General features: G+C 42.4%; 1 long non-coding RNA gene across 1 annotated transcript; it reads left to right on the top strand.

Annotated features, from left to right (window-relative positions):
* The first annotated feature begins 14,038 nt into the window (after positions 1–14,038).
* LOC121402954 lies at positions 14,039–66,736 on the top strand. Its single transcript, XR_005966894.1, has 3 exons — positions 14,039–14,819; positions 32,575–32,696; positions 66,344–66,736. It is a non-coding gene; the product is annotated as an uncharacterized LOC121402954 (long non-coding RNA).
* The last annotated feature ends 5,353 nt before the right edge of the window (positions 66,737–72,089 follow it).

Here is a 72,089-nt window from a genome sequence, read left to right as displayed (position 1 = left end):
TGTCTGTCTGGCTGATGTGTCTGTCTGTCTGAGTGTCTGTTTTCTGTCTGTCTGTCGAGTGTTGTCTGTCTGATGTCTGTGTCTGTCTGAGTGTCTGTCTGTCTTGAGTGTCTGTCGTCTAGTCTGTGTCAGGTCTGTCGTCTGAGTGTCTGTATCTCTGTCTGAAGTGTCCTGTGATGTGTTGTGCATGGTAGCGAGTGTGCTGTGTCTGTGAGATGTTTGGTGTGCTGTCTGTAGTGTGTGTCTGTCTGAGCTGATGAGTGCTGTCTGAGATTGTGGTCTGTCTGAGATGTGCCTGTGTCCTGTCTGAGAATGTGTGTCTGTTTGAGTGTGTCTGTCTGAGTGTGTCTGTCTGATGGTGTCTGTATGTGAGTGGTGAGTACATCAGGGCCGCCATTAGAAATCACAGGGCCCCATACACCAAAATTTTGGGCCCCTGGCCCCGCCTACACTGATGACCAGGCTCACCCATATCCGCCACTCCACATCGCAGTTAAAAGACCACATAGACATCAGCGCTAAAAAAAGTAAACCCCCACACAATTGTAAAAAGCTATGATGGTCAGGGCCCCCTTATAAAAAATTGGGGCCCAAAAAAAATAAATAATTTTTTTTTTTTTTTCTAAAAATAACATTGGTAGCAGTGGCCCCCTTATTAGTTAAAAAAAACTTGGGGCCCCAACAAAAAAAAATGTAAAAAAAACCTAAAAAAAACCAAACATTGGTGGCAGGGGCCCCCTTATAAGTTAAAAACAAATTGGGGCCCCAAAAAAAAATTTGAAAAAAAAATAATTTTTTTTTGAAAAAAAAAAAAAATGGCAGCAGGGCCCTGTTATAAGTTAAAAACAAATTGGGGCCGCCACAAAAAAATTAACATTTTTTAAAAAAAAACAAACAAAAAAAAAAACCAATGGTGGCAAGGGGCCCCTTACGAGTTAAAAAAAAAATTGGGGCCCCAAAAAAAATGTTTAAAAAAAAAGATTGGTGGCAGGGGCCTATAGAATATTAAAATAATACATTGGTGGCCAGGGGATTAAAAAAAAAAAACCACACAAACTGGTGTTTAGTAGAATTGAACTCATGGCTTCAATACTTCAACTTCGCCTCCTTTCGTTACTTCGGGTCTTTGCGCTGCTTCAGGACTTCGGCTTCGGCTATTTTCGTGACTTCGGGTCTTTTCGGTGCATCGGCTTCGGCTTTTCGGCACTTCCGCATTCGGCAACGCAAGAGGCAAGACGTACGTCTCGGGCGCTCGTAAGGGGGGCCTGGATCTTCAAAAAATGCAGCGCTGCCGGGCCCCCCTTCATGCCCGGGCCGGGTACTCTTGTCCCCCCTGTCCCCCCCCTGATGGCGGCCCTGGGTACATTATCCCTTATAATACATGAGTGATACTCAGAGTTCTCTGTATAACTGAGCCTGCAGCCTTGTGCCTTTATATGGTCACAGAACAACCCCTCAGTGACTTCTAATATCCTTATCATTTACAGTAGGGGGTACATTATCCCTTATAATACATGAGTGATACTCAGAGTTCCCTGTATAACTCAGCCTGCAGCCTTGTGCCTTTATATGGTCACAGAACAACCCCTCAGTGACTTCTTATATCCTTATCATTTACAGTAGGGGGTACATTATCCCTTATAATACATGAGTGATACTCAGAGTTCCCTGTATAACTCAGCCTGCAGCCTTGTGCCTTTATATGGTCACAGAACAACCCCTCAGTGACTTCTAATATCCTTATCATTTACAGTAGGGGGTACATTATCCCTTATAATACATGAGTGATACTCAGAGTTCTCTGTATAACTCAGCCTGCAGCCTTGTGCCTTTATATGGTCACAGACAACCCCTTAGTGACTTCTAATACCCTTATCATTTACAGTAGGGGGTACATTATCCCTTATATCATTATAATACAGTGAAACCTCCATTTTACATGTCCTTTTACAAGTAACGTTTGGATTAACTTTTAGTATGTTATATAATGGCTAATTCTACAACTTTTCAATTGGTCTTCATTATTTATTTGTTATTGTTTTTGAATGATTTTCCTTCCTCTTCTACATCTTTCCAGCATTTAAATGGGGTTATTGACTGCATCTAAAAACAAATGCTTTGTAAAGCTACACATTTACCGTTGCTCTTCTATTCATATTTCAGTCTCTTATTCAAATCAGTGCATGGTTGCTAGGGGAACTTGGACACCAGCAACCAGACTACTGAAATTGCAACTGGAGAGCTGATGAATAAAAAGCTACATAAGTCAAAAACCACTACTGGCCATGTGGGAACCCTATTTGGTCCTGATTTATTCTCATCTCTTTCCCGCCGAATACAAACTTTGTTTCTGGTAAATTTCTGTATTTTTAAAGAGGTGGTTCACCTTCCACCACTTTTTTCAATTCAGTTGGTTTCAGACAATTCACCAGAAATAAAGACTTTTTCCAATTACTTTCTATTTTCTATTTGTGACCATTTTCATAATATTGAATTTTTACTATAAACTCTATATAAACACTAAACCTACAGATAATAATAAGTGATCTATCAAAGAACCTTGTCAAACTGGTATATACATATCCCTACATGCCGCCCTTTTACATCTTTTACCTCAGAATATCAATAAGAAGGAGCTCAGTGTGATACTCACCACTTACTCTGCTGACAGGAAAATATTTAAACTCCAACTGTAACAGGAATAAGTGTGTGAAACAGCTCTGTCCATTCATTGGTTGATGTAAGCTAGCATGTGCGTGTGTGTGTGTTTGGTTTGTGTGAGAACACAGTGCCTCATATAAGCTAGTAGTGATGTGCAGGTCAGAACCCAGGCCTAACCCATAAAACCATAATCTGATCCTAACTCTAAACCACAAAATATCGCCCTGCACCAACCCAGTACCTGTGTCTTTGAACTTCATATGCTACTCTTGCATGCACCTGTTGTTGGAAGAAAGGGAATATTCAGAAGCAGAAAAGTAGTGTACTGATGTGCAGGCCAGCTTGAAGGTCTAGGGTGGGTTCAGGCCTGACTTTTCCATGTGCTCATCCTGCCCACGACCTTACGGAGCCCCACTTCCGCCTCCAGCCTTTTCCTGGCAGCAAAGCAGGCTGGCAATCAACACGTCCTTAAAGCTGGCAATAGACGAAAAAATTTAATCATACAAATCTCCTTTTCGTTGATTTTCGGGCTGTGTGTGGAGTGTCCCGACATTTTTCGTGAGATGACGATCGGTCATTCAGTTGATCGGACAGGTTAGAAAATTTTCGGTCGGCGACGATATCAGAGGGAGACTGTCACCAGCTTTTGTCGGACATAACCTTTGTACGATTGCTGTCAGGGGCAAAACATCGTCTGATCTGTTCTACTTTATTTGATCTGATTGGTTAGTGGCAGGTCAGGAGATGGATCGTCTGATATGAAGGTAAATCTGCACGTCTATGGCCACCTTAATCCTGCTTGATTTTCACCCAGATATCTATCGAGGAGGAAATCAGAGGGGCCACATACACAGACAAATATGCTGGTGACTGTCTAAAGGGCCTACTTTTGCACACAAAAGTCACTGCTACTACAGCCAGTGGACAATTTGGACAGGTTACAAACAAACTGGCTGATATCTACCTTTGTTTACCTTTACATAATACTTTTTTCCCCAATAAAAGTCATGCAGATATCGCAACACGTATATGACAATTGGCTGAATGTATAAATGGGCCAGCCAAGCTGATCAGGAGGCTGAAGAACAAATGGATCTTGGCTTGTACTCGGCTACGTGTGTGTTGGGTAAAATGAAAATATATTTTCTATCAAGCAGAAAGACAAAGCTTAGTTTATGAATAAATGCATCATTTCTTGGTGTTACTTGCCCTTTAAACATATGACAAAGTATGAAAGCATTTCTTATTTGGTAGAGGAGCTCCAATACCACTTCCCTTTCCTCAAGCACCTTTATTACCCTTTTAAAAACTCATCACACTCACTTTCTGTGCTGTGTGCTTTAACAACCACAACCTTGTATTTTCTGCTTCTGTATGCACTCCCTTGCTATGATACATCTGGGAATTGCTATGTGTAACAATGCACAGCGGAAGATTCTGTTCACTGAACAGCTATGCACCGCAAAGGGTTAAAAGTATTTCCAGGCACAAAACTTCCCATGTCTATAAAAAGCCAGAGCAGGGGTAAAAAGAATTTATTTGGCAGGAGACCCTCACAGCTGGTAACAAAAGGTGCGGCCCCAGACTGGCACCGGAGAAGGCCCAAAAAATATTAAAAAAAAACAAAAAAAAGAGGATGAAGGAAGGTTAGAAAATAAACTAGCAGAATAGAGAGTAATGGTGGCCATACACGGGCAGATAAAGCTGCCGATATCGGTCGTTTGGACCGATTTGACAGCTTATCTGCCCGTGTATTGCGGCTTCCGACGGGTCATCCCGATCGATATCTGCCCACGATATCGATCGGGAAGGTTGGATTTTTACCCGACCGACCCGTCGGAGCTGCTTGGCGCATCATAATTCGATCGTTCGGCCATACGGCCGAACGCTCGAATTACCCCCGATATAGCCACGCAGTTTAGTGGCATATCGGGGAAAGATCCGCTCGTTTGGCGATGTCGCCAAACGAGCGGATCTTTAAGTCTATGGCCACCTTAACAGTTTTATTCGATATAGTGTTTTTCTATAGTGTTTAGTCTTACTGCATTTGACCAATCAGCGCTAACTGGTAGTAACTGATTAGGATTCCTACCTTTTCTGGAAAAAAATACCATACTGTATCTGTTACCTTTCTTCCCTATTACGTTCATGTAATATACATCTCAGGCTTAATACTAATCTGACACAGATATAGCCCAAGAAAGAAACCAGTCCAACCCAAATATCTGCATATTGGTTCCTGGAAGGCAAACACGTAGGACAAAAAGACTGTAGCAAAAAGTTGCATTCAAAAAATGTTCCCTTTAGCATTATTTTTCCATTAAAACAGTGGGCTAAGGAAGGGTGCAGCCAAGCCAAATTGTAAATATTTCATAAACACTGAATAAATAGACTGCTGCTTTTGTCAAGAGGTGGTTTATTTTCCACAACAGACGCACAGGAAGAAAATAAATAAAATATTCCGTTAGATATCACTGGAAACTTTGCCTCAGTGGAGAGAACTCCCACAGGTAACGCTACATTGTCTGGTCCTACTACTGCACAAACAGCCAATTCCAGCATGAGTATCCCTTATATACACATACGTCAACAATACTATCTCTCCCTACTATACCTGCTATCCCACAGTCCCTTCCCAGAGACTATTATCCACTGTTACTATAGGCACCATCTCTCCCTACTATACCTGCTATCCCACAGTCACACTCCCTTCCCAGAGACTATTATCCCACTGTTACTATAGGCACCATCTCTCCCTACTATACCTGCTATCCCACAGTCACACTCCCTTCCCAGAGACTATTATCCACTGTTACTATAGGCACCATCTCTCCCTACTATACCTGCTATCCCATAGTCACACTCCCTTCCCAGAGACTATTATCCCACTGTTACTATAGGCACCATCTCTCCCTACTATACCTGCTATCCCATAGTCACACTCCCTTCCCAGAGACTATTATCCCACTGTTACTATAGGCACCATCTCTCCCTACTATACCTGCTATCCCACAGTCACACTCCCTTCCCAGAGACTATTATCCCACTGTTACTATAGGCACCATCTCTCCCTACTATACCTGCTATCCCACAGTCACACTCCCTTCCCAGAGACTATTATCCACTGTTACTATAGGCACCATCTCTCCCTACTATACCTGCTATCCCACAGTCACACTCCCTTCCCAGAGACTATTATCCACTGTTACTATAGGCACCATGTCTCCCTACTATACCTGCTATCCCATAGTCACACTCCCTTCCCAGAGACTATTATCCACTGTTACTATAGGCACCATCTCTCCCTACTATACCTGCTATCCCACAGTCACACTCCCTTCCCAGAGACTATTATCCACTGTTACTATAGGCACCATCCCTCCCTACTATACCTGCTATCCCACAGTCACACTCCCTTCCCAGAGACTATTATCCCACTTACTATAGGCACCATCTCTCCCTACTATACCTGCTATCCCACAGTCACACTCCCTTCCCAGAGACTATTATCCACTGTTACTATAGGCACCATCTCTCCCTACTATACCTGCTATCCCACAGTCACACTCCCTTCCCAGAGACTATTATACCACTGTTACTATAGGCAACATCTTACATCTTAAGAGCTGATCTGAGGGCTTCCACCCATGTGTGGACATCAAAGGACAACTTGGATCCAGGTACCATTCCCTACACACTGCCTTCCTTAATGCTTTTATGTACTATTAATTAAGAACAGATGGAGGGCAGGGAGCCTGACATCCCAGCATAGCAATGTGCTAACAGATAGTCAGCCCTCCCACTCATGTACACACAAACACATATGGCCAATAAACAATGTAAGGAATGTGTAACCCAGAGAAAAACGCTTTATAAGCACATCTTAACTAAGTTACACAGTGATCCTTCCTTAGCTTCTGCATCACTTTATTTTCTACAGTATTTTATTAAGACATTGGGCCAATCATAGTGTTCAGTTTAAAGATGTTTTATACAACCAATAGCCCAGATTATTCTGAAAGCAGCAAACATGGAAGCACCAATAGTAAATAATATTCTTCCTGGCTCAAAATGCCTTCTTAAAGCAGACTCTACTGTATGTTTCAGCACAAACAGTTCTGGGGGAAATCCCCTAACAGTTCTCACTTTCAAAACAATAACCCTTTCTGTACCTTTATATACCAAATCAGCAAATAAGCAAACGGTATAAAGTCACTGTGGATCATCAGAGGTTGGGTGAAAGGGAAACCAGAACGTGGATGTGATTATATACAAACATATATCAAATACACACCACTGTATGTAACATTCACATGTATAGTGCACACCAGCCTACTGCTATTGTTTCCATTTGCACAACTGCAGAGTGTAAGCTCTTCTGAGCAGGACCCTCTTTACCTCATGTAACTTTTTTGTAGCTTTTTTGCATGTAATCTGTACGTTTGATGTATAAACCATTCTATTGTACAGCCCTGTTACCCCTTTAACTCCCGTCTGTGATGACGACGTGTTTCACATATGCCCAATAAACAATCCCATCTCCATTAAATCCTCCATGCAGCCCCCCTGCATCAGTATCCCATCATAAATAAATGAAATAAAGTAATGGCAGCTACTCGCAACCAGTTGCACCTAAGGTTGCTACCTTTTCTGGAAAAAAATACCGGCCTTCCTATATATTTATCTTTTTTCCCTATTAATAACTTTGGGATCAACCATCATTTTTACCGGCCAGGCCAGTAAAATACCAGTCAGATGGCAACGCTACTTGCACCCCGCCTGTTGCTCAATAACAATTCCTGAAATGTTTCCATGGTCTGTTATCTCAGCATTGTCCAATCAGCAGCCTCCTATCTGTTCTTGGACTACAACTCTCTGAATCCCAAATCTGAGAGCAGACTGGTGACTTGTTAATGCTGGCCGCTGTAAGATTCACATGTGGGCCAGTGTGATGCGATGCAGAGAGAATATAGGACAGTATTATACTAGTACATAAGGGGCTATGGTTAACGAGCGGTTAAACTGCTCGCTTAGGTTCACCTCAGCCCCCACTAATCCCCCTCCTGCTGCACCACGTGGTGATGGAGACCCTGCAATGGGACTGTTGTTAGTAAGTGACTAGGACAGCGAGGAGGGGCCGCTAAAGCCCCCAATACAGTCGCCACAGTGAAATAGATGGGACACAGCAGGGCTGGCACCCCAATAAGCGCGATCCCACCCCGCCCATGTCTGTACCCCAAATATACCCGAGTAAGGAGCCGCACTCACCCAGAAGATGAAGTTGAAGACAAAGAGCAGATATTTAATACATTTGGTGCATCCTTCTACCCCCATGGCGACTGCGCTGAACTTTCCCTCGTCATTAGCTGCAAAGCGGATCAGAGATGTGAGAGCGGAGAGACAAGTAACAGACACTGCCAAACCGCCGCCTCCTTCACTGTGTCTGTGCCACGCCCACTCCCCTGCCCCACCCACTCGCAAGGGAGGATGGGGTCCTGCTGTCTCACGTGTGTCTCTTGCACTGCAACTCACTACTGTGTCTTTGACTCCATCTCCCAGCATTCCTTGTTATTCCAGTACACAGTGGGACCAGGGTTGCCAGGTTGCCAAATTGGGCTACTAATTTAAAGCCCAGGCGGCTTTTGAAAGTACAAGCTCATACCTCCCAACAATATGGAAATAAAAAGAGGGACAAAAAAGTTGTTGCTCGTAGTGTGGCAATCTTGTTTGACCACGCCCATTTCTTGTGGCCACACCCCCTAATTACCGTGTTCATTTTACAAAATTTGTCAGGTTATAAAAGTTTGACTATATGTGTTTTTTTTCCCAGTTATTACAGTTTTGCTAATGAATTTGAATCGCCCTTTAAGCTGTGAATGTGAGTGTTTGTTGTGTAATGTAGTTTTTGTTTTAGAATTTGTCGACTGCCAAGACTACAATACCCAGCATGCAATGGGACTGACTTGTGTAGAAGTCAGGAGTTACCAGATTTTGGGCTCTGTACCTTCGGTTGCCACCTTTTCTGGAAAACAATAACAGCCTTCCTATATATTTTTCATTTTTCCCTTTTAATAACATTGAGATCAGCCGTCATTTTTACCGGCCAGGTTGGTAAAATACCGGCCAGGTGGCAACCCTATCTGTACCCCATTCTCGCATTTTCCGGTGACTTTCCTCAATTTCAGACAATTTTGGGGCAAAAATCTGTTGGCCGCTAACATGTGTAGAGATTTTAGTGATATTTATTGAAATTGTATATGTATTAGGGCCTCATGGGGCCCCTATACCTCCTGGTGGGGGGGTCCTCTATAATCACACCCCTGGTGAACAGGGCAAATCTTTCCCATTTTGCTTCATGGAAAATTGTGCAAATCAGTGAAAATTGAAAAAAGTGTAATTTTATATCTATTCATTTATTTTTAAGACTTTTTTTTCACTGCACATATTGTGCTATTTTTGGGCTACTTTTGAAGTGCCTCTTAGCTACGGTAGTTTTGGGCCGGTTTTGTAGCTGACTTTGACTGGTTTTCAGAATTAGACCTGGCAAACCTGAGTGGGACACAACTACTTTTTTATACTGGAAACTGAATGCAGTACAGCTATACATCTATGGGAAGGGTAATAAAGGTTTATTATCTATTCTGCCTAATTACAAGGAAGAGAGGCAGTCCTTTAGGTTTAAATGTTACCTCGTGGAGGATCGGAGGCGTGAATTACTGTTGCCAATTATTCAAAAGGAAAGAAAAAGATAGTAAGGGCTCTTACACACGGCCGTTCCGACCTGCGCTCCGTTTTTTGGCGTTCAGCCGCAGGGGAGCGCAGGAATAGACGCAAGTCATTATTTGAAATGGGGCTGTACTCACGAAGGCGCGTGTAGGCGCCGAACGCAGGTTCAGACGCCACATGCTGCATTTTTCCTGCGTTCGGCGCCTACAAGCGCCTTCGTGAGTACAGGCCCATTTCAAATAATGACTTGCGTCTATTCCTGCGCTCCCCTGCGGCTGAACGCCAAAAAACGGAACGCAGGGGAGCGCAGGTCGGAACGGCCGTGTGTAAGAGCCCTAAGAGCCCCCGTACTCTCAAATGAATTAACTAACTTATCTAAATTATATAGTGAACCAATGAGTTGATAATTATAAAGTGCTTGTGCTAATAAAAAAGATTTGCTTGATTAAAAGCCTTTTGATAGGCTTTAAATAAACAATTAACAAAACAACCAGTTCAGAGAAGCATAGAGTTGCTTTTTCTGTGTATTAAAAATAGCCAGTGCCAACTTGTTGATTTATGTACTTAATCTATAAGCGATAGATTCAAGATTCCAATAAGTTATAAAGTGCAAGTCATGGGTGTCCGCAGAAAATTTTCCAGGGTGGGGCAAGGAGGCATCTGTGGGCGGGCCTGTGAGATAGGTGGGTGTGTCACTGCCATCAGGGGGTGGAGCGATGCCACGGCGATCAGCCAATCGCCAGGTCAATCAAGGGAATCCTGCACAGTTTCCCTAATTTGAAAAACCATCCAGGAAGTTTTGACCCGGGCAACCCTTCAAAATACCGGTTGTCTGACAAGTGGCAACCCTAGTTCACACAAAGATGGCAAAGTGGCAAGTTCATGTATAAATACCCCCAGAACTCACAAACAGATGGCACAGGGGCAAGTAATTGTATAAATACCCCCAGAACTCACAAACAGATGGCACAGGGGCAAGTACATGTATAAATACCTCCAGAACTCACAAACAGATGGCACAGGGGCAAGTAATTGTATAAATACCCCCAGAACTCACAAGTACAAGGCTGCAGACTGCAATAGATAGGGCTTTCCTTCCTTTGTTTTCTCCCGCGCTGCAATCTGTGCTACTGGCCAATCAGATGCTCCCTGGCTGCTCTCTCTCTCTGTCACAGCTGAAGTAATGGCAGTCCCTACTAAGGTGATGTATAAAGTTGTGGTGCAAAACACAAACACAGTAACACATACACACTAACAGGCCCTGCCATTCCAAGTCCACAGAGGCCCAAATAGCCTGCTACCAGCCCACTATATGGTAACTTTCTATGGAACCATACAGCAGCCCTTTTGGCACCTGAAGAAGAGTGTGCTAAGCAACAAATGCACAATACACTGTATACAAACAAATCGCATACACATGGCACACGTAAGGCCACACAGGGAAATGTACTTGTAGCTGGATAGATACAGATAGGTACAGATATTAGAGGTGTCTACAACAGCAAGTGGTTTATAAAGCCCTAAAGAAAAGCTCACGTGAGTGTAACACTATGGCATTTCTTTAGAGACCATGGGGGCTGATTTACTAAGGCAGGTGCTAAACTGCACCAGGGCAATTGCCCAGAACTGTAACTGGTAACAAGCTATTTTCAGTTTGATTGCTTTCAGCAACTGCACTTGGACTTGACTGTTTAGCACCAATGTTTACAAATGCCATTATGCCCTGAACCCAATGCATCATAGGTGAGCCCAAATGGCACTGCCATAAAGCAAATTCTAGTGTTGGGACCTGTAGACTTGAGTGTACACTGTCACACTGAACCCTACTCACACATATGGTGCAAAACCAGCTCTGGCAGATTGGCATCCTGTGCTAAAGAGCTGCGGTCACTTGAAAAGCAGCCCAAATTGTGCCAATCAGAAGCAGAGCCTAGCCAAGGTAACGGCCCCCCAATCAGTCAGGGGGAGAAAAAAACAGAGAATACCCGGCTCTCTTTACACTGCCCACGCGGGAGGAACCTACTCATATAATGGTATCGCCCTGAGACACGTGACTGGAGCCCTGTTCGCTCTGCGCTGCCGCTCCTCAGTGCCAAGTAATTAGGAGCCAGTGCTGCACACTGGGAAGTGACTGTGCCCACACACACACACATACACACAGTGACACACACACATACAGTGACACACACACACACAGTGACACACACACATACACACAGTGACACACACACATACAGTGACACATACACACACAGGGACACACACACATACAGTGACACATACACACACACACACACACACACAGTGACACACACACATACAGTGACACATACACACATACATGATACACATACAGACACACACACACAGTGACACACACACATACACACAGTGACACACACACATACAGTGACACATACACACACAGGGACACACACACATACAGTGACACATACACACACACACACAGTGACACACACACATACAGTGACACATACACACACACATGACACACATACAGACACACACACACAGTGACACACACACATACAGTGACACATACACACACACACACACAGTGACACACACACATACAGTGACACATACACACACACGACACACATACAGACACACACACACAGTGACACACACACATACAGTGACACATACACACACACATGACACACATACATACAGTGACACATACCTGACACACATACATACAGTGACACATACACACATGACACACATACAGACACACACACACACACACACACACATACAGACAGTGACACACACACACAGACTACACACACACACACACACACACACACACACAGACAAATACATACACAGACAGATACACAAATACACACACAAACACACATATACACACACAGTAACTCACACACTCGATCTGTAACTGACTCCTTTGCCCGGCTGCAGCCTCACTAAATCCACCCCTCCCCCAAGACAAGCACCGAGCAGTTTTACTCACAGTTCATGAGATCATGCAGGAAATCCAGACCAGGTTAGGCAATAGGCAGCAGTGTTGAAGGGGAATGCCTGGAGCCATGCTTTCAGTTTGTTTACCGGCTCCCTCTCCCTCCCCCTCCCCACACTACACTAAACTCCAGTCACGGGGAGGGCGGAGTTTAGAACAAGCTTCACAGAGTCTACAGTGAAGCACTGTAGGTGCCGCCCCCCAATCATGACGCCTTGGTAGGAAACTCTGGATGCTGAGAGGGGGAGGGATTTTTGCACGCTGCGGGCAAATTAATGGATATCGGCCCGTGTTATGTGCACAGTCCCAGGGGGGGCACTGCCCACTGCCCCCTCTTGCCCCCCTCTGTGGACGCCCATGGTGCAAGTGCTCAAATGTTATTCAGTTGCCGACTGGGTGTGGTTCAAAATGATTAATTTATGCAAGTGCTAGTGCATTATAAAATCACAAGGTAATTCATTAATAATATAGTTTAACGAAAAAGGAACCAGGACCAACATTCAAGGAAATTTGAGTAGGAAAAGGAAAATAGTGTAGAGTTGGAGAAGTCCCAAAGAAACTGCTGCCTATTATTTTCTAAGCCATGGGACCCCACACGGGGAGAAAGTTGTACACTGAGGACTGTGGTCTCGTATATTACATACCCTATCTCTTAAAGAGCTAAAATCTAAAAAACCACAAATCCACCAGTGCCATATAAATAACAGAGAATGAAGGAATTGAATGCGGTTCCCTGAACCAGACTATGAGTACCCAAATTCATAATAAATAATTAAACAATAAACAAAAAGTTTTCTCAAGGTGATCGAAATGGTATTAGAATCTAAGCAACCATTAAATAAATTAAAATATTATTGTGAAGAGAGGCTCTGCCAAAGCGTTTCGCTAAAAAGCTTTGTCAAGGCAAATGGGAATTGCACTTTATAACTTTTTGGAATTTTGAATCTATCGCTTATAGAAGCTTAAGTACATAAATCAACAAGTTGGCACTGGCTATTTTTAATACACAGAAAAAGCAACTCTATGCTTCTCTGAACTTGTTGTTTTGTTAATTATTTATTTAAAGCCTATCAAAAGGCTTAAATTAATCAAGCAAATCTTTTTTATTAGCACAAGCACTTTATAATTATCAACTCATTGGTTCACTATATAATTTAGATAAGTTAGTTAATTCATTTGAGAGTACGGGGGCTCTTACTATCTTTTTCTTTCCTTTTGAATAATCTATTCTGCCTAGTTACAACCAGATAGCTGAACCTGCTATCTGGTTGTTTGAGGGGGTCAGCGACCCCAGCAACCAACAAAGTGACTTTGAGGGTTCACTTGTATTTCTATTTATAATTGCCTATCTTTCTAAGGACATGCCCATCTACATTTCAGACTGCTGCCTGGTTGCTAAAGTAATTAAGCCCTAGCAACCAGAACACATAAGAGTTGCACAACTATAAATGTTAAAGGAGTTGTTCACCTTTGAGTTAACTTTCAGTATGATTGTAGATAGAGAGTGATATTCTGACACAATTTCGCGATTGGTCTTCATTTGTTGTTTGTGGTTTTTGAGTTATTTAGCTTTTATTTATTCAGAAGTTCTCCAGTTTGCCATTTCAGCTATAGGCGTCGGAACCGGGGGAACCATAATTTTCCTTCTCGTTTTTGATGTTTTTTTGTTTTCTCTAACAAATTTTTTTACATTTTTTTTTTTTTTGCCATTTTTTCCACCTTCCACAGAATGGGGCCCAGGAGAGTAGACAGCATTGGGTTGGCGGTGTATGTGGAGCAGGGGGAGAAGTTGCAATAGGGCCTGCTCAGTGCCAGAACCCTTAACTATCTCTAATCAGTGCCGGGCCCCAGCCTCCCCCATTATTTTTTTCAAATGGATCAGTCCAAGCCTGCACACGCCCACACTTTTGCTGATTGGAGGTGCGCATGAATTGGGCGCATGGTGAAAGGTGGTATGTCTCTCGTATCCAGTCGGCCCAGGAATCACCTCTCAATCAGGACGGAGTTGGTCGGACCACACTACCAAGCCCAGCCGTGGTAAAACTGTCTGCTCTGCACCACACACACACACTGTATTATACACACAGGCTCCATTACACACACATGCTGCATTATACACACACATGCTGCATTATACACGCACATGCTGCATTATACACGCACATGCTGTATTATACACGCACATGCTGTATTATACACGCACATGCTGTATTATACACGCACATGCTGTATTACATCTGGGGCCCCCCGCCAAAGTTGCTCCAATTGGGCCCTGCAGTTGGTAAGACTGGTCCTGGGCCTGCTCAGTGGTGCACATCCTGCGTCCGGGCCCAGCATCAACTAGTTTAAGGCTGCTGAGAATCCTCCTGCTCTGCGGCCGACTGGGATTCCACCTCTCCACCAGGCACCTGAATTGTCCTAGGTGAGGGTGAGTGGCTGATCATTATTTGCAATTTGTCAATGTACTCATCTATTTGTCTCTTCTACCGCTATGAGCAGTGTGTGGTATTTATACATGGAATTTCCCCTTTGCCATCCTGCTGCTATGGGTTGTGGGGGCTATGTATACATGGAATTGCGCCTGTGCCATCCTACTATCAATTCTGGGGGTATTTATACATGAAATTGCGTATGTGCCATCCTACTATCAATTCTGGGGGCATTTATACATGAAAATGTGCATGTGCCATCCTGCCATGAATTCTGTGTTCACTTATTCATGGAATTGTGCATTTATGGGGGCATTCTCTGGGAATTTATACATGGAATTGTACTTGTGCTATCCTACTATAAATTATGGGGCATTTATACATGGAATTGCTCTGTGCCATCCTACTATCAATTCTGGGGTCATTTATACATGGAATTGTGCATTTCTGGGGGCATTTATACATGGATTTGTGCTTGTGCCATCCTTCTATGAAGTTACTGTTGTGTAATGGCTGCATGAGCCTGCTAATAAAGCACTGTTATACTCTACTCATCCTTGGCTACCAAAACATAACAGTTAGAGCTGTAGTATTTCTGGTCAGGTGATCTCTGAGGCAGCACACAGACCATCACAAAATGGTGGTTCAAGGCAAGAGATGTAAAAGGGCAAGATTTAATTAAATATATATTCCAGTTTGGTAGGATTTTTTAATATGCCACTTAATATGATATAAATTATCTGTTGCTTATTCATTTGGGGGTATAGTTTTCCTTTAAAGGGTTGACTTTTTATGTGTGCCTAATGATAATGGTTCATTGACATTATTTCAGAAGCTTAGGGCTTATATGCTTGTGCTCACTCCACTCCCTCCTCTGTGGACGTCAGAGGTGAGGTGGGAGCTGGTGTATACAGTGTGAGACTGGGGAGTCCGGGGCCCATCAGGGGCCCCCACACACCACCCAGACCACCCCCAGCAGCAACCCCCCTCTGGCACACACGGGCCACATTCCTTCTCCTTAATGGGGGTCAGGAGGCAGGCAGGTAGTGAGTCTGGTTCGGCAGGGCCCACTTGTGGGAGTGGCTTCCAGATTTTAAAGGGGAAGTAAACCCAACTGTTACTCACCACACGGCTCACGAAGGAAAATTTAAAACAGAATATTTTATTCACACAGGACAGCAGAGGGTTCTTCAGTCAAGCACACTTTACACTCTCCAGCAATTATTTCTTAAAACACTTGTAGTTCAGCGAACCAGTTCTGAGTAGGCACACCTGCCCTAGGACCTTGGATTACACCTAACCGACTAGTGGTCCGGTATATACTACACCCGTATCCCCCCCACTCTCCAATAGCGACCCGATACCTTCCGAGTGATACCCCTCCACTCTTCCAGGTTAGGACATTTTTTCCATCCAAGTCCTGTCCAGAAACCCAGTTGTCCTTCCTACCTTGTCCTAAACTAGCACTGGTTCCCTTACTTACGGAGTGCCCGTAGGAAACGAATTCCACTTTCCTCCTTGATGGGGCCACAGCTGCCCTTACTACTAAATAACCTTTTTTTTGATGTGGCTGATTTTTTGCCGTCGATTTGTTTAATTATTTCTCTTGTGGCAAAACACAGAAATTTCCCGCAAATTAGTGTCTGGCGAATTTATTCACCCATCACTACCCACTGGTTTTTTATAAGTGTTTCCTGCTGGCCCATTCCAACCCTGGGTATATAGATTGGTGGGCCAGGTTGGTTTAGGGTCAATCATGACTTGATGGAGGCATAGTTTGTCATCCTGACTCTGACCAGCGAGACAACGCTAAAATGAATCCCTGAGTCAAGTTGGGGGCATGGTGCACCCATAGAAGGTACCCCAGGCTGGACCTTCACCAAAGAGGAGCACTGACTTGGGACAACAGCAAGCAATTATTCTTCACAGGGGAGTGCCTAACTGATTTCCCAGTCAATAGCAGAAACAACAATTCTCCAATAATATTCTCCAATTTTTATAGTTTCAACATAACCTGTTAACGTCTATCTTGCAAGGTTCATCATTTTGAGTAGGATTACAATGAAGCGTATGTAGCTGTGGAGATGGTCTGAGTGGTATAAAATATTTGCATAACTCTCAGTAGCTTGGGAGTGCAGATAATGGCATAAAGCAGCACAAGCTATAATATACACTAAAATTGCTGTCTAACATCAGCTGTCAGAGCATGCTCGGAGATGTAGAGCAGTATTGGATAACAATACATCAAAACACGTAGTGTCGCTGAATATAATAAATGCCTAATTCTATTTTTCCATTATTTTTCATTATTTTTCCATATGTCCCTTTGGCTTGCTGGCAAGGGGCCATGAGGATTCATTATACTGGCCATGACCTAAATGCGCCTGTTTCCGTTTCTTGACTGTACAATGAAGAATTGAAACAAATAAAAGCGTCTGTGTCTGCAGGCAGAATATAGTGAGAAACAACTTTTCAGTAACTGTGACCTGGACGCGCTTAAAAATAGGCACCAGAGGAAATATCTGAAATGCTTGTATTTCATCAAGAAAGGATGTGAGCAACGTTACAGAGAGATATCTGATAGGGAGTCACTGAGGTATTGGGAAATAGAGCATTGCATTCACCCAGCTTTCATAAACTTCAGGCTAAAGCTGAACGGACCAAACCACCATTTCTGAGGTTCTGGTGCCTAAGGCTGATGGTGAGTGTATTTCACGGGGGGAAGAAGCACACGAGCGCTAGCACTATAGCAAGTTTGGCCTAAAATGGTTAGTACTGGTATAGTCAAGAGTCTCCCATTCAAATGCACAGCAGGAGGCAGGGGCCACTATTTATCCAGATTGTAGGGGTTATTTACATAGCAAAATACAATATCCAAAAAAAGCAGCAAATAACCATTTTATTTGCACTTTGCACACCGTGTTCTGCTTTTTACAATTTGTTGCAGGGCTTAGAGCACAAAGACCTGTGGGTAGACCCTTGAATAGGGTAATATCTGCATTAGGTCAATGCCCTATCTAAGAGGGGCTGGTGGGGGGCAGCACATAGGCGTCCCCCATCCTACTCTACCCCTAAAGTCATTCAGATACAAGAGGCACTGGCCGCAAAGAGAAAATATCAGGGCCCATCGACATCTCCTGACAATAGGGTCTTCTCTCCAAAGTGTAGCATTCCCAGGGTGCAAGTTCATATAAGAGGAGCACTAACAGTGACTTTTGCACTTGAGTCTTGTCTGTGCTGCTGCAGCCAACCCCCCCCCCTTAGGCTCACAGAGTGACCCAACTGCTCCAATTCATGAGCCCCTATAAGCCTGTGATTAACAATGAATTTGTGAACCAATCAATTAATTTTGCCCTGTGTGTTCAGCACCTTACTGTTTCCATTGCTGCTGCTTTCTCTGGGATGCTCCATGGTGATGTTGCCTACTGTCCAGAAACCTGCACCACTGACTACCGACCGCACCACCAACATAGAAACATTGCTCAGAGCAGGGTGCACTGGCAGAATAAGCTTACTGGAATATATTGGCTACTTATGGCTTAAAGGGGCAAATCACCTCTGAGTTAACTTTAAGTATGATGTAGAAAGTGATTCTCCAGTTTGCAATTTCAGCATCATCTGCTTGTTAGAATCCAAATTACCCTAGCAACCATGCATTGATTTGAATAAGAGACTGGAATAAAAATAGGAGAGGCCTGAATCGAAATATGAGTTATACAAATTAGTAATACAATACATTTGTAGCCTTACAGAACATTTGTTTTAGGTGGTATCAATGACCCCCCCATTTGAAAGCTGAAAAGAGTCAGAAGAAGAAAGCAATATTTTTTATTCATAAAAAATAAATAATGAAGACCAATGAAAAAGTTGCTTTGAATTGACCATTCTATAACATACTAAAAGACAAGTTATAGGTGAACCACCCCTTTAAATGTAAGAGAATTTTGCTCTGCCTTTGTTTCGGTTATTTAGAAAAAATATATGGATATAGTAGATCATTCTACATATCTCACGCATTTAAAGTTGGCCATATATAGATATATCCATTAGTCTGGCCGCGAGTTTTGGTCTATGGATGGTGAAATTTTCTCCATGTTATAAGCAACACCAGACCAAACTTCAGGCTACTATTCACAGGACTCGCATGGACATCTGGTCAACAATGTCAAGGGTAGGGCTCCCATAAGTTCCAGTGTTAATGGGATCCAGTGAGTATACCAGCCATCAAGGGTCTCCTGTGGACTTTTTCTTTATTGATATGACTGGAAGTCATACTCCTTACTCGTCAATGCCAAAATAACATTATCTCCCATACTTTGCAATGAAACAGTTGTGAAAAAGTCAAACTATGATGAGAACTTGTTGGGTTGGCCAAGCTTTTGAATAAATGATCCTGTAGAAGTGGGTTCTCCCCTTGGTCAGCAGATGATGAATACAGATTTAAAAAAAACATAGTTGGTCCATACGATGTTATTCTGTATTGACCAGACCTGATCATTTCAAATTAAGTTTAAGATAAAATAGGATTTGGTTAAATCCCTCTCTTTGCCATTTCTTTTTATTATATCTGATGCCGATTGGGCAGGGTAAAAAAATCCTGTCGAATTGTGGCCGCATTTTTTAGTTTATGCAGTCCCCCGATCTGACCGCCCATTTGGCCTCCATTCTGATCTGATCGTTAGCCCCACGGCCCACAATTGTGTCAGCCTGATATCGCCCACTTCAATGTGGGCATATCGGGGAGAGATCCACTCATTTGGCGACATCTCCAAACGAGCGGATCTCCGTTTGTAAGGGCCACCTTAAAGGACAAGGAAAGTAAAACTAAAGAAGTAAGCTAGAAATGTTGTACATTATGTTTTGTGCTTCTGTACCAGCCCAAGGCAACCACAGCCCATTAGCAGTAAAGATCTGTGTCTCCAAAGATGCCCCAGTAGCTCGCCATCTTCTTTTCTACTGATTCACTGCACATGCTCTGGCTGCTGTCACTTACTGAGCTTAGGGACCCACTCACAATATACAGTACACATAGAATAGAAATGTCACAATATAAGGCTGATTAGTAATTAATACAGATAATTACTACATGGCAGCATAGAAAACAATGCAATTAGCGTCAGAATTTAACAATCAGCAAACCTGTAGCATCAGTTTATATTACAGACCAACCTCATTTTCTACTTGATCATTTGCAATTACCCCTAAGCTTAGCTTCTCAACAGTTGCTCAGAGCCCACTGAGCATGTGAGTGTCACAGACACTTTCCAAGATGGTGACCCCCTGTGACAAGTTTGAAGTCCTGGATCATTGCTGCCAGGGCAGCCATCAGGGGGGGACAGGGGGGAGAGTTGTAGGGGGCCCGAGGGTAAGGGGGGCCCGGCCACGCCACACTTACTTGATTAGCCGGGCGCCCCATCTTTCTGAGAGCTGCTGAGAGAGGCATGGACGTTTAAGGGGCCCTGGCCACCAATTTTCTTATCGGGGGGGGGGGCTGGCCACCAATTTTTTCTCATGTGGGGTCCTAGCCACCAATATTTTTTAATGGGAGGGCCCTGGCCACAAATGTTTTTTTATGGGGGGCCCTGACCACCAATATCTTTTTTTTAATTTTTAACATGTGGAAACCCTAGCCATCAATATTTTTTACTGTGTTGTGGGGGGCGGACCTGTAGGTGGGGCTTGCGGTAGGCGCAGCCCAGGGGGCCCAGGAAATTTTGTTGTACTGGGCCCTGCGATTTCTGATGGCGGTCCTGATTGCTGCTATTGACAAGCTGAAACTTTAGGCTGGTGCAATAAGTTCAGTATATAAAACATGGCATTTTTAATCCTATTCATTTTTAGGTTTCAACTCAGATCAACTCAAGAATCATACAATACAGAATAGCAGACAACGCTTTACCGCATACAAAGACATCAACCTTTCTAAGCATTTTTTTTAAGGTGTTATATGGCCACACTCCAATCACTAGACCCCTGACCACACCCCAATCACAGACAAAGTTCTACCAAAAGCAGGCTGCAAAATGGCTAAAACCAGGAGAATTAACAAGGTTTTAAGTTGATTAATTTACCAAAGGCAAACACCAGGGAGCACCAGGTGCTACACGTGTAAAGCTGCTCTGGTAGACATCCAATCAAATTTATCTATGTGTAGAACGGAGCACCCCTTGGAGTCCGGCTTTTAAAATTCAATATTTATTTCATCCATTAAAAAACAATGTCCAGAATATAAAGGCAGAGTAATATCTGTAATGCTCGCAGTCATTAGCATTTAAGTTGATTAATTGAAATTAATTTGGGTATAAATTAAAGGACCAGTAACATCAAAAAATTTTTTTTTTACAAAATTCATTAGTATACATGAAAAAATAAACACCAAGACAAATAAAACTTTAAAATAGCAAAGCCTTTATTAAGAAATAACTTACCGAAACTGCACTTACTGTCCTCTACAGAAAAGGCGACACAAGGTGACCATCCATTGTGCAACGCTGGATTTCTCCTCCTTGGCTCTGTCTCATGTTGTATTGACAGCATGTGAAGCGGCTGATGCATCAGGGAGTGTGGTTTCCATGTGTGCGGATTGCTGGCTCATCGGCGCGTCTAGAGCACCTGCGGCAGGGGAGCTGTTCAGAGTGGAGCTGGGCCCCATCGTGGATGTTTGCAGTTGCAGGCAGCAGGCCGATCGGAGTTCCCAGTCACTGGCACGTAGCCACTCTTGTCATACGCTGCTTTCCGTGCTAGAGAGCGCTTCTCACCAACCCGAATTCCCCCAGCACCACCTACAGTATCTTAGCTACTCGCACCGGCGCAAGACTTCTCCAGCTGCCGACCCACCCAAAGCCTCCACGATGAGGCCCAGCTCCACTCTGAACAGCTCCCCTGCCGCAGGTACTCTACAGACGCACCGATGAGCCAGCAATCCGCACACATGGAAACCACGATCCTTGATGCATCAGCCGCTTCACATGCTGTCAATACAACATGAGACAGAGCCAAGGAGGAGAAATCCAGCGCCACACAATGGATGGTCGCCGTCAGGCCCGGACTGACAATCTGTTAATTCGGGCATTTGCCCGACGGGCCGCTCTGTTCTTTTGTTTAACTGGGCCGCTCTTGCACAGATCAGCTGTTTGTTTCCCCATGCAGCCACCCCCCTCCCTCCTCTGCCTTGACTGAAGATAAGATAACGATCTGAAAAAAACCGGCACAAGAGTAGGCAGCCTGTGCCTGGGACTGTTGCACGAGCTTGGGGGTGGAGTCCAAGAATTGAGCAGGAGCTTTCTAAAGAAATATTAGGGCATGATGTAGCTGGGCAGGCGGCAGGAGAGGCACAAAACATAGTAAGTCCACTCCCATATAACTTATTCTCCCCATATGTTGTCTCCCAGAGCATCTGGGGAGCCAGTGTGGAGAAATCTGTACAGAGCTGTGGGCAGGCTGCTTTGCGAGATGTCTGTGTGTTTGACTAGTGCTTCCCCCAGACCCTTCCTTTATCAGCTTATCCCTTGCACAGATTTGCCAAGTAGTGTTTCTCCCAAACTGAATCCTTTAACTCTTTCCTCTGAGTATCACTCATGTATTATAAGGGATAATGTACCCCCTACTGTAAATGATAAGGTTATTAGAAGTCACTGAGGGGTTGTTCTGTGACCATATAAAGGCACAAGTCTACAGGCTGAGTTATACAGGGAACTCTGAGTATCACTCATGTATTATAAGGGATAATGTACCCCCTACTGTAAATGATAAGGATATTAGAAGTCACTGAGGGGTTGTTCTGTGACCATATAAAGACACAAGGCTGCAGGCTGAGTTATACAGGGAACTCTGAGTATCACTCATGTATTATAAGGGATAATGTACCCCCTACTGTAAATGATAAGGATATTAGAAGTCACTGAGGGGTTGTTCTGTGACCATATAAAGGCACAAGGCTGCAGGCTGAGTTATACAGGGAACTCTGAGTATCACTCATGTATTATAAGGGATAATGTACCCCCTACTGTAAATGATAAGGATATTAGAAGTCACTGAGGGGTTGTTCTGTGACCATATAAAGGCACAAGGCTGCAGGCTGAGTTATACAGGGAACTCTGAGTATCACTCATGTATTATAAGGGATAATGTACCCCCTCCTGTAAATAAGGATATTAGAAGTCACTGAGGGGTTGTTCTGTGACCATATAAAGGCACAAGGCTGCAGGCTGAGTTATACAGGGAACTCTGTGTATCACTCATGTATTATAAGGGATAATGTACCCCCTACTGTAAATGATAAGGATATTAGAAGTCACTGAGGGGTTGTTCTGTGACCATATAAAGGCACAAGGCTGCAGGCTGAGTTATACAGGGAACTCTGAGTATCACTCATGTATTATAAGGGATAATGTATCCCCTACTGTAAATGATAAGGATATTAGAAGTCACTGAGGGGTTGTTCTGTGACCATATAAAGGCACAAGGCTGCAGGCTGAGTTATACAGGGAACTCTGAGTATCACTCAAATGGATGAGTTCAAAATCATTGTGTGTTTACATGTGGGCTGCTTTGATTTTTTTTGCCCGGGCTGCTTTTTACTCCCAGTCCGGCCCTGGTGTGATGGAGGTGAGGTTAGGTGCTGGTCTGTGTGTGACGGGGGTTAAATTAGGTGCTGGTCTATGTACGACGGGTGATATTAGGTGTTGCCTTGCTTATTTTCTTTTGGTCTGTAAGGGAGGAAGGAGGGTCCAACAAGGGTGGGCATTGGGCAGAGGCAAAGTTCAGTACAGTAGTTTCAGGTTTAGTCATGGATGTATCCAAAAATGTATATGCAGATCAGCGCCTACGCTAACAGAGAAAGAAACAGAAAAAAATAGAGTAGTATGTTTCAATATCACACTAACACCCAACTAAGCTCGAGTGAAGGATTAGAATAAAAAATACTTCGAAACCACTGTTATTGGTGACATGTAAAGTTTTTCCAATTTTTCCACCACCGTTTGGCTGGATTGCCTACTTACAAACTACAGGTATAGTATATGGCTCATAGTGTTTAGCAGGTCTCTCCCTCCCTGTTAGCTCCTCATGTTCCCATAGAAAGATATAAAGCCAGGATAGTGTAACACCATTTATTAAAAAGTATAAAAAAAAGTGTAAAACAAATTTGCACTCACACTTAGGGGCAAATTCACTAAGCCGCGAAGCGCCGAACGCTAGCGTTAATTCGCTAGCGTTTGCCATTTTCGCTACTGCGCAAATTCACTAACGAACGCTGGCGTAGTTTCGCTAGTGTTACTTTGCACCCTTACGCCAGGCGAACTACGTAAATTCACTTACTTGCGCAGTGTACTGAACGCTACCTTTTACGCTAGATTCCTTCGCCACCTCAGACCTGGCGAAGCGCAATAGAGTAGATAGGGATTGTTTCCGAAAAAGTCAAAAATTTTTCTAAGTCCCAAAAAACGCTGGCGTGTTTTCTACATTATGGGTGATAGGCTGAAAAACATCGAAATTTTTTTTGGGGCTCCCCTCCTTCCCCCCTACATTTCCTGACTCATGGCAACTTACCTAGACAGTGGGCACATGTGTAGGGCAAAATAAAAATTTTATTTGCAGATTTGAAGGTTTTCTTGGCATTTGTTGTGCTGATACGTATTCCTCCATTGAAATGTGAATTTCGCGCCGTATGCAAATTAGCCTTCGCTAGCGTAACTTCGCTTTACATAGCGAATTAACGCTAGCGCAACTTCGCAACCTTACGCTACCCCTGAGCGCAACTTCGGATTTTAGTGAATTTGCGGAGCACTGGCGAAACTACGCCTGGCGAAGTGCGGCGAAGCTCGGCAAAGTTGCGCCTGGCGCAACTTCGCATCTTAGTGAATTTGCCCCTTAGTGTGAAGAATGATCGCACATAGGAAAAGATATTTGCACAGGTTGCACTCTCGATCTAGGGGCCCTGCCGGCGTGTGTATCCCCCTCGTGGCTCTTCCTGTGTTTCCTGTGTAATGTCACTTCCTGCCTGATGCGGACGCGTTTCGCCAATCAGCTGGCTTCCTCAGAGGCATACAATCCCTGGCTACATGCTTCCCTTTTCTACCTGTGCTTCACTTGTGGTCGTCATAGCGATCTCAAGTTCCTGTGTAGTTGCATTCCACCAGTGCACTCCACACCTCTCTCTCAAATTCTGTGTCACTTCCATGGGTTGTTGTGAGTCGGGTGGCCTCGGCAACTGCTCGACGTTTAAATTTTATTCTACCTATTTCAACTTACAAAAGCTTCAATAAAATCTCTAATAAAATGTACTCCCATTTCTTACACTACTCCTATTGATTTTGTGATTTTTATTATTTTTTGTTTTTTATTTTGTTTATGTTTGTTTATTTAATGTTTGTCATTTCTCTCTTCATGGGTCAATCTTTTCATCGATTTTTTTTATAGAAATGTCCTTAGGTTTATATCAATATTTAATCCATGGGGGGTAACTGTTTGCATACTATGGATCCATTTACTTTCTTCTTGTAACGTTCTCCTAATTATATCACCTTCTCTATGTTTCTTATGTGTTCATTAATTCTTTCCCTTAATTTTCTATTTGTTTTTCCTATATATTGTAAGCCAGAAGGGCATTCTACACAATATATTACATTTTCCTTAGTGCATTTTATGCACTGTTTAATTTCGTATGTTTTACCTGTGATGTTAGATTTAAAATTTTTCTTTTTTTTGGCCATATTTACAGCCTTTGCATAGAGCACAGGGGAAGAAGCCATTCCATTCCTTTCTCTCTTCCTTACTTTTTGTTTTTTCAGTGGAAATATAGTTGCGACAAGCATTTGTTTTAGGTTTCTTGCTCTTTTATAAACTACTTGTGGCTGATCTGGAATTTTCCCTGTTAGCTGTTCATCTCCTTTAAAGGACTTTTTTTCATTTTTCTTAATTATTCTCTGTTAATTAGACATGGATGTATCACAGGGTCAGTTACTAACCGATCTGATGCAAGCTCTTCCCCAAAATTCACTTGTTTCACTAACAGATGTGCAGTGACTGTTATTAGGAAAGAGACTCTGAATAATAATTCAGATCTGTATTTAAAGAATCTGACTCGGTTTCAAACGTGATCCTGGGTTCAGCACAGCTATACACTTTCCCTTGTTCAAATGCTGAATGAAAGTCACAAATTCTTATTGATCTAACAGATTTACAGAGCAGGATCAGAAAACTAAAAGAACTAAAAAAAGTACAAAGCACTAGTAACTGTGGCTCTATGTATGAGTAGGGTTGCCACCTTTTAAAAAAATCTTCACCGGCAGGTGGAGGGGGCAGAGTTAAAAGGGCGGGTTGAGACGCTAAAGGGGGCGGGCCGTGACGCAATATTGGCTTCCCGGGTCGCGACGTCAAAGGGAGCAGAGCCAAATGCGCACATTTGGCAGGAAGCCCAGGAAAAAAGGTGAGCTTGAGGCAGGCCACAGGCTTTTTTTTATGTGTATTACAAATTTACCGGTGGCTACATTGCCGGTAAATTTGTAATACCGGCCCGGCCTTGGCTGGTGTTTTACCGGCTAGGCTGGTAAAATATCGGCCGGGTGGCAACACTATGTATGAGTAATCTTTCTTGTAAATCTACCCCTGTGCCGACACACATATATATCACAATGCCTGTCCTTGAAACACATAGATGCCAGGGCACTACTGCAAACACCAGCATTAGAGAAGGAAGCTTCACCATCAATGACCAGACCAGCAGGTGGAGCTATTGTTTCAGATTCATTATATTAGAAGTTTTAAAAACTGCGAATATTTTGCAAATTAGGGAAAATGAATAATAATTTATGAAATTGCACAAAGTTTTCAGGGTTTGCATTCAGGGTTTGCATTCCATTTAAAGGGGACCCGTCACCCAAAAAAATTATTCAAAATCCTATTTTATCAGATTAGTCAAGGATCACTAGCCCTCTCTATTTCATGCTACGAGCATGTATCCTTCATTTTGACTAGTACCTTATTGATTAGATGGTTGGGTAGAACCATGAGTGATTAATGAGATGGTTGAGTAGAACTGTAAGTCATTGATGAGATGGGTGGGTAGAATCATAAGTTATTGAAATGATGGTTGGGTAGAACTATGTCATACTGATGAGATGGTTAGGTAGAATCATGAGTTATTCATGAGATGGTTGGGTAAAATAAACTAATTAGCTAGTTTGGAATAAACTTTCAATCAAGACAATCGAATGTGATGGCCATGAGTGTTTTGATTGCAGGGCGTCCCTTTCATAGGGACGTCTGCTCTCTCACACAAACATGGGTTTGGTGAAAGTAGCAAACCCTGGGCATTTGTACTTACCGATGCCATGAGGTGCCGAGACTCGCAGGACAGAAATGGAGCTGAGAAGGATGAGAAGCAGCAGTAAAGCACTGGCCCCACTGCCATAAAGCACCACTAGGGAAGAAAGGGAAAGTCTATATCATGCTAAGGGGCAAATTCACTAAATGGAGAATTTTCGCTAGCGACTACTTCTCCACACTCCACGCCACCTCGCCAGGCGCAAATTCATTAAAATGCAAAGTTGCGTCTCAGCAGCCTAATGCTGGTGAAGTTTTGCTAGCGTTACTTTGGCTGTGTGAGCATTTCATAGCGAATTTTCACTAGAGTTAATTTCTGCCAAGCAATGAGCCATTATGAAGACAGAAGAGATCCTCTAATGCCCTAGACATGAGCTCATGAAAATAATGACATGCGTCTATTCCTGCGCTCCCCTGCGGCTGAACGCCAAAAAACGGAAAGCAGGGGAGCGCAGGTCAGAACGCCAGTGAGTAAGAGCCCTAACTTTGTTTTAACTTAGAATTGGGGCATGGTTGTGAATAAATATTGCCTTTTTAAATTATTTGGATCTTGTTGAACTCAATTCATTGATAGAGTCCTGGAGGTTAAGTCCTCTTTTTTCACGTTTGATATTTAAGATATTATTAATCCTTATTGGAAGCAAAACCAGCCTATTGGGTTTATTTAATCTTCATATGATTTTCTAGTAGACTTGAGATATGGAGATCTAAATTACAGAAAGAGCGGTTATCCGGAATACCCAAGATCCCGAGCATTCAATAGGTCCCATACCATATTCTGCGCCAAAAAAGAAGCTGTTGCAGAGGAAAAAAAACACCCAATGAACTCAAATGTATTTTGCATGGAAAAAGTTGCAGTGAGAAATGTCCATTGATTTTACAAATTTTCTGCCAAAGCAAAATTCATCACTATAAAGCTCCAACGACCATAGGAATTGCCCTAATTGTTTTGATGTCCCAACAAATTTTAAAGGGGTTTTTCACCTTTGAGTTAACTGTAAGTATTATGTAGAGACTGATATTTGGAGACAATTTGCAATTGGTTTTCTTTTTTTATTATTTGTGATTTATTAGATGGGGTCAGTGACAAGGCAAAGGCAAATAATTCAAAAACTATAAAAAAAGAAATAATAAAGGCTAATTGAAAAGTTGCTTAGAATTACTAATTCTATAACATACTAAGGGGCACATTTACTTAGGGTCGAATATCGAGGGTCATTCCTTCGACTTCGAATATTGAAGTTGAAGGATTTAGCGATATTCGTTCGATTAACGATTCAAAGGATTTTAATCCATCGATCAAACCATTTTCCTTCGATCACAAATTTGTTAGAAGCCTATGGGGACCTTCCCCATAGGCTAACATTGAGGTTCGGTAGATTTTAGGTGGCGAAGTAGGGGGTTGAAGTTTTTTCCTCTGTGTGAGTACAGCCCCATTGAAAAGAATTCAGTTTGTCTACTCCTGCGCTCCCCTGAGGCTGAACGCATGAAACCGGAATGCAGGGGATTGCAGGTAAAAACACCCGTGTGTAAGGGCCCTCACAAAAGTGGAACATTTGGACTTGGGGTAAAGTGGAATGGTGACATTTAGATGCAGGAATAACTGAGCCCCTCTGATTTATACTGAACATCTACTAAATTTGAAGAGTGGATTACAGGATTATTGCATGATTTCCTTTCCTTAGTCAAATATTTTCTTTCATCTTGCCTCCTGCTCCCTTCTATATACAAATACCAGGCAGTTACTATTTAAAATAATAATACTATTAATACTACTACTAATAATATATATATATTGTATATAGACAGACAAATGTATTGGATCCCTTATCGGGAAACCCATTATCTAGAAGGCTCCAAATTACATTTTCATTGCCATGATGACCAAGAGACCAACATTAGGACATAGCATACGATATACTCGACTCAGGAGGAACAAGACTGAGAGGAAACAGTGATATAACAGTGAAGAGGGAACCAAAAGAAGGAACCAAAAATGCAGTAGATGCAAGCTTAAAATATGAATACAATACAAGACTTGTGTTACACACATAGCTTTGCACCCAAAACAGGGGTGATATTAAAACTCACTGAATCATTAGTTGAAATATGAAAAAAACCTTCTTAAAATGGGTTCTAACCCCAACTATGAAGCTGTTCCACTGCACCCCCCTTTTGCCGCCCCCACCCCTCCCCACAGTACTCACATTTCAGCGCCGGAGGGGGTCAGGGACAGTCTACGTCGCTAGTGCAGAGAGCACAATTGTGCTCTCTGCACTAGAAGAGCTGAATTTTTGGGTTGAGTGGCAAGGAGTGGCATTTTTGCCGCCCCTGTCAACCAGTCGGGCGCTCGCCTCATTGGTGCAAATGCTCTGTAAGGCTACACATTTATTGTTACTGCTACTTTTTATTACTCCTCTTTCTATTCAGGTCCCCCTATTCTTATTCCAGTCTCTTATTCAAATCTATGCATGGTTGCTAGCTAATTTGGATCCAAGCAACCAGATCGAAATTGCTAACTGGAGTGCTGCTGAATAAAAAGCTAAATAACTTAAAAACCAAAATAATAAGAAATGAAAATCAACTGCAAATTGTCTCAATATATTACTCTCTACATCATACAAAAATTTCTCTTAAAGGTGAACAACCCTTTTAATTATACATGCAAAACAATGAGGATTCTACTGTCCAAAAACATCATTATAAATGTAAGAGAATTCACCAATGATAATGCAGATTCCCTACACTATGTCTGGCACTTTGTTGTTATCTTACATACACAGATTATTATGTCATTTTGGCTTCATTATATTACACTGGAATCAGACATGGGGATAAAGGACAGTCTTGGGAAAACTGAGCTTCCGACTCCAGTTGCAGGAACAAAGAACATGGAGCCAATTTTATGCAGATCAGCTGGGATTCTCATTGGAGGGTTGTTTTGCCTTTTTAATCAACCATGGGCCATGGAGAGCTGGGGAAACGTTTTATTACAATATTGCTTTAAGAATACAACCGTACATTTTATAATAAGTTAAAGTATGCTGGGATATTGCTGAATACAATTACGATTAGCAGTGCAGTACAGAAGGGTTTAGATCCCCTTTTAAATGCTTCCAGGTCTAATTAATAAGCATCCCGAGAACACTTGGCGATATAAAAGGATTATCCAATAAGAATCATCCCTGGTAATGCAACATCACTTATCTAATATAGTGAGATGTGCCATGTTCCATGCTGTGTCAGTATCATTAGGTCGAATATACAACAGTGCAGTTTAGTTTATAGTTAATCCAGATTCTGAAAGCAATAATACTCTGCAAAAATGCTGCTCCTGGTACTTTAAGAGCGAATTTCTGGGGATGGGGGGGCAGCAGCAACTGCTACTGCCTCAGGCGGCGGAGGGGCCAGGATCGCCCCTGTATCTAGAAAACCAAGTAGATATTCACCCCAGATCCTATACTAATTGGTCTACAGGTTTAGGCCCCCTTGCCACTACTCCAGGGAGAAAGCAATATACTATACTGATCCACAACTGGACTGCAGAACAAACATGCTGTAGCTCTCTTCTGTCTGTTTATAGGAAAAGTAAAGTTTAATACACTGGGGGGAACTGGTCAGACCTTAGACTCAATGGATTAATGGGCAATCCACCTAATCAGACAGATTAATCTGTAAGGGTTAATTAGGAGCAAAGTGTTAATAGTCACTGGGCCCCAAAATCAATCATTAGGCTAAGGCCACACTAGGCGATAGCGCCGCGATTTGACTCGCGGCGACTTTTCGCCGCGACTTTTAATCCGCAATCGCTGGGGAAACTTTTGCGCTGGCGTCTATGGGGAATCGCGAAAAATCGCCAGCGTAAAAACACACGCGGCGATCTTTTTTCTATTGTCGCTCGAAATCGCCTCGCTAGGTCGCCGCGAGTCAAATCGCGGCGCTATCGCCTAGTGTGGCCTTAGCCTTAGGCATCTTACACACCAGCTTTTTGGAACACAAGGTTCCCTATAATTCTATTCATCACTGTAATGACAACACGTTATTTACTCCTATAATATTGTGAATGTAAAATATACAGGTTATATATAGTGAATAAAGTACCCCCTCTTGTTTCTTGTAAAATATAAGGATATTAGAAGTCACTGAGGAGTTTTATGACCATATAAAAACACAAGTCGTGGAACTTGGAGGTTACTTCTAATATCCTCATATTTTGCAACAGGGGGTACTTTATGTATTATAATACACAAGTTTCAGTGAGTCATGTGACAGAAATGACAACAGAACTCACCGTTTATAAGGATATAATTTACAAGATATTTATTGATTTTGTAGCATATAAATGTGTTACAGATGGGAGGGCTGGAAATACAATTGCATACTTCCTTGATGTGGCAACATGGATCGGGGGACTATCCCCAGGAATGATGAGGGGAGAGCACATTTTTAAACAAAAACAGCGTAAGCATGATAAATGTTGCACCCGGGGATTATTTAAGTGAAAGCAGAATTTTTTTGTGTGTATTATGACAGATGTAGCAGGGGAGTCCAAATAAGATATAGGGCTATTCCTAGTTTCAAACTCTGCTAAATACATATATCACTGTGTTATGTATATATTAAAGGATACTTGATCCCTAACAGGTAGGATTCAAACTATAGAATTCTATAGAATATCACACACACAGGTATGAGACCTGGGGTTTTCCATAATTTGGATCACCATACCTTAAGTCTACTAAAGATGATTTAAACATTTATAAAACCCAATAGCATTGTTTTACCCCCTATAAGGATAAATTATATTAGTTGGGATCAAGTACAGGGTACTGCTGGGACGGTTCTCAACTTAGGTTTGGGGCAATGGGGTGGTTTAGGTGGAAGCATTACATGCAGTTCTGGAGGGGGATACTTTCTGTCTGAGGCACTTTAAAAAAAAATAGATAATGGTGGCTTCAATTTGCTTTTAAGTGCTTAAGTAGGTGGGTATAAGAGGTTAATGGGGTTATGTAATAAAAGGCACTAAGTTTGCCACGGGGCAGTAACTCATAGCAACCAATACTCATAGCACAAATGCAATATCTTGAAAATGATAGTTCAGTGGAGAGCTGTGCCAACTTTTTCCCGTAAGGAGACACATAGCGGAACATTGCAAGTGCTCCAGGACAGAACTCTTGGAAACTGTCTGCAGACTGTCCTCTTTACCCTATGTATCTCTCCTCTCCTTCATTTAGAATTGCAGCCAATAAAATTTAGAAGAGACTCTCTTGCAAATTTTCCCCTTTCTAAATGCCAGGCAACCCTCACAGGGTAGCCATGTCTGAGAAGATAAATGGAACTTCATAAAGTTTTAAGAAAACAGAGAACTGTTAGATTTTGCAGTCAGAGTGGGGGATACGCTGAACTTGTCATTTGTACTTATCTATACAGGCCTCTGAAAGGCAAATGCTCATACTCACTATAAATCCAAGAGAAACAAGAAGTACAACTTGAACCAAGGTCCAGTGTGTTTGAAGAACCTTAGAAATCACTACCACACAGTCCTGAAAGAGGTAAATACTTAAAGTTAAATTATTAGTACCTTGGAATGGCCTGTTTGACTAATATCTACTGATCAGGCAGGTTAGGTGAAGACTATGTCACCACATTGATGGCATCCTTGTCCGATGGGTCTCCTGCTCTATGATTTGATTGTTGGCCCCTGGGTCAATAATTGGATCAGCCTGATTTGGACCAGTGTGTGTGGCCTAATCAGGCAGAGATTTGCTGATTTGGTGATCTTGACAAATGAGCATATTTCACCATATATGGCCAACTTTAGAGAAAAAAAAGCTTCACCAAGCACATGAACACCTGAAAAAGTCATATTAAGGGGGGGCGCAGTTGGACAGCCCTGCCTTATAGGATGACTTGAATTGGTACTGATAAGTCATATGAACCCAGATTTATATTATGTGTAACATAGATCTATAGTTCCCCTTTGATCCCCTTCTGATGTCTGCAGACCTTTGCCCAATGCCCCACTGGGAGTGAATAAACCATTTAGGAATGTTCAGCACAGCTGGGACCCATGTTCTACATCTGCATTCAGTTCTTTTACTTAGGTCCAGAAAAAATTCTCCATACTTCTGTAACCCTGATAGCCTGCACTTCTCAGCCTGCTTTAATCTAATAATGAGATACTTTTTACATTTAGCTAAAATGCAGTAAGTATATACATAAGTTATCTTTATGACCATCGAGGCAATGTCCAAAGTGCAAAAAAGTGTGAAATGTGCCCTCTTTTTGCACACTGACCCCCACTATTGCTTAGTACTTTAGTACCCTTAGCACTCTGCCCTTTTTTCCCTTGTCTGTTGTAAATGAGCCCTATAGACTCTGTGCTTAAGGTATAGGATGGTTTGAACCAGAACAACACAATGGACAAGCTAGGAGATGGGTATGGAGTAGAAGGGAAGGCAAATTACTGGGCTAGCCGCAGGTCTCTGTGCTCAGGTTCAGACTGGGGGGCCCTGGGCCCACTGGTGCTGCTGTCCCAGGGCCCCCCTCCAGATCCATGCCCTCCACCGCAAGTTTTTTTTTTACACTTGTGCGTGCCTTTTTGATGCGTATGTGTGTTTTTTTTCCCGCATGCAGGTTTTTTTTTTACGCATAACTTTTTTTGATGATACAGGGATCAGGTCTGGGCCACTGGGTTTTTTCCCGGGGTCTCGCCAGCCCAGTCTGACTGTGTCTGTGCTCCATAACCTGTGGGAATTCAAAGGGCGGGGGTGCTTGATTTTTACACTTTGGTCCCAGCCCTGTGCATAATAAATGACCCCTTCTGACTGCACACTTTATTTAGAGGATGAATAAATCCTATATGGAAGATTTGTCTCATTGCTGCTACATAACTCTCTTGCAACAAAGGACAAGCCAATAACTAATTCTGTACAGCACAGAGAACCAACATATCCATAAAGGCCTACTAATAAACACTACAACAGAAATAAAATGTGTAGTGCAAAATCCATGGGGTGGGATGCGTGTACATGGGGCACCACTTTCCAGCATTAACTTAGATGCTCAAACACCTATTCCTGGCAATTTCCTTTTCTCTTTACAGTTGCAAGTGAAAAGGGGCTACTGGCTTTGGCTTTCCAGTTGTTATTATCTCCATACAACAAACAAAGGTTGGACAGAACCCTCCGAGTACAATGTATGCCTGGCTCCTTTATTACTTGTTTGTATCTGTCCTTTTGATTATAATGTGGGACTGTCCAACTGTCCCAAATTTACAAGATCTGAAAGGGGCAGAGATTGAGAACTTGCTGGAGGAAAAGGGCACTAGCCTAGGGTACATTTGGGGAGGGGTTATTTCAAGTGAGCAACTGGCACAGGCAGGGAGTTAATGCAACAGCAGCAGGGGAAGGGGCATCCCAGCAGACGTCAGGATAAGTAGTATTGCCTTGGGGGCTAATACTACTCAGCCGACTCCTGCTCACCAGGAAATACTTATGTATCTATAGAAATGTTCTGTCTATTTCAGTCCTGCCAAGTGCCACCCAGTTACACTGACACACTCACATGGGAAGAGCTGTCTTGTTTTCAACGTTTTCATGTTCCTGCCCCTCAGCAACCTGGCAGCTCCAGCAGGAACCTGGAAACTATAAATCCACCCCTACCCACCCAATATTGACTGATTGTGGCCCCTCTGACCCTACCGAGCAATATTAATGGAGCCAGGGCCGGACTGGGAGTAAAAAGCAGCCCGGGCAAAAAAATCAAAGCAGCCCACATGTAAACACGCGCTGGTCTTGTACTCATCCACTCATATATTGGGCTAAAATTGCAAATAATTCATGCAGGTCATTAGTTGGATCCTGAACATATAGTACTAAAAAAAATACGGTTTACAGCACATAAACCAGAGAACACAGGAGCAAGAAGTGCTGGATATGTACTTCAAACAACACAAATCACCTAAGTGTGACATTAGCCTTAGGGTCAAGTATGGGGGGGGGGGGGCGGCTCAGAAGTGACTTGTCTGCCTGGCTTCCAGTCTAGGCAGAGGTGTTTGCCCAAGTACCCAGGACTAACTTCCCTCTTTGTAGTCCAGTGCAGTAGACGAATGGTAGGGCCACCAAGAAGACTAGTTGCACCAGTGTCGGACTGGGGCACCTGGGGCCCACCAGAAAACCTGAGCTTGAGGGCCTTCCTTTACTCACAAAAGCTACCAGTACTTGAAGAAAAAGTTACTTTAACACATTTCCTTGATTTTAAATTTGTTTTTCTGGTCTCCTCAAAAACGTAAAATTGGTGTTCTACTTTATACACAGACATACATATTTTATAAACACCAGTACTCCATTTAATTTATCAATTCATTGATGTTAATAAATAATAATATTTCATGTATTTTATGAATTAATTGATAATACAATAGCCTGCATTTGATTTATTTAATTTAATCACTATATGCACCCCAGCCTAAGTACAACAAAAAAATTAGTGTACAGACAAAATAAATGACTGTAAGGAGAGCAGAGGGGGGAGTTCCGGCAGTAAAATAAAAACAAATGGTGGGGCACTGAACTAAACAGAGCAGACAGAAATTTAGAGACTCTAGGGTTTTAAAAGTAAAATGAAATAAGAGAATAACCGACATAGCCTATATGTAACTTGGTGACACCATGCAAACTATATTGAACAAACTTTCTTGGGGGGTGTCTGATTGGAGGTAGTAGCCAGTTAAGCAGCAGTCAATGAAGTAGTGGGGGGGGCTGTTGGAGAATGTGTAAGTTGCCTGTGAAGGGTGCAGAGAAGGAGGCAGCTGGAACGTGCAGTTTGTGTAGGTTATGGGGTAGTCAAATCTAGCAGGCAAGGCCCACCTGCATTAGCTGCGTCTGTCATCCTCCTCTTCCACACCCTGACATTGCTAGTTATCCACCCTTCCTTCCCTCCCTTCCTTCGGCCCTCGTTGGCTCACCAGAGCTGCACAGAAATCCGGAGGCCTCTCCCTCCCGCACTTGTTCTTCAGACTGCTGATCTCTTCTTGAAGTTAGTGTTGCTGGGAGGCGGTAGCTGCAGCAGGTCACAAGAGCGATAGTGAAATGATCGCACACTGCCTGCAGGAGGGGAGGAGGGGGAGATGGCTAACTAGATACAATGTCCTCCCCCAAGTTAACTATTCGGACTGCTTGTCCCACTGTGTCAGGCTTCCAGAAACAGCCGGAAGTCAGTAGTGAGAGAGAGACGCTGCGGCTGCAGCATAGTTTCTATTTAGGATCAGAAGCGGCCCACTCGGACAAAAAATAATGCAGCCTCTCGGGCAATAGCCCGAACTGACAGATTGTCAGTCCGGGCCTGAATGGAGCTCTAACACTTTGCAGTGAACTCTAATACTTCTGAAGAGATAAACAAAAAGAACACCAAGAGCCCCAATAGTGTAATATGTATTGGTAAAGGATAATGAAATAAGAGTAAATAACATATACTCACAAACCAGGGTTACCAATAGGCAACCACTGTAAAGGCAGGTGGGGAGATTGTCCTGACCCCACTCAGGATTAAGAAGTCGCTCTCTGTAGATAGAAAAAGGGTATCAACCCTCCACCCAGGGTGGATTTAGTATTGTATAAAAAGAACAGAGGCGCCAAAAGAATAAAAGGATATAAACGAGTTAAAAAACAAAAACTTGGTAATCAGAGGAGGCAGTAGTGGACTTACCTCCTCCAAGCAGACACAAAACGACTGTAATCAAGCAGTCAAAATTTATTAACGAACTCCAATCAGTACAACGCGTTTCACGGGCTCAGACCCGCTTCTTCAGGCAATAAACATAGGAGTTACAGCATCTGTGTAACGAACATACCTGGTGGTCTAGGGGGGGGGACAGGGACGTCGACAGGGACGACGGCGCGCTCCGAGTTTTCTTAAAGGTGCAGGCGCGCTGATGTAGTGACGTCGGCGCGCAAGGGCGCGCAATTCAAAAACTATTTAAAGCCCATTAGGGCTGTGGGACTTTGCCCGTGATAGGATTTGTTCCTGGTGCTTCTGAGCCTTGTGCTAAATTCTGTAACCTGTTTGATTCCTGTTTTTGACCCCTGCCTGGCTATTTGACTACTCTGATTTCTGGATTCTGACCCTTGCCTGTTTACTGACTACCGCTTCTGATTAACCCTCTGATTGACTTCCTGGTTTGACCCTTGCCTGCCTGATAACGTTTACTCTCTGCCTGCCTCGACCCGGCCTGTCCTGAATACTCCTTTGCCTAAACGCCTTGTACTGCGATCTTCTGTCCAAAGACTTTGTTTTACTACAGTCGTGCCCCTTTGCCTGCCAGAACTCCTCGCTTTGCTCCTCTCGAAAAGTCCTGGTGGCATCTGAGTACGCTGAGGGCTCCTCCCGAAGCCAAAGGCGGTCACACTACTGGTGAAGCCGAGCCGAGACCAGGGAGCTTGGCATTAGTTCTGGTTTAGGGTGCCGACCGTGACAATCTGGCAGTAGCATACACACTTAGCGCCTCTGCCTCAGAGTAAGTCCACTACTGCCTCCTCTGATTACCAAGTTTTTGTTTTTTAACTCGTTTATATCCTTTTATTCTTTTGGCGCCTCTGTTCTTTTTAATACTACTTCTGAAAGCTGAGCAATGGTGGGAGAACTTTGGCTAATGTTTACATACCTCCCAACATTTTGGAAGTAAAAAGAGGGACAACATTTTTTTTCCCGCACGTAGCGCAGCAATCTTTTGACCACACCCCTTTCTGTGGCCACACCCCCTAATTACCATGTTTGTTTTACAAAATTTGGCAGGTTATGAAAGTTTGAAAATATTTTTCCTTATCTAAACTGTTTTTGTGTCTCAAAATTGTTACAAAAGTATCTTATTTGCACCTGTTAGCTGTTCAGGGCTCTCTGCTAAAAGCCAATTAAGTGAGAAACTTTGTTTCTTTTTCTGGCTGTTCAGTGCAGAGAAAAGAGGGACTTTCCAGTACAAATGAGGGACTGCGGGTTGAGCTGTCAAAAGAGGGACTGTCCCTCCGAAAAAGGGACAGTTGGGAGGTATGTGTTTATGTCCCCTTTAGCTGCTGTGTAGACATTTTTTTTGGAAAATCCCAGGGCATTTGTGCAGCACTTTTATCATATGATCTTTTGTAAGCCATTATTCCCACAGAGCACCCGATAAGCCAAGTGATTGTGATGAAACACATCACTGTGATTGTGTAACATAAACATTAACTAAATCCAGTCTGTTTCCTCCAAATATGTGACCTTCAGCTCATGATAACAAAAACAGGGGATACAAAACACATGTTGCTTTAAGGCACACACACATATAGAGCTAGAAATATAATCATAGGTATATACACCTACAGGCATGGCAGATCATAACAAGTGTATGTGCAAGTCTGTGTGGGTATGTGAGTGCATTACACATTTATGCTGAGAGCTGCATGTCATGTATTGATCGGTGTCACTGAGCGCTGATTAATATGTCTCTGCGGATAAAGCCGACCACTGATTAATAAAATGCTGCAGCAGCCACACATAGCAACAAGGCCGGAGGGAGGGGAAAAGCAGATGGAAGAGAAGGCAGAGAAAGAGAGTAGCTAAGAAAGAAAAAGGTAAACAGAAGAACACAGATATTATTATTATTATTGGTACCTGCATATTCCGCAGCACTGTACATAAGGCACATAATAAATGACACAAAGACAATTTATAAGGGCAGAATAAAGGAGACACAAAGTCTCCTGTCCCCATACCCGTCCCTTAACTGGTGCTTCATTTAGAGAAGCCAAAGCAACTGGCTGAGACATGTACAGGCTTATTTACAAATGCAGCTGCAAGTGTGGTGTCATCAATTGGCTGCAAAATTGCACTCCTATTAAAAAAATACCTCCTCATTGACTGAGGAAAATTGAGACAGCATGGCAAAACTGAGGGTGTTTGTGTGAGGGTGGGTGAGGTTAGATGCTGGTGTGTGTGATGCAGGCCCGGACTGACAATCTGTTAATTCGGGCATTTGCCCGACGGGCCGCTCTGTTCTTTTGTTTAACTGGGCCGCTCTTGCACAGATCAGCTGTTTGTTTCCCCATGCAGCCACCCCCCTCCCTCCTCTGCCTTGACTGAAGATAAGATAACGATCTGAAAAAAACCGGCACAAGAGTAGGCAGCCTGTGCCTGGGACTGTTGCACGGAGCTTGGGGGTGGAGTCCAAGAATTGAGCAGGAGCTAAAGAAATATTAGGGCATGATGTAGCTGGGCAGGTGGCAGGAGAGGCACAAAACATAGTAAGTCCACTCCCATATAACTTATTCTCCCCATATGTTGTCTCCCAGAGCATCTGGGGAGCCAGTGTGGAGAAATCTGTACAGAGCTGTGGGCAGGCTGCTTTGCGAGATGTCTGTGTGTTTGACTAGTGCTTCCCCCAGACCCTTCCTTTATCAGCTTATCCCTTGCACAGATTTGCCAAGTAGTGTTTCTCCCAAACTGAATCCATTAACTCTTTCCTCTGAGTATCACTCATGTATTATAAGGGATAATGTACCCCCTACTGTAAATGATAAGGATATTAGAAGTCACTGAGGGGTTGTTCTGTGACCATATAAAGGCACAAGGCACAAGGCTGAGTTATACAGGGAACTCTGAGTATCACTCATGTATTATAAGGGATAATGTACCCCCTACTGTAAATGATAAGGTTATTAGAAGTCACTGAGGGGTTGTTCTGTGACCATATAAAGGCACAAGTCTACAGGCTGAGTTATACAGGGAACTCTGAGTATCACTCATGTATTATAAGGGATAATGTACCCCCTACTGTAAATGATAAGGATATTAGAAGTCACTGAGGGGTTGTTCTGTGACCATATAAAGGCACAAGTCTACAGGCTGAGTTATACAGGGAACTCTGAGTATCACTCATGTATTATAAGGGATAATGTACCCCCTACTGTAAATGATAAGGTTATTAGAAGTCACTGAGGGGTTGTTCTGTGACCATATAAAGGCACAAGTCTACAGGCTGAGTTATACAGGGAACTCTGAGTATCACTCATGTATTATAAGGGATAATGTACCCCCTACTGTAAATGATAAGGATATTAGAAGTCACTGAGGGGTTGTTCTGTGACCATATAAAGGCACAAGGCTGCAGGCTGAGTTATACAGGGAACTCTGAGTATCACTCATGTATTATAAGGGATAATGTACCCCCTACTGTAAATGATAAGGATATTAGAAGTCACTGAGGGGTTGTTCTGTGACCATATAAAGGCACAAGGCTGCAGGCTGAGTTATACAGGGAACTCTGAGTATCACTCATGTATTATAAGGGATAATGTACCCCCTACTGTAAATGATAAGGATATTAGAAGTCACTGAGGGGTTGTTCTGTGACCATATAAAGACACAAGGCTGCAGGCTGAGTTATACAGGGAACTCTGAGTATCACTCATGTATTATAAGGGATAATGTACCCCCTACTGTAAATGATAAGGATATTAGAAGTCACTGAGGGGTTGTTCTGTGACCATATAAAGGCACAAGGCTGCAGGCTGAGTTATACAGGGAACTCTGAGTATCACTCATGTATTATAAGGGATAATGTACCCCCTACTGTAAATGATAAGGATATTAGAAGTCACTGAGGGGTTGTTCTGTGACCATATAAAGGCACAAGGCTGCAGGCTGAGTTATACAGGGAACTCTGAGTATCACTCATGTATTATAAGGGATAATGTACCCCCTACTGTAAATGATAAGGATATTAGAAGTCACTGAGGGGTTGTTCTGTGACCATATAAAGGCACAAGTCTACAGGCTGAGTTATACAGGGAACTCTGAGTATCACTCATGTATTATAAGGGATAATGTACCCCCTACTGTAAATGATAAGGTTATTAGAAGTCACTGAGGGGTTGTTCTGTGACCATATAAAGGCACAAGTCTACAGGCTGAGTTATACAGGGAACTCTGAGTATCACTCATGTATTATAAGGGATAATGTACCCCCTACTGTAAATGATAAGGATATTAGAAGTCACTGAGGGGTTGTTCTGTGACCATATAAAGGCACAAGGCTGCAGGCTGAGTTATACAGGGAACTCTGAGTATCACTCATGTATTATAAGGGATAATGTACCCCCTACTGTAAATGATAAGGATATTAGAAGTCACTGAGGGGTTGTTCTGTGACCATATAAAGGCACAAGGCTGCAGGCTGAGTTATACTGGGAACTCTTGAGTATCACTCATGTATTATAAGGGATAATGTACCCCCTCCTGTAAATGATAAGGATATTAGAAGTCACTGAGGGGTTGTTCTGTGACCATATAAAGGCACAAGGCTGCAGGCTGAGTTATACAGGGAACTCTGAGTATCACTCATGTATTATAAGGGATAATGTACCCCCTACTGTAAATGATAAGGATATTAGAAGTCACTGAGGGGTTGTTCTGTGACCATATAAAGGCACAAGGCTGCAGGCTGAGTTATACAGGGAACTCTGAGTATCACTCAAATGGATGAGTTCAAAATCATTGTGTGTTTACATGTGGGCTGCTTTGATTTTTTTTGCCCGGGCTGCTTTTTACTCCCAGTCCGGCCCTGGTGTGATGGAGGTGAGGTTAGGTGCTGGTCTGTGTGTGACGGGGGTTAAGTTAGGTGCTGGTCTATGTACGACGGGTGATATTAGGTGTTGCCTTGCTTATTTTCTTTTGGTCTGTAAGGGAGGAAGGAGGGTCCAACAAGGGTGGGCATTGGGCAGAGGCAAAGTTCAGTACAGTAGTTTCAGGTTTAGTCATGGATGTATCCAAAAATGTATATGCAGATCAGCGCCTACGCTAACAGAGAAAGAAACAGAAAAAAATAGAGTAGTATGTTTCAATATCACACCAACACCCAACTAAGCTCGAGTGAAGGATTAGAATAAAAAATACTTCGAAACCACTGTTATTGGTGACATGTAAAGTTTTTCCAATTTTTCCACCACCGTTTGGCTGGATTGCCTACTTACAAACTACAGGTATAGTATATGGCTCATAGTGTTTAGCAGGTCTCTCCCTCCCTGTTAGCTCCTCATGTTCCCATAGAAAGATATAAAGCCAGGATAGTGTAACACCATTTATTAAAAAGTATAAAAAAAAGTGTAAAACAAATTTGCACTCACACTTAGGGGCAAATTCACTAAGCCGCGAAGCGCCGAACGCTAATGTTAATTCGCTAGCGTTTGCCATTTTCGCTACTGCGCAAATTCACTAACGAACGCTGGCGTAGTTTCGCTAGTGTTACTTTGCACCCTTACGCCAGGCGAACTACGTAAATTCACTTACTTGCGCAGTGTACTGAACGCTACCTTTTACGCTAGACTTCCTTCGCCACCTCAGACCTGGCGAAGCGCAATAGAGTAGATAGGGATTGTTTCCGAAAAAGTCAAAAATTTTTCTAAGTCCAAAAAAACGCTGGCGTGTTTTCTACATTATGGGTGATAGGCTGAAAAAGATCGAAATTTTTTTTGGGGCTCCCCTCCTTCCCCCCTACATTTCCTGACTCATGGCAACTTACCTAGACAGTGGGCACATGTGTAGGGCAAAATAAAATTTTATTTGCAGATTTGAAGGTTTTCTTGGCATTTGTTGTGCTGATACGTATTCCTCCATTGAAATTTGAATTTCGCGCCGTATGCAAATTAGCCTTCGCTAGCGTAACTTCGCTTTACATAGCGCAACTTCGCAACCTTACGCTACCCCTGAGCGCAACTTCGGATTTTAGTGAATTTGCGGAGCGCTGGCGAAACTATGCCTGGCGAAGTGCGGCGAAGCTCGGCAAAGTTGCGCCTGGCGCAACTTCGCATCTTAGTGAATTTGCCCCTTAGTGTGAAGAATGATCGCACATAGGAAAAGATATTTGCACAGGTTGCACTCTCGATCTAGGGGCCCTGCCGGCGTGTGTATCCCCCTCGTGGCTCTTCCTGTGTTTCCTGTGTAATGTCACTTCCTGCCTGATGCGGACGCGTTTCGCCAATCAGCTGGCTTCCTCAGAGGCATACAATCCCTGGCTACATGCTTCCCTTTTCTACCTGTGCTTCACTTGTGGTCGTCATAGCGATCTCAAGTTCCTGTGTAGTTGCATTCCACCAGTGCACTCCACACCTCTCTCTCAAATTCTGTGTCACTTCCATGGGTTGTTGTGAGTCGGGTGGCCTCGGCAACTGCTCGACGTTTAAATTTTATTCTACCTATTTCAACTTACAAAAGCTTCAATAAAATCTCTAATAAAATGTACTCCCATTTCTTACACTACTCCTATTCTCCTATTGATTTTGTGATTTTTATTATTTTTTATTTTGTTTATATTTGTTTATTTAATGTTTGTCATTTCTCTCTTCATGGATCAATCTTTTCATCGATTTTTTTTATAGAAATGTCCTTAGGTTTATATCAATATTTAATCCATGGGGGGTAAATGTTTGCATAGTATGGATCCATTTACTTCTTGTAACGTTCTCCTAATTATATCACCTTCTCTATGTTTCTTATGTGTTCATTAATTCTTTCCCTTAATTTTCTATTTGTTTTTCCTATATATTGTAAGCCACAAGGGCATTCTACACAATATATTACATTTTCCTTAGTGCATTTTATGCACTGTTTAATTTCATATGTTTTACCTGTGATGTTAGATTTAAAATTTTTCTTTTTTTTGGCCATATTTACAGGCTTTGCATAGAGCACAGGGGAAGAAGCCATTCCATTCCTTTCTCTCTTCCTTACTTTTTGTTTTTTCAGTGGAAATATAGTTGCGACAAGCATTTGTTTTAGGTTTCTTGCTCTTTTATAAACTACTTGTGGTTGATCTGGAATTTTCCCTGTTAGCTGTTCATCTCCTTTAAAGGACTTTTTTTTCATTTATCTTAATTATTCTCTGTTAATTAGACATGGATGTATCACAGGGTCTGTTACTAACCGATCTGATGCAAGCCCCAAAATTCACTTGTTTCACTAACAGATGTGCAGTGACTGTTATTAGGAAAGAGCATAGGCGGAGGGTGATTTTTTTGCTTGGGGAGGCTACATATGCAGCGGTATACGTACCCCACCCACTATTAAACCCCACCCATGTTTTCTGTTTATTTTCACAAGGTTTTAAAGAGAACATAGCACTAGGGACTTAGAACCTAGGACACAGAGGGAAATGTCACCTCAAGCCCATTATATAGTGAAAGAAGGTGGCACAGATACCTAAAGCATATTATACAGAGAGGAAGTAGGTACCGCCACCCAGTGATCCTACCAAGAAGCCACATTTCTGAAGCTAGGGATCTGTATGACTAACTTGTACAAGGTTAAGAGGTACAGTGACTGCATTTATCAGTGAGAAAATCAAATATAAATATTTCTCATATTAGATACCATTTTTGGAATTTAATTGTACAGTTGTACCAACCCTCAGAGCTACACCTCCAGTCTTTAAAAATTCCACTACACTAGCAATCTGGAACACCAGTGATTGTACATATACAGTATACTGAATGTGTGTGTGTGTGTGCCTTTCTAGTTTCTATTCCTTTCTTGCCTTTTTGATGTCTTGTTGTTTCTGTTTCTCTCCATATATTTTTCTTCTATTCTATTCACTTCTTTTCACCATTCCCTTTCTCTCGTTCTCTCTCTGCCTATTGTTTCCCTGCTACCCTATTTCCATTTCCTTTTTATACAGTATTAATGATGTATTTTCTCCACTGTCATCTGCCACCCCTTCTCTTCCTCCTTCCTCTTTTTGTTGTACCCCACACCAGCATTTACTTCCTTCCTTAGTAAATAAACCAATATGGAAGGTGCCCATGAAACTATATTCTACCAATATTTTTTTCAAATATCATACCCTGCTGCTCTCTACTTTCCGTGTTCTTGCCCTAAAACATTTTATAGACTCATTTTATTAGTTATAATATAATCATGAGTAGTCAATGAGGGGTTCTATGGCAGTGTGACCATGTTTGATAAGGGATAACGTACCCCCTACTGTAAATGATAAGGATATTAGAAGTCACTGAGGGGTTGTTCTGTGACCATATAAAGGCACAAGGCTGCAGGCTGAGTTATACAGGGAACTCTGAGTATCACTCATGTATTATAAGGGATAATGTACCCCCTACTGTAAATGATAAGGATATTAGAAGTCACTGAGGGGTTGTTCTGTGACCATATAAAGGCACAAGGCTGCATGCTGAGTTATACAGGGAACTCTGAGTATCACTCATGTATTATAAGGGATAATGTACCCCCTACTGTAAATGATAAGGATATTAGAAGTCACTGAGGGGTGGTTCTGTGACCATATAAAGGCACAAGGCTGCAGGCTGAGTTATACAGGGAACTCTGAGTATCACTCATGTATTATAAGGGATAATGTACCCCCTACTGTAAATGATAAGGATATAAGAAGTCACTGAGCCCTGAAACATTGATCTAGTTAAATTCCCCACGCCAATTGCATTTGTGTATTAACAGGGCCAGACTGGAGCAGGGGGGCCCACTGGGATCCGAACTTCCGGAGCCCCCTGCGCGCATGCCCAAATACCAGCCGGCTTCGCTAATCTTTTTTTTGGAGCTCGGCAGATTAGGGGAACGGGCCAGTCCAACCCTATGTGTTGGCGTACCTGCACCCCCAGCAGTATAGTACAGTGATATTCCAGGCATTCCAGAACAGACAGATGTCAATCTTGCATGAGAAAAGTTTAACACCCTCTGTACCTTTTTTTTTTGTTAGCTGTCCTCCATCACTGAGCTCCGTGGCCTTAGTTAAGTCTTAACTTCAGATGTAGAATAAGGTGATTTTTTGCTTGATGATGGTGAATGCAAAAAAACAGTTCTGATCATTCAAGTTGAAGCGGGACACATACATTCCAGCTCGCATACTCCTCTCCTAACCTGCATGACCCATCCGAGTTTCTGCAGCTTGGAATGTTAATTATCCAAGGTCTTTATTGCTATCTCTTCTGATTGCGCGCCTCCTTGCTGTGCTTCTTCTTTGAATTTCCCGCACAACTCAGTGATCATCATAGCTCAGCCAATAGGCGCGTGACCTTACAGCAGAAAGAAAAAAAGTGTTCCCCCAACCCCGTTCCGATGTCTGGCAGATTGATGCCTGTTACAAACGCAGAGTTAGCCTAGGCGCAGCTCCTTCGGTCCATATGTTAGTGCAACTAGCTTCTTCCCACAGCGTGTTACCAGCTCTTGCTATATGTGACAGTTCAGTAGCAATCAATCACGTACTTCTGCTGCTGTTAAATGTCTCTGCCCCAGTGTTTTATGGCAGTCTAAAGCAGTGTTTTGATGAGGAAGGGGGTATGTTTTTAGCAGGCTTATCTTGTGAACTCAAGTGCCCACAATCTTTTTCTGCATGGTCAATCAGTTTTGGGGAGGCTTAGCTCTCTCTCTGGGAAAGAGACTCTGAATAATAATTCAGATCTGTATTTAAAGAATCTGACTCAGTTTCAAACGTGATCCTGGGTTCAGCACAGCTATACACTTTCCCTTGTTCAAATGCTGAATGAAAGTCACAAATTCTTATTGATCTAACAGATTAACAGAGCAGGATCAGAAAACTAAAAGAACTAAAAAAGTACAAAGCACTAGTAACTGTGGCTCTATGTATGAGTAGGGTTGCCACCTTTTAAAAAAATCTTCACCAGCAGGTGGAGGGGGCAGAGTTAAAAGGGCGGGTTGAGACGCTAAAGGGGGCGGGCCGTGACACAATATTGGCTTCCCGGGTCGCGACGTCAAAGGGAGCAGAGCCAAATGCGCACATTTGGCAAGAAGCCCAGGAAAAAAGGTGAGTTTGGAGCAGGCTTGGGGCAGGCCACGGGCTTTTTTTTATGTGTATTACAAATTTACCGGCGGCTACATTGCCGGTAAATTTGTAATACCGGCCCCGGCCTTGGCTGGTGTTTTACCGGCTAGGCCGGTAAAATATCGGCCGGGTGGCAACACTATGTATGAGTAATCTTTCTTGTAAATTTACCCCTGTGCCGACACACATATATATCACAATGCCTGTCCTTGAAACACATAGATGCCAGGGCACTACTGCAAACACCAGCATTACAGAAGGAAGCTTCACCATCAATGACCAGACCAGCAGGTGGAGCTATTGTTTCAGATTCATTATATTAGAAGTTTTAAAAAATGCGAATATTTTGCAAATTAGGGAAAATGAATAATAATTTATGAAATTGCACAAAGTTTTCAGGGTTTGCATTCAGGGTTTGCATTCAATTTAATGCTTGGCTTGGAACCATAGTAAAATAGGACTCTACTCATTAGAGCTCTAATAGGGAAGGGGATAAGAGATAACATCTTAGTGTTTTATTTGTTACTTTGGCTGTGTGAGCATTTCATAGCGAATTTTCACTAGAGTTAATTTCTGCCAAGCAATGAGCCATTATGAAGACAGAAGAGATCCTCTAATGCCCTAGACATGAGCTCATGAAAATAATGACATGCGTCTATTCCTGCGCTCCCCTGCGGCTGAACGCCAAAAAACGGAAAGCAGGGGAGCGCAGGTCAGAACGCCAGTGAGTAAGAGCCCTAACTTTGTTTTAACTTAGAATTGGGGCATGGTTGTGAATAAATATTGCCTTTTTAAATTATTTGGATCTTGTTGAACTCAATTCATTGATAGAGTCCTGGAGGTTAAGTCCTCTTTTTTCACGTTTGATATTTAAGATATTATTAATCCTTATTGGAAGCAAAACCAGCCTATTGGGTTTATTTAATCTTCATATGATTTTCTAGTAGACTTGAGATATGGAGATCTAAATTACAGAAAGAGCGGTTATCCGGAATACCCAAGATCCCGAGCATTCAATAGGTCCCATACCATATTCTGCGCCAAAAAAGAAGCTGTCGCAGAGGAAAAAAAACACCCAATGAACTCAAATGTATTTTGCATGGAAAAAGTTGCAGTGAGAAACGTCCATTGATTTTACAAATTTTCTGCCAAAGCAAAATTCATCACTATAAAGCTCCAACGACCATAGGAATTGCCCTAATTGTTTTGATGTCCCAACAAATTTTAAAGGGGGTTTTCACCTTTGAGTTAACTGTAAGTATTATGTAGAGACTGATATTTGGAGACAATTTGCAATTGGTTTTCTTTTTTTATTATTTGTGATTTATTAGATGGGGTCAGTGACAAGGCAAAGGCAAATAATTCAAAAACTATAAAAAAAGAAATAATAAAGGCTAATTGAAAAGTTGCTTAGAATTACTAATTCTATAACATACTAAGGGGCACATTTACTTAGGGTCGAATATCGAGGGTTAATTCCTTCGACTTCGAATATTGAAGTTGAAGGATTTAGCGATATTCGTTCGATTAACGATTCAAAGGATTTTAATCCATCGATCAAACCATTTTCCTTCGATCACAAATTTGTTAGAAGCCTATGGGGACCTTCCCCATAGGCTAACATTGAGGTTCGGTAGATTTTAGGTGGGGCGAAGTAGGGGGTTGAAGTTTTTTCCTCTGTGTGAGTACAGCCCCATTGAAAAGAATTCAGTTTGTCTACTCCTGCGCTCCCCTGAGGCTGAACGCATGAAACCGGAATGCATGGGATTGCAGGTAAAAACACCCGTGTGTAAGGGCCCTCACAAAAGTGGAACATTTGGACTTGGGGTAAAGTGGAATGGTGACATTTAGATGCAGGAATAACTGAGCCCCTCTGATTTATACTGAACATCTACTAAATTTGAAGAGTGGATTACAGGATTATTGCATGATTTCCTTTCCTTAGTCAAATATTTTCTTTCATCTTGCCTCCTGCTCCCTTCTATATACAAATACCAGGCAGTTACTATTTAAAATAATAATACTATTAATACTACTACTAATAATATATATATATTGTATATAGACAGACAAATGTATTGGATCCCTTATCGGGAAACCCATTATCTAGAAGGCTCCAAATTACAGGAAGGCCACCTTCCATAGACTCCATTCTTTTTCTCTGTAATAATAAAACAGTACAATGTACTGAGCTCAATTCATATTGGTGGCAAAACAATCCTATTGGATTCATTTTATTTTTAAATATTTCTTTTTACCAGACTTAATTAAGTAATGGCAATCCAAATTACAGAAATATCCCTTACCTGGAATATCCCTGGTCGCAAGCATTCTAGATAACATATCTCATACCTATTTCTCATTTGCAAACTGTAGCCTCGGGCAGACCCAGGGGCTGTGTGCCTGGAAAAGACCTTAAAGACCTGTGCTCCATCCTGGAATCCATTAATTGTTGCAAAATAACTCAAAAAGCCTGACATCTGTGATTGTTATGTAATAGTGCTTATCAGCCTCCACCGCCATCTTAAAATCAGATTGTTGTCACCATGTCCATACACCGGCGCCTGCAGAGCATCGCAATTGGCCAATTTCAGATAAAGACTCAAGTCCACTTGACAAAAAAATCAATTTCCAGACAGTGTCTGAACATCAACAATCACATAGTGACACCGATAGCTGGGTAGCTGAACTCCACCCCTCTCAGCTTGCCATGATGATGAACTCTTCTTTGCATTTTATTTCTTCATTGTATTGAAATCACTCGGAAGCAGATAAAGTTTTACCGGCCAAGAGCATCTGGGTTATTAGATATTAGAGGGTTAACACAGGAGCTTTGTGTTGCAATTAAGGGATATTGGGGCAGTGAAGGAAGGAGGGCCATACTAATTATTTTGTAGGGGTTTAGAGCTTGGGTAACATGTAGGGTCACCATAATAAGGTGTTAGAGGATGGGTCACCATAATAAGGCGTTAGAGGATGGGTCACCATAAGGTGTTAGAGGATGAGTCACCATAATAAGGTGTTAGAGGATGAGTCGCCATAATAAGGCTTTAGAGGATTGGTCCCAATAATAAGGTGTTAGAGGATGGGTAACCATAAGGTGTTAGATGATGAGTCACCATAATAAGATGTTAAGAGGACAGATCACCAAAATAAGGTGCTAGAGGATGGGTCACCATAATAAGGCATTAGAGGTTTCAAGACAGAGCAATGAGGCACTCAGGGTCTGGGACACTATAATAAGTATTTTAGTATGTTATAGAATGGTCAATTCTAAGTAACTTTTCAATTGGTCTTCATTATCTATTTTATAATAGTTTTTTACATATTTGCCTTCTCCTTCTTCTGACTTTTTCCAGCTTTGAAAGGGGGGTCACTGACTCCATCTCAAAAACACATATTCTGTATGGCTACAAATGTATTCTTATTACTATTTTCTCCTATTCATATTCCAGTCTCTTATTCAAATCAATGCAGGGTTACTAGGGTAATTTGGGACCCTTGCAACCAGATTGCTGAAATTGCAAACCAGAGAGCTGTTGAATAAAAAGCTAAATTACTCAAAAGGCACAAATAATAAAACATGAAAACCAATTATAAAGTGCCATATACATAACACATTGAACATATAGATTGCAGACAAAAGAACCAATAAAACAACAAATAACAGATAGGGCCCTGCCCTAAAGATTTTGCAATCTAACAGATAATGTACATTCATTACCCTGAAAAAGGAAGAGCAGTTTTCAACAGAAAAGTGCCTTAGTAGTGGGAATTACTGTATATAACCATCAGGCAGCAGATGGAAATAGGCTAATATCAAGGAAAGACCTATTCCCTTTTGCTCTGCCATGATTCCCCCCTCGGGGGTATGAAGTATCGCTTGGGTAGGGTTGAACAGGCTTCACAGTGGCAGGTTAGTGAGGGTTCCCTGTGTATATGTGACATGTAGTGACTCACTGTTAATGTTATACTGGGATCAGGGTGGTTGGGTGTATTACCCCCGGGTAGGGTTGCACCAGCTGCCGGGTGCGTGGCCTCAAAGAGGCGGGACGTGACGTCAAAAGGGGCGGAACGTGATGTCAAAAGGGGTGGGGCCACGCAATGGATGCTTGAAGAGGCAAAAGAAAAGGTACGTTTACAGGGGATTGGGGGCGGGCCGAGGGGTCTTTTTAAGGGTATTACAAATTTACCGGCAGTTACATTGCCGGTAAATTTGTAATTCCGGCCCCGGCCTTGGTAGCTATTTTACCGGCTAGGCCGGATAAAATACCGGCCGGGTGGCAACCCTACCCCCCGGGTGGTGTATGTGCTGGACGATCTGCTGTCCTCGGCTGCAATGACATGTAGCAGGGAGGACAGGTCTGTGCACAGATATGGGAAATACTTAACTGCAGGAAGGAGAACAGCCTGGGGCAGTGATGGAGCAGGATAAACAGGGGCATTGCTTCTACAGTTATTATCACAAATGTGAAAGGGTAACTGAACTTATGAGAAGCGTCACTGCAATAAATCAATGCAAGGATAGCTGAGATACGTGTCCAAGAGAACAGAGGAACAGCACCATCTTAAAGGCATAACGAACAATGGCTGAATATGTAGTTTATTGTTCATCCCCAGACCCCGATTTTGGAGAGGCCACAAAGGCCTGGGCCTAGGGTGGCAGGATTGTAGGCATGCTGCCGAACCACACCCACTTTGGTTCAAAAACACTGGGGACCCACAGGAGATACTATAGTTTTTAAATAAAAACCCAGAATCCACTCTATCTGCAATTGACTTTAGTCATTGTGGGCTGACCTGGACTGGCAATGGCTGCGGTAAAATGCCATAGACAGTTTGGGACTCTGTGTACTTGACATGCCAGGGCCTGTTTAGACTCTCTGTCTGGGCCTGATTGTGGAGCCCAGGGCATGGCACAAATAACAACTATGGGGTGCCATTTTTGCTACAAGACAAGATGCCTGCAGTAATAATGGGGACTGTGTATGAATGTGGCTGCAGTAATACTAGGGAATACATGCAAATGTGCCAGCAGTATTGCTGGGGACTATGTACAAATGTGACTGCAATAATGTTGGGGACATTGTGCAAATGTGTTTGCAGTAATACTGGGGACTGTGCAGCTTTTATAATGCTGGGGCTATGTGCAAATGTAGTTGCAATAATAGTAACACAGTAAGTTATGTTGAAAAAAGACATCCTTTAGGTTCAGCCTTTTAAGACTATATAAAAACCTGTCAAATTGCTAGTTGATCCAGAGGAAGGCAGAAATACCCAATTTGAAGCCTCTCCAATTTGGAGGGGAAAAATCCTTCCTGGCTCCAAAATGGCAATGGGATCAGTACCTGGGTCAACTTGTACTATGAGCTATCTTCAATAAGGGTGGTGGCACACGTGGCTATTCAGGGAGATTAGTTGCCCGGCTAGAATGTGAATAGCAGGGGAAATGGTACCTCAGATCGCTTCAGTTTTCCAAAGTCGCCCGAAGTTTCCTCGTGAGGCAACTTCGGAAAAACAAAGCGATCCGAGTGCCATCATGCTGCCGATTCACATTCTAGCCAGTGGTATGGCATTAGTCGCCTGAAGAAGAGGAGATTTGTCGCTGAGCGACTAATCTCCCCAAATAGCCATGTGTGCCACCACCCACCCTCACTTGCTAAACACATCCAACCCCTTCTTAAAGCTATCTAATGTATCAGCCTGTACCACTGGTTCAGGGAGAGTATTTCACATCTTCACAGCTCCCACTGTTAAAAACCCCTTCCGAATATTTAGACGAGACCTCCTTTATTATAATCGGAACGGGTGACCTTGCGTCAGCTGGAAAGACCTACTGATAAATAAATTATTAGAGAGATTATTACATGATCCCCTTATATATTTATACATAGTTATCATATCACCCCTTAAGCGCCTCTTCTCCAGTGTGAACATCCCCAATTTGGCCAGTCTTTCCTCATAGCTAAGATTTTCCATACCTTTTACCAGCTTAGCCCCTTTAACACAATAATGTCCTGCTTGCAGGGCCGGACTGGGAGTAAAAAGCAGCCCGGGCAAAAAAAATCAAAGCAGCCCACATGTAAACACACAATGATTTTGAACTCATCCATTTGAGTGATACTCGGAGTTCCCTGTATAACTCAGCCTGCAGCCTTGTGCCTTTATATGGTCACAGAACAACCCCTCAGTGACTTCTAATATCCTTATCATTTACAGTAGGGGGTACATTATCCCTTATAATACATGAGTGATACTCAGAGTTCCCTGTATAACTCAGCCTGCAGCCTTGTGCCTTTATATGGTCACAGAACAACCCCTCAGTGACTTCTAATATCCTTATCATTTACAGTAGGGGGTACATTATCCCTTATAATACATGAGTGATACTCAGAGTTCCCTGTATAACTCAGCCTGCAGCCTTGTGCCTTTATATGGTCACAGAACAACCCCTCAGTGACTTCTAATATCCTTATCATTTACAGTAGGGGGTACATTATCCCTTATAATACATGAGTGATACTCAGAGTTCCCTGTATAACTCAGCCTGCAGCCTTGTGCCTTTATATGGTCACAGAACAACCCCTCAGTGACTTCTAATATCCTTATCATTTACAGTAGGGGGTACATTATCCCTTATAATACATGAGTGATACTCAGAGTTCCCTGTATAACTCAGCCTGCAGCCTTGTGCCTTTATATGGTCACAGAACAACCCCTCAGTGACTTCTAATATCCTTATCATTTACAGTAGGGGGTACATTATCCCTTATAATACATGAGTGATACTCAGAGTTCCCTGTATAACTCAGCCTGCAGCCTTGTGCCTTTATATGGTCACAGAACAACCCCTCAGTGACTTCTAATATCCTTATCATTTACAGTAGGGGGTACATTATCCCTTATAATACATGAGTGATACTCAGAGTTCCCTGTATAACTCAGCCTGCAGCCTTGTGCCTTTATATGGTCACAGAACAACCCCTCAGTGACTTCTAATATCCTTATCATTTACAGTAGGGGGTACATTATCCCTTATAATACATGAGTGATACTCAGAGGAAAGAGTTAATGGATTCAGTTTGGGAGAAACACTACTTGGCAAATCTGTGCAAGGGATAAGCTGATAAAGGAAGGGTCTGGGGGAAGCACTAGTCAAACACACAGACATCTCGCAAAGCAGCCTGCCCACAGCTCTGTACAGATTTCTCCACACTGGCTCCCCAGATGCTCTGGGAGACAACATATGGGGAGAATAAGTTATATGGGAGTGGACTTACTATGTTTTGTGCCTCTCCTGCCGCCTGCCCAGCTACATCATGCCCTAATATTTCTTTAGCTCCTGCTCAATTCTTGGACTCCACCCCCAAGCTCCGTGCAACAGTCCCAGGCACAGGCTGCCTACTCTTGTGCCGGTTTTTTTCAGATCGTTATCTTATCTTCAGTCAAGGCAGAGGAGGGAGGGGGTGGCTGCATGGGGAAACAAACAGCTGATCTGTGCAAGAGCGGCCCAGTTAAACAAAAGAACAGAGCGGCCCGTCGGGCAAATGCCCGAATTAACAGATTGTCAGTCCGGGCCTGCCTGCTTGAGTGATGGAGACCAAAACTGTACGGCATATTCTAGATGGGACCTTACAGTGAAAGAATGGCCCACTCCTCCTGTAAATCGATGCCCCTTTTAATACAGCTAAATAATGCTGGGGACAGTGTGCAAATGTGTCTGCAGTAATACTGGGGATTATGTGCAAATGTGGCTTTAATAATAAATTATTTTTTAAATATGTTAATAGTAATAAAATGAAGCAGGAAGGGGTGGGACCCTTACTATCAGAGGGGGGTCAGCTGGTTGATGAAAACAAATTAAAAGCACAGATTCTGAATTCATATTTTTCATCTGTCTACACAAATGAGGAATCAGTAAGTGAAGGTTTCCTTCTTAACAGTCCCAATTCTAGTAATACAACTAATGATGCATGGTTCACACATGATGAAATTCAAAAGAGACTAGAACATGTTAAGATTAACAAAGGTCCAGGGCCAGATGGTATTCATCCCAGGGTAATTAGCGAGCTTAGCTCTGTGATTGCCAAACCTCTTTACTTAATTTTTCAGGATTCATTGAGATCTGGCATAGTGCCGAGAGATGGGGAATTGCTAATGTGGTGCCTCTATTCAAAAAAAGATCCCGTTCTCAGCCTCAAAACTATAGGCCAGTTAGTCTGACGTCAGTGGTAGGAAAGCTTTTCGAAGGGTTAATAAAGGATAAGATACTGGACTTCATAGCAAATTATAATACTATGAGTTTGTGCCAGCATGGTTTTATGCGTAATAGATCTTGCCAGACTAACTTAATTTCTTTTTATGAGAATGTAAGTAGACACCTCGATTCTGGGATGGCAGTGGATGTGATTTACTTAGATTTTGCTAAAGCATTTGATACAGTGCCACACAAAAGGTTACTGGTTAAATTAAGGAATGTTGGCCTGGATACCTGGATAGAGAACTGGCTAAAAGATAGACTACAAAGAGTGGTGGTAAATGGAACATTTTCTAATTGGACCAGTGTTGTTAGTGGAGTACCGCAGGGCTCTGTACTAGGTCCCTTGCTTTTCAACTTGTTTATAAATGACCTGGAGGTGGGCATTGAAAGTACTGTTTCTATTTTTGCAGATGATACTAAATTGTGCAGAACTATAGGTTCCATGCAGGATGCTGCCACTTTGCAGAGTCCCTGGTAAGGCCTCATCTGGAGTATGCAGTGCAGTTTTGGACTCCAGTCCTTAAGAGGGATATAAATGAGCTGGAGAGAGTGCAGAGACGTGCAACTAAATTGGTTAGAGGGATGGAAGACTTAAATTATGAGGGTAGACTGTCAAGTAAAACACCAGCCAAGGCCGGGGCCGGTATTACAAATTTACCGGCAATGTAGTTGCCGGTAAATTTGTAATACATAAAACAAATGCCCGTGGCCTGCACCCAGCCTAGTAAAAACGTACCTTTTTGCTGCTGGCTTGAGTCCAAACGCCCTTTATTCCCGCCCCCTCCACCAGCCGGTAGAGATTTTGTAAAAAGGTGGCAACCCTAATTGTTTGTATGAATACAAATGACAAAGTCCCTGATTTTCCATGCTTGAAGTGATGCAGTTGCAGATGCTGCTACCAAAAGTGAGTTAAACAGTTGAAAAGGCATTACTTGAATGGACTGTTATTTCATATATTGATATATATGATATATTGATAGCCCAGCTGACTTCTTTTCCAATTTTCAGTTAATGTGCCTTAGCCATTCTGAAACTTACAGACCTATTGTGGGTGACCCGGTGATAGGTAAGACATTTTTAGGTAAGACATTTTTATTTTTTCTGCTGAAGCATGCAAGAATTTAGGGGGCATGTACAGGAAAATGGGAGTGGTTTGTGGAGGTTTGGCTTTAAAAGTGGGCATGGCCTAAAATGTTGCTGCGGTGCGCTACGTGTGCCGCTTACTTTTCCCTGTCCCCAGATTTCTCTACAAAAATCGGGTCACCTTATCATTGGTCGAATCTCTTTAATCTGTAATTAAGTTTTTGGTCAGTTGAATTCTCATTGGTGAGTTAGTTTCCATGTGTAACTAAGTTTTTTTTTAACTTCTATAGAGAACAAGGGGTGCAGTGGGACGGCTTTATAGTTAGGTTCAGCGTTTTTTAACAGGAGAAAGCTGTTGGCATAATAATATCCCGGCATAATAATATTATTTTCTTTCCCTTTAAGGGGAGCCAAAAATTTCAGTTGGGCTGCGATAGGCAGAGTATACTTATACTAATTTACTGGTGCAACATTTGCTGGCCACTGGATATATTTCCTAGCAGTCATGAGAGAGAGGCAAGTAAGGACTGGGTGTCTGTACGAGAGAGGCAGTGTATTTGCAAAAAAGAAGGTTCTGAGCTTGTCTCTGCAGGGAGGGGAGTGGTGATGGTGGTTCTGGCAGATGGAGGTAATGACAGTGCTGGTGACACAAGATAATTGCCTGTGGATTGCTTGGCTGTTGTTAAGAGACCGGATGACTAAGAGCAATTAAAAAATGTGCAAAACAAGACAGCAACACAAGGGGGTGGAGGTGAGGGGCATTTATATGATTGATGTTTTCTGTGTAGATGAGAAATGATAGCTGCCCATTGCTCTGAGAAGTGTATTAATGAACTTTCTTCTAGTGCTCTATCCACATGAGAGCTATAAAGCTCAGATTAAAAATAATAGGATTGCACAGGATAATGTGTAATTTAATGAAGTATTTTACCAGCATGTCCATTTAGCTGGCCCCAAAAGGTGGCCATACACAGGCAGGTTAAAGCTGGGTCTCCCCGATCGATATCGGACAAAAATTGGAGAGATTTTGATTGGGGTGATTTGATTTTTCTGGCGATCAAGGACCACATCAGCTAGTTGATCTGTCTGAGCCTTTTCTCTTCATTGCAATCTGATCATTCGGCCCTAGGGCAGAAAGTTCAATTAACCCAATATCGCCCTGCCATGGGTGGGTATATCAGGTAAAGATCCTCTTGTTTGGCGAGGTTGCCAAACAAGTGGATCTTATAGTGTATAAGCACCCTAACTATTGGGGGAGCAGTGACTGTGACTGCAGGTGTCCATGGGCAACCCCCTAAAGCTGTCAACCTAGAAACACACCTAAATCTAAATAACAGTCCTGAGTAGAGCATGAAAACAGAGGTGTGAAGTTTCCTATTCACTTGAATGGGAGATGTGCTGATTAAAGGCAGGTTCTTCTTCATGTATGGGGGTATCACTAGGGAATGTAGAAGTCACCTTAATTCCCTCCCTTTTATCTGTGCATGTGTGGTAGCCCACCAATCCCAATGCCAAAATGCTATGCACCATTATGATAGGGCATCCAAGAAAATCCAAAGACCCTACGCATTTCATGCGTATGTTTCATATATATATATATATATATTTCTACACAATGGTTGCTGCTATTTAGCACTTGGGTCCTTGGTTTGATTCCACCCAGTGCACATGGGTGTTCTTATATTCTATGTCTACCGGTTCTCATGAAGGTACAGAACTAGGGGAGTGAGTGCAGCTATGCAGCAGTGCAAGGAGCAGGTTAAGACACAAGTACCAATAATGTACAATGACTGGGGCAAAATGGGTGCAACCACCTGCAACTACAGTAGTGCCTCATTAATGACCCCTAAAGTTTCCAGCTGAACATGTTGTGCTCCTGCAATTTCTCATGCTCATTTGTTGAAGGTGCAATGTGATCTCCATAGATGCACCATCTGCATAACCAACTGCTTCTTCTTGTAGCTCCACTCCTTCCCATACACTTGGAGTACTAAACATAATTGAGTGGCATTAGAGTTAGTATGAGAAAGCATATTACATGTCATCATATTTCATGGCCTGTAATTTTGCTGAATGGTCTATTTGTGAGTTTCTTCATGCTATATATATATTCAAAACATTTTGCCTCTATTGTGATGCCATGGAATATCATAAGAGAGACAACCAATCCATATTTTGTTTGTTAGCAGCGTCATAATATTATATATCAAAAACAATGCTGCGGTTTCAAGGGGATACAGTTGCTGCACCAATCCTACAACTTCAGTTTGGTTTGCCACAGCATCATACGTGGAACAAAGACTGAAAATCCCACTCTGAACATGAATGGTGTGTTATCTCAGCAGAGGGGGGCCCAGAAAATGATCAGTCTCTCTGCTGGTGTATTATAAAAGAATGTTTAAATACAGATGGTTTAATATGAGGCCTGATCTCATTGTGATTAATTTTTTAATGGGTTGCATTTGTAAATGGAACAGGTTAAAGCCTTACGTCACCGCAATTTATTGCCTTATCAGAGCTCCTCAGATATCCCAGACAGTAAATGATATTTGCTTTGTGTGTCTGAGGTTCACTGATACAGGCGCAGTGTATATAGAATGTAAATCTGAATTTGGGCATCGGAGACTAGATCAATATTTACTGGAGGGAGCAAGGTTGAAGATGCCAGAACTTGAGTAGGAAATGAGTTCTCCCTGTGTAGGTGAAGCACCTCTATGCATTCCTATGCAGTCATCACATGTAAAGAGAAGCCTTCATGGGTAATGATAAAGTGAATCAACTCTTCAGGGCAAGGGTATGTATATTAAATTGTGACAATGCCCTCATCCCTGTGAATGGTAATTCCTTTATTTGCTCCCAGATGAAGAGCAGCCTTCAGGCTCCATGTAATTGATAAGCCATGAGTCGCAAGCACAACCGCTCACACTTCATGGGCTGCTCTGCAATTATGGAACCTCAGCTCTGCAGCCACCCAGCCCTTAACCCCTAGCGTACCAAAGCAATGATCTGCAGATCCATTTAAAAGGAATGAATCTGCTTATTGAACCTGATTTGATGGTGAGTCAGAGATGAAGTGCTGTTTTGCTTTGCAGGGATACATTTGGCTTTATGAAGTACTGATGTGGCTCTGGCTCATATTCAGAAGCCTTTAGAAATAAGGCATCCAAAAAAATGCATCAATATGCTATATATCTATATTGGTACTGAGCCCTGATCTAGCCTTTTTGTTCAGAAGAATTTTGCAATAAGGATCTCCCCCCCCCTCCAAAATGCATTATTATACCATATGTTATTACTGAGACCAGATCTAGGATTTTTGTTGACCCAAAGCCATCTTGCTGTTCACACATTGCATCTTTAATTCTAGATGTACACAGCCGGTGTTCCTTGGGTGCTAGTCCAGCATAGAAAGGTTGAAAAAGGGTTAAAATGTAAACCCTGCATGATACAGAGTAAGCAAAGATGATGTGTCTGATAATCCAAAGCAAATAGAGATGGGGGAGCTCTGGACACACAAATATCAGCTTCATATTCTTACTCCCTCTAAGGGGCAAATTCACTAAGCGCCGAACACTAGCGTCAATTCGCTAGCGTTGGGCATTTTCATTACTTCGCAATTTCACTAACGAACGCTGGGTAAATTCGCTAGTGTTACTTCGCACCCTTACGCCAGGCGAAGTTTTGCTATGGATGTAACTACGCAAATTCACTAACGCGCGTAGTGAACTGAACGCTACCTTTTACACTACACTTCCTTCGCCACCTCAGACCAGGCGAAGGACAATAGAGTAGATAGGGATTGCTTCAAAAAAAGTTCAAATTTTTTCTAAGTCCCAAAAAACGCTGGCGTTTTTTCTATTTCATGGGTGATAGGCTGAAAAAGATCGAAAATTGTTTTGGGGCTCCCCTCCTTTCCCCCTACATTTCCTAACTCATGGCAACTTAACTATACAGTGGGCACATGTGTAGGGCAAAAAAAAATATTTTATTTGATGTTTTGAAGGTTTCCCAGGCATTTGTAGTGATTCTACGTATTCCTCCATTGAAATTTGAATTTGGCGCCGTATGCAAATGAACCATCGCTAGCGTAACTTCGCTTAGCGAATCAACGCTAGCGCAACTTTGCAACCTTACGCTACCCCTGTGCGCAACTTCGGATTTTAGTGAATTTGCGGAGCGCTGCCGAAACTACCCCTGACGATGTGTGGCGAAGTGCGGCGAAGTTGCGCCTGGCGCAACTACGAATCTTAGTGAATTTGCCCCTAAGTGTTCTAATCCCCTCCCTGTTCCCCTCTTATGCCTACATTCCCTGCTCTTTTCCCTGCTGATTGCAGTATAATCACGGCTCCGCACACACTTCATAATCAGCAGGTTATTTATTGTTATTATCACCACATCAACGTTTCGGGGGGTTTTCACCACCCCTGATGAAGGGTGGTGAAAACCCCCCGAAACGTTGATGTGGTGATAATAACAATAAATAACCTGCTGATTATGAAGTGTGTGCGGAGCCGTGATTATACTGCAATTTGTTGAGGGGCCTTGCCGGGCCTGCGGTGAACCAGCACCACTTGTGCAGGAAAGTGGACAAGGAGAGGGTGCGGTAAATATAACACTGGACTTTTCCCTGCTGAGCCACTCCTAGAGCCATACCAGCTTGTGATGGGTAATCTCTTCTTCATTGCTGGAATTCCTTTATGAGATATTTTAGTCCATCCTCTTGTTTACCTTTTGTATATATCCCTTTACTCAGAGTGTCCAGTATATCTTGAGATGTAATTGATTGCAGGGACAAACAGAACTTGCTTCATATCTGTATATGTAATCAGTAAGGCAGACATATGGACTTTAAGCTTTTGTTGAGCGCCCTATGATTGTAGAATGTTGTTGGTAGTTGTACTGCAGGTTGGATCGCACTGGTCTACAAATAGCTCTGTCCCTATCTTACACCCCAGGAGTGTATGACCATTGGTGCACTTAAGCCCAGACACTTTTTATTGTCCAAATATGTAAAACATTTGTTGATATAATGTGATCCAATCATTTGTTTCAGAAACATGGAAACCCAGAAATGCTATCCTGAATCTCTGCCCTTGATTGTTTCATTGTTGTTACCCATCTTACTGTTTAACCCAGTGATCCCCAACAAGTGACTCATGAGCAACATGCTGCTCACCAACCCCTTGGATGTTGCTCCTAGTGGCCTCAAAACAGGTGCTTATTTCTTAAATCCAGGGTTGGAGGTAAGTTTTGGTTGCATAAAAACCAGGTGTACAGCCAAACAGAACCTCCTGTAGCCTGCCAGTTCACATAGGGGCTACCAATAGCCAATCACAGCACTTATTTTGCACCAAACAGAAACATTTTTCATGCTTGTGTTGCTTCCCAACTCTTTTTACATTTGAATGTGGCTCACGGGTAAAAAAAGGTTGGGAACCCCTGATCTAAACCCATCAGCCCCTGCTCAATGTTTCTTGATTACTTGCAAACTCTAGATCTAGGTCAATAAGACAGTGGATAACTGGCAATATGTCTCTGGAAGCAACATCAGAACAAGAACCATTGAACCGTTCAGTCTCTCTCATGCTGTGCATTTTGATTCTCCTTTCCTTATCTTTCTTTTCCTGGCCTTTGTCTCTTTTCTCCTCTCCCATCAGGGTGGTGTTTTTGCAGTGTAGTGAAACAAAGGTGCTCCAAAGTCTTACCCTATCGAGAGCTGGAGTTTTTGATGCTCCCACATAGACAGATACTCACAGGGGAGTACATGGGAAAGTAACTGCCAATCATGACAATTAGAAGTAATAGTAATTAAAAAATTCTACATTGGGTATGATGCTTTTTTTTTCTATGTGACCCACACATCGGAACATTGTTACCAAGTCTGCTTTTCTCTCTCTTCATGCTCTTCTTTAATTCCTTTACAACTACTAACCCCCTTTCTCTCCATGATTTGTCTACTTTCCTTTTCTCCTTTTACATCTGCTTTTCCATTTCCTATCCCATTCTCTGCATCTCTCCCATTGTCTGAAATTCAAATTATATATTAATAGCATAAATAAGCCAGGTTCTACTGTGTCAGCTATGATATATATTACCCATGCACCCTCTGATCTGCGTGTTTACAGTGAGGAGCTGGGAGACCCTTAATTGTTCCTCCCTGAAATGTTTGTTAGAAGTGTTGAGCACCTTAATTAATACAACAAGTGGGCCAAGACTAATGTTCTACTATTCATATTACCTTCTAACTTCCAGACTCATGCTTGATAAAAAAAAGTCAATATTAAAACAAAAAAGTAATTATCTATGTTATATAGACATATAAGGATAAATAATATATACATTTTATTTTCACCCAAATGTGGTCATATTTTAATTTAACGAGATCTTTGTAATTAATTTAATTCCCAGCACTTATCATACAAATACTAGTACTTGATTAATTTAATATATCTTCCTTTGGTCTTAATAATTCTCACTTAATTTAAGTTTTTTTCACAATTAATTGCACTCCGTTGAGGAACTTTGTCATTTTATCTTTTTAGCTCTTTTTGGTTTAGTTTAACCATGAATTGTTATTTAAGTTGAGAATGATAACTGACTAAACTACCTAATGGACATTATGCACTAATTGGCACCTTATACAATTTATGAATTATCTTAAAATCAAGTAGTTGTTCAATTAATTAATCAATTGATTAGGCATTTTTTGCACTTTAATTTATTTATCCAATTAACTTATTTAAATCCTAAGAGATTTAATGTATGCTGGTTATTGATTAGGTTGTTACCCACGGGGTATCTTTTTTTTCTTTATAATTTTTAGCAAATAATATATATAGTTACACTTCTGGTAAAAAAATTCAGATCCGAGTTGTGTCACATGATAAAGAACTTCGATCATATTAACTGTCCCACTGCAGGACATTTTAGTTCAAATAGCAGCAGGTTTATATCAGAGTTAGCCAGGCAGGCAATTCACTAAGGATGCTTCTTCGGGATCTTCCTTTGCTCCCCCTCCCCTTACTGCCGCAGGTATGAGAGCGGCTGGGGCAGGGAGGTTCCTGTTATATACAGAGGAAGCAGACACTGTTCCCCAGGTCCACTACTGCGACAGTGGGGTCTACTTCTTATATAGTTATGCCACTGATCCAAAGATTTTCTTGCGGGGGGGTGCAATTCCTTGTCAGTACACCACTGAAAAGAGTTGTTAAAATATGTAAGTGGGCAATTCTGTAAGCAACCTAGTGGGTGCCATACCATCACTGCAGTGAAATCACTGACCCGGCGCCCTCTGCTAAACTGTTTAAAGGCAAACAATCTCATGAGATATTAAATGCTATAGGCCATGATAGATAACTGCAAGTCTGGAATCAACTAAAAGGCTAATGGCATTATACCTTGGTTCCGTATGGTTAGGTAATTCTGCACTCAGTAGGATATGTACATGATACTGCTCAGTGTGGTACAACTTTCTGCTTAGGTTATATTTACTGGTATCTCAGCTCCCAATGTATATGCTTTTCACCTACTTGGTGATGGTATACTAGTACATATAAAACAATGTATTGTAATCTTTAAATACATTGTGTATATAAAAAAGACCCTTATGTTTGGGCTTAGCCACCCTATTGTTTGGCACCTCTGTTCATGTTCGCAGTCCTTTTTCTAAACTATCCCAATATTCAGTATACACATTTATAAACCATTAAATATACATAAAATAGTGCCTGGCCAACTTCTATGTTAACTCTCTTATATAACCAGTATAGTGGGCTTTTGGCCTATATTAGTTCCAGCTCGGATTGACACATAGGAGACAGAATCTGATCAAATGTATTTCAAATATTTACATATTATTGTGTTATGTAAAGTGCAGCACATGCTATTTACCTTGTAAGCAAGTGAACTGAATATGTTTCCTTCATATTCATGCCTATGTGAAGTCCACGGAGCAATATTTCTCAGTCATTGAGACATGTTTGATGGCCTTTTTGTTTTTCCATTTCTCTAAACAAATTTTCAAGTTGTTATGGTGGAAAACTGAGTTTATTCCTTAGATCAGTGCTGTCCAACTAGAGGCTCGCACCCCCCTCTTTTATGCCCTCAACCTCACATGAACATCTGCCTGCTGTGTCTGCTTTCCTTGTGTAAGCTCCAAAAATTGTCACTACACACTTCAGACAAACTGCTGAAGGAGCACCAGGTCCTGATAAGTTTTCTGGTCTCTTGCTGTATTCTGCCTGTCCAATTCTCCCTGTGTTCCATACTCTGCCTGCCCTGTGCTCTCTCTGTGTGCCCTACTCTGCCTTGCCTGTACTCCCTCTGTGTGCCTTACTCTTCTTGCCCTATGCTCTCTGTTTGTGCCTTACTCTACCTGCCCTATGCTCCCTGTGTGTGTCATACTCTGCCTGCCCTATGCTCCCTGTGTGTGCGATACTCTTCCTGCCCAATGCTCCCTATGTGTGCCATAATGTACCTGCCTCATGCTACGTGTGTGTGTCTTACTCTTCCTGGTTTATGCTCCCTGTGTGTGTCATACTTCTTCTGCTCTATGCTCCGTGGGTGTGCCATACTCTGCTTGCCCTATGCTCCCTGTGTGTGTCATACTCTTCCTGCCCTATGCTCCCTGTGTGAGTCACGCTTTGCCTGCCCTATGCTCCCTGTGTGTGTCATACTCTTCCTGCGCTATGCTCCCTGGGTGGGCCATACTCTGCCTGCCCTATGCTCCCTGGGTATGCCCTGCTCTGCCTGTGGAACATAAGCCTTGTATTTGTTCTGTGTTATCATTTTAAAATTGTTGTTAGGGGCCCCTTAATTATGTGCTGGGGGTATAATATGAATTTAAGTGTATGTCTTAATATGACAACTTTAAACTTGAAATCTACCAGGCCCAGGATGACTGCTCCCCTGATGGTGACCCTGGTTATGAACTAGGCAGATTCGGTAGTTATAACCAAAATCACACCAATTAGGAAGTGCTCAAACCCTGCCACTTTCAAACATCAATTTACTACATGCAGGATTAATTCCTGTAGCGCTCACCCTATGACTGAGTGGGTCCGTGTGCAAACACCCCAGACCTGTCGCTTGAATTTCAACGTTCAATATGCATTCAGTATTTTCAGGTCACCACTTCAGGTCTCTGGTCCGGGTGCATCGCCCCGAACCCGCAGCTTTGGAAGACTTCACCACCAATACGATGAACCAGCAGACAGCGGTGAATTTTAAAACAGTTTTATTTACCAGACAATCCTCCTAACGCATTTCGTGTGGACCCACATGCACTCATAGCAAATCAAGTACACTGTAGCTCACCACACTTGAAGATCAGTGCATCAAATTTTCTTTATTGGCCCCAAACAAAGTAGATACATGCAAGGCAATGTTTCGGACCCCACTGGGCCCTTTCTCAAGCCTGTCTGTGACCTGTACAACACATAGTGATATAGTGTAGAAAAAGGAGGGAAGGGGGGGAGGGATGTTGTGGGTGGAGCCCAATTAAGGTTAGTCCTTCAGACTCTCCACTTATCTAACAATTTGTTCAAAGTCCAGAACATCAAATAAATTGAAAGATTCAAAAAATTGAAAAAATTAAAAAATCCATTCAGTTCCCAATGTGTGTATCAAGTGAAAAAATATATATACATATAAAATACATCTGTTTCTATTATCATAGAACGGGTACCTCTGAGACGCTGCATATTTCATTTTTCATTACACTGCACCTCAACCTTTTGTGGAATGTGCTTGTCGGTGTCAGTGTTGGCACTCAGAAAATCCCGTTCTTCTATTTAATAACCTTTAGAAAGGAGGGGAAAAAAAAACAATGGTTAATGTTTTTGTAGATAAACGTTAATGTTAAAGTCACTTTTCTAATATCTACATATCTGCCTTTCAGTATAAGAACATGGCTGGAGTGTATTCCTTATTTAAACCACGGGGCCATACTGTGTCCAATCTATTTATCCATTGCATTTCTAGCTTGTGTAATAACATTAGTCTATTTCCTCCTTTCCTAGGTATATCTGCTGAATCTATGACTTGAAACTTCAGCTGACTGACCGAGTGTCCCATTTGTTTGAAATGTGGAGGGACCGGCAGTGCTGTGAGGCCCTTTCGTATGGTGGACTTGTGTTTGGAAATGCGATCTCTAATTTTTTGTGTTGTTTCACCAATGTAGAGGAGGCCACAAGGACACTTTAATAAATAGATCACAAATGATGATTTGCAAGTGTTGTATTTCTGTATTGTATATTGTTTGCCAGAGTGAGGGTGGTGAAAATAATTGCCTTTAATCACTGAGTTACATTGTGTACAGTGTAAACAGGGGAATGTGCCAAATTTAGGTTTCTGTAAAAATATATCAACTCAACAGCTTCACCTTAAGGTTATTTATTTATTGACTGAGGTGCCTGCCCTTCTCATATGTGGATTCCTTTTATGCCTATATCCTTTCAGGGTGGGCTGAGACACTTTGGACCCACTAGACTGCCTGTCGATTGCATAAATTTGGGTTAAAATTTGGGCCACCATTGTGGGTTAGCTGTGCGGTCAGATTGGGGAGTACACTACTTTTCTGCTTCTGAATATTCCCTTTCTTCCAACAACAGGTGCATGCAAGAGTAGCATATGAAGTTCAAAGACACAGGTACTGGGTTGGTGCAGGGCAATATTTTGTGGTTTAGAGTTAGGATCAGATTAAGGTTTTATGGGTTAGGCCTGGGTTCTGACCTGCACATCACTACTAGCTTATATGAGGCACTGTGTTCTCACACAAACACACACACACACGCACATGCTAGCTTACATCAACCAATGAATGGACGGAGCTGTTCTCACACACATTCCTGTCAGTTGAGAAAGCAGTGAGTATCAGATTGAGCTCCTTCTTATTGATATTCTGAGGTAAAAGATGTAAAAGGGCGGCATGTAGGGATATGTATATACCAGTTTGACAAGGTTCTTTGATAGATCATTTATTATTATCTGTAGGTTTAGTGTTTATATAGAGTTTATAGTAAAAATCCCTTGTGGAATGGGAGACTTTAATTTAATTGAAAAAGGAAATTCTTGCAGTTGCACTCCCATTATTCATACAGGGAGACTGCACTCTATCAAGACTGCACTGCCAATGTTAGTAATAAAGTTAATCTTTCTAGTGTAGTTTCTGATGTGCTCTCACACAAACCAAACACACACACACACCTGCTAGCTTACGTCGGCCAATGAATGGACAGAGCTGTTTCACACACTTATTCCTGTTACAGTTGGAGTTTAAATATTTTCCGGTCAGTAGAGTAAGTGGTGAGTATCACACTGAGCTCCTTCTTATTGATATTCTGAGGTAAAAGATGTAAAAGGGAGGCATGTAGGGATATGTATATACCAGTTTGACAAGGTTCTTTGATAGATCACTTATTATTATCTGTAGGTTTAGTGTTTTGTATAATTTATAGTAAATACATAGTTATATATAAATAGTTATACAAATATAATAGTTATACATAGTTATACAACGCTCAACAACATTTATACAACTCTCAACACACTTATTCCTGTCACGGTTGGAGCTTAAATATTTTCCTGTCAGCAGAGTAAGTGGTGAGTATCAGACTGAGCTCCTTCTTATTGATATTCTGAGGTAAAAGATGTAAAAGGGCGGCATGTAGGGATATGTATATACCAGTTTGACAAGGTTCTTTGATAGATCACTTATTATTATCTGTAGGTTTAGTGTTTTATATAATTTATAGTAAAAATTCAATGAAAATGGTCACAAATAGAAAATAGAAAGTAATTGGAAAAAGTCTTTATTTCTCGTGAATTGTCTGAAACCAACTGAATTGAAGAAAGTGGTGGAAGGTGAACCACCTCTTTAAAAATACAGAAATTTACCAGAAACAAAGTTTGTATTTGGCGGGAAAGAGATGAGAATAAATCAGGACCAAATAGGGTTCCCACATGGCCAGTAGTGGTTTTTGACTAATGTAGCTTTTTATTCATCAGCTCTCCAGTTGCAATTTCAGTAGTCTGGTTGCTGGTGTCCAAGTTCCCCTTGCAACCATGCACTGATTTGAATAAGAGACTGAAATATGAATAGAAGAGCAACGGTAAATGTGTAGCTTTACAAAGCATTTGTTTTTAGATGCAGTCAATAACCCCATTTAAATGCTGGAAAGATGTAGAAGAGGAAGGAAAATCATTCAAAAACAATAAATAAATAATGAAGACCAATTGAAAAGTTGTAGAATTAGCCATTATATAACATACTAAAAGTTAATCCAAACGTTACTTGTAAAAGGACATGTAAAATGGAGGTTTCACTGTATTATAATGATATAAGGGATAATGTACCCCCTACTGTAAATGATAAGGGTATTAGAAGTCACTAAGGGGTTGTCTGTGACCATATAAAGGCACAAGGCTGCAGGCTCAGTTATACAGAGAACTCTGAGTATCACTCATGTATTATAAGGGATAATGTACCCCCTACTGTAAATGATAAGGGTATTAGAAGTCACTAAGGGGTTGTCTGTGACCATATAAAGGCACAAGGCTGCAGGCTCAGTTATACAGGGAACTCTGAGTATCACTCATGTATTATAAGGGATAATGTACCCCCTACTGTAAATGATAAGGATATTAGAAGTCACTGAGGGGTTGTTCTGTGACCATATAAAGGCACAAGTCTACAGGCTGAGTTATACAGGGAACTCTGAGTATCACTCATGTATTATAAGGGATAATGTACCCCCTACTGTAAATGATAAGGATATTAGAAGTCACTGAGGGGTTGTTCTGTGACCATATAAAGGCACAAGTCTACAGGCTGAGTTATACAGGGAACTCTGAGTATCAATCATGTATTATAAGGGATAATGTACCCCCTACTGTAAATGATAAGGTTATTAGAAGTCACTGAGGGGTTGTTCTGTGACCATATAAAGGCACAAGGCTGCAGGCTCAGTTATACAGGGAACTCTGAGTATCACTCATGTATTATAAGGGATAATGTACCCAGGGCCGCCATCAGGGGGGACAAGCGTACCCGGCCCGGGCATGAAGGGGGGCCCGGCAGCGCTGCATTTTTTGAAGATCCAGGCCCCCCTTACGAGCGCCCGAGACGTACGTCTTGCCTCTTGCGTTGCCGAATGCGGAAGTGCCGAAAAGCCGAAGCCGATGCACCGAAAAGACCCGAAGTCACGGAAAAAGCCGAAGTCCCGAAGCGACAAAAAGACCCGAAGTCACGAAAATAGCTGAAGCCGAAGTCCTGAAGCAGCACAAAGACCCGAAGTCACGAAAACAGCCGAAATTGAAGTCCTGAAGCAGTGAAAAGACCCGAAGTCACGAAAGGAGGCGAAGTTGAAGTATTGAAGCCATGAGTTCAATTCTACTAAACACCAGTTTGTGTGTTTTTTTTTAATCCCCTGGCCACCAATGTATTATTTTAATATTCTATAGGCCCCTGCGACCAATCTTATTTTTAAAACATTTCTTTTGGGACCTCAATTTTTTTTTTAACTCGTAAGGGGCCCCTTGCCACCATTGTTTTTTTTTTTTAAAAAATGTTAATTTTTTTTTCTTGGCGGCCCCAATTTTTTTTTAACTTGTAAGGGGGCCCCTGCCACCAGTTTTTGTTTTTTCAAAAAAAAATTATTTTTTTTCAAATTTTTTTTGGGGCCCCAATTTGTTTTTAACTTATAACAGGGCCCCTGCCGCCATTTTTTTTTTTTTTTTTCAAAAAATATTTTTTTTTTCAAATTTTTTTTTGGGGCCCCAATTTTTTATAAGGGGGCCCTGACCATCAATAGCTTTTTACAACTTGTGTGGGGGGGGTTTACTTTTTTAGCGCTGATGTCTGTGTGGTCTTTTAACTGCGATGTGGAGTGGGCGGGATATGGGGTGGAGCCTGGTCGTCAGTGTAGGCGGGGCCTAGGGGGCTCCAAAAATTTTGTTGTATGGGGCCCTGTGATTTCTAATGGCGGCCCTGAATGTACCTCACACACTCACATACAGACACACACTCAGACAGACACACTCACAGACACACACTCAGACAGACACATAGAGACAAACACTCAGACAGACACACACACACACTCACAGACAGACACACACACACACTCACAGACAGACACACTCAGAAAGACACAATGAGACAAACACACACTCACTCAGACACAAACTCACAGACACACACTCAGACACACATACACACACACTGAGACATACACACACTCACAGACACACATTCAGACACACACTCAGACAGACACACACTCACAGACACACACACTCAGACACGCACACACTCAGACCCACACAAACTCACAGACACACACTCACAGACAGCCATACACACTCAGACAGACACACACTCAGACAGACACACACTCAGACAGACACACACTCACAGAAACACACTCAGACATACACACACTCACAGACACACTCAGAAATACACACAGACACACCCTCAGACAGACACACACTCACAGACAGACACACGCACTCAGACCCACACAAATTCACAGACACACACTCACAGACACACTCAGACAGACACACACACAGACTCAGACACACAGACTCAGACACACACTCACAGACACACACTCAGACACACACACACTCACAGACACACACTCAGACAGACAGACACTCACAGACACACACACACTCAGACAAACACACACTCACAGACACCCACTCAGACAGACACCCACTCAGACACACACTCAGACAGACAAACACACTCAGACACACGCTCACAGACACACTCACACACAGACACACACACACACTCTGACCCACACAATCTCACAGACCCACACACACTCAGACACACACACTCAGACCCACACAAACTCACAGACACACACATTCAGACAGACACTCACAGACACACACACAGACACACTCAGACAGACACACACTCACAGACACACACACTCAGACACGCACACACTTAGACCCACACAAACTCACAGACATACACACTCAAGCAGACACACTCAGACACACACTCAGACCCACACAAACACAGACACACACTCAGACAGAAACAATCAGACAGACACACACTCACAGACACACACTCAGACTGACAAACACTCACAGACACACACTCAGACACACACTCACAGACACACACAATCAGACAGACACATACTCACAGACACCCACTCAGACACACCCACTCAGACACACACTCACAGACACACACAATCAGACAGACACATACTCACAGACACACACTCACAGACACCCACTCAGACACAAACTCACAGACACACACAATCAGACACGCACCCACTCCGACCCACACAAACTCACAGACACACACACACCCAGACACACAATCACACACAAACACACAGACAGACACACACTCAGGCAAACACACACTCACAGAAAAACACACACTCACAGACACACACTCACAGACACGCACTCACAGACACGCACTCAGAAATACACACACTCAGACAGCCACACACAGACAGCCACACACACACAGACACACTCACAGACATACACACTCAGACACACACATAGTCACAGACACACACTCAGACTTACACCCACTCACAGACCCACACTCAGACACACACAGACATACACTCAAGACAGACACACACACATACACACACACTCAGACACGCACACACACTCAGACCCACACAAACTCACAGACATACACACTCAGACAGACTCACACTCAGACCCACACAAACTCACAGACACACACACACTCAGACAGAC

The sequence above is a fragment of the Xenopus laevis genome, chromosome 4L (genome assembly GCF_017654675.1).
Source record: "Xenopus laevis strain J_2021 chromosome 4L, Xenopus_laevis_v10.1, whole genome shotgun sequence".
In the NCBI taxonomy this organism is placed as follows: Eukaryota; Metazoa; Chordata; class Amphibia; order Anura; family Pipidae; genus Xenopus; species Xenopus laevis.
Note: the sequence above shows the minus strand (reverse complement) of the source record. Positions and strands in the feature narration are given on the sequence as shown.